Source organism: Balearica regulorum, chromosome Z (genome assembly GCF_011004875.1).
Source record: "Balearica regulorum gibbericeps isolate bBalReg1 chromosome Z, bBalReg1.pri, whole genome shotgun sequence".
Lineage (NCBI taxonomy): Eukaryota > Metazoa > Chordata > Aves > Gruiformes > Gruidae > Balearica > Balearica regulorum.
The window spans coordinates 62397516-62469604 of NC_046220.1; the positions used below are offsets into that span (position 1 = coordinate 62397516).

Below are 72089 nucleotides of genomic sequence, written 5' to 3' on the forward strand. Positions count from 1 at the left end.
CCTGGTTGAGGGAAAGCAAGGCTCCTGTGCTGACTTTAGTGGGTGCTAACATCAGGCAGGACAAAAGAAAGCTGCCATGGGCTTTTAGACCAGGAATAAGGTCAATGAGCTTCTTAAGAAAGCCAAAGCCAAGGAAAAAGCTCAAAGAAGATCTGTGTTGTGCTCTTGAACAAATGATCCAATTTCAAATAAAAAATGCTAATTTGGATTTTAGTCTAGGTTTCTCGTGTCTGGGTGAGGATTGGCAGAAATTCAGCCTGCTCATGGATCCAGAATGGCAATAGTGTGTAATTAACAGGAGTAATTTTTATTACAACTCTGAAACATGCAAAACCTACAAGAAACATACGTAGCTCAAAGAGGTGCCCATCATCAAACCACAACATTCTTATTTGCCCTGAATAGCGGGTGTAAGGGCAAGCAGGAATTCAAATAACAGAAAATCATAGGAAATAGAAAAGTGCAGCTTTGACCAGAAAATGACAATACTCCATGGCTTTCTATTCATGTAGCTGTATTCCGGTGGTATAAAAGTATTTTGTGGTGTTGTTGTCACATATTTCTTCAGTCACTGATTTTCCTTTTCAGGCTAAGCAGGTATTCTGTTCAAATTCCCTCTTATTTTTCAAATAATTTAAAGACCTATCTACTCACAGCAGGTTATTCTTGTAAAAATGATACATGACTAATAAATTCATATTTATCTTATTTACTGAGTATCTCAACATCCATTTTTGAGTGCATTCACCCTTTTTATTTTAGAGGAGGTCTGTAAGACTTTTGATGCCTGTTTCTCATGTCATGATGACTGTTTCTCATGTCATAATTCATTCTTTCAGAAAGAGTTAAAATCTGTAAAATGAACTAATAGGTGAGTATTCACACCGAATAGAAATACAGGAAAAAAGAAAGCATGTTGAAAAGCTTCAACTAATATTTTATTTTAATCAGGCCTTTTATTTTTCCCTCAAAGGGTAATAAAAAATACGCACAGTCAGCACGGTTTCATTTCCTCGGGAGCTGCACAGACCGTGTTGTATCAGGTGCTATAGGGGCTTCTGTGGGAAGTGTGGTTTCTTTGTTTGTCCTTTATAGCTCATCAGGCAGTGAGTGAAATCTGAGTAACTTCTTGAGACACGACCTGTGAGTTTTCCCCCCCTGGTTTTAAACTGAGGCTGAGTGGAGAGGTAGATGCTGGTGGCTGTAGGGAGAAAGCCAGCAGAAGAGGAGAGGGTGGGGAAGGAGGCTGCAAAATCAGCCGCTGGAGCAGGTCAGACTGGGACCCCAAAGCTTGCAGCAACAGGGCCAGTCTCCATGAAAAGGCTCTGATTTCAGCCATCTCCATTTTGATGAGAAATGGGCAGAAACAGGAACAATTTTGATTTAGCAACACCTCTTTGGCCAGTTGCTTAACTCAAGTGGTTTGGATCAGGCAGCCGTTTTATTAAAACCAACCATGTTTGCTTGGGTGCATGTTTCAGATAGCTGGCTCTGGTTTGTACTCATTTTCATGTGCAGCCACAGGCTCACACTCCCTCATTGGCTCCTTTTTGCAGCTCTCTCTGCCCTAGGCTGTGGCTGCTAAAAAAGTGTTTCATTGTTAGAAAACCAGGGAATTGGGTTTATTTACTAGGAGTGACCGAGTTAGAGCAGAAGCACTGGGGGGAGAAAACATATCTAATGTAGTTTATAATTTTGAATAAGCACTGAAACAACTGCTAGCCATCCCCTGCATACTTCACTCCTTGGATCAACAGAGGAGCCCTGCCAGACGTCAGATTATATATTCCACAGCTGAAGTGTTTGCATAACTTTTCAGTGGCTACCATTTAAAGAAAGAAAACCACTGATGGGCCTTTTCTTCATATATTCCCCCAAGTTTGACATGTTCACAGTGTACTGCCAGCAATCAGTTTGTACTTGGAAGGCAAAGTTACTCATATCTCTGCCATGGCCCTCGTGCCAGCTAGCAAGATGGGACTGGCCTTCCCCGTTTTCACAATCTCGGCATTTGACTGCGGGCAGTGCTGGGGGGTGCCCAGCCCTCTGCACCCATGGGGGGTCCTGCCTCCCAGCCATGAGAGTGTGGACTTGTTGGAGTGCCCGTTGTGTGTTATCGATAATGATATCTAGAAAACATTCATTTGGCCGTTTTGGTTGGTTGCCCAGAGACTCAAAAGAAATTGTCTGGTATTTCTCTTTGGAGGAAAGGAAAACGTGACTACATCCAATTTCAACATTGGCTTTTGCAGCAGTCCTATCACTGCCCAGATTTTGTCTTTACTAAGGAATTATCCAAGAAGCAGATTTCCTTTTCTGAGCAGAAGGTGCTCAGATAAGCCTTCCCACTCTGTGGCTATTGAGCATATGCTTCAATATAGCTTTGCTCCCTTTGAACCCTGACAGTTTTTGAACTCTTGTGGGCCTTTTTTGCTAGCCATCACACTCCTTGGGTTGCTCAAATTATGGTTTGGCCTAATCCGTGCAGCCCACATACCTTCCCCTTGCAGCTGGCCAGTGCTTGGGCAGCCTGGGCCACTCTCCCACTGGCAAGAGTGAGGTGAGCTTTTCACATCAGGGAAGGGCAATTTCTATTTTTGCTGCAAGCCAAAGCTACCGAGTATCGTCTCTGAAATGACAGGCTGTGTGCCAAATGAGAATTCACAAACCAACCCTGTAATTAGATAATGCATTACAATCAGTGGAAAAAAATGGGTTCGGGAAGATAATTAACACTCTGTTTAACTGTTTTTGATTGCCCTGTTAAAGGGCAGAGTGAGACCTTTGATGTTCTTCCATGGCTGAGACATACTAAGACCATGTGTACTGGCTTACATTTGAAGACTTTGTAGAGATTTTTTTTTCCCCACTCCATTTCTCTTCTGTTCCATAAAAGAAAACAGGGTCTGGAGTTACAGCAAACAGGCAGTTTTTCCTATAGATTTTCTTAGAAAACTACCCTTTTTCAGATTGCTAACCACCTCCTGTTTTCAGGGAAAAAGATAACCTCACGATGCAATTTAGATATAATGAACAATGAGATGGCACACACTGGAGGGAGATGAATGGTTTATGAAGAAGAGAAATGACGTGCTTTTTTAGCACCTGTTAAACTTGTGGGAAGTTTCTCTACACACTGTTTATGAGTTATGGCATTTCACCCCAACAGTGCCAGGGATTTCCCCACCAGGAATTTCTGGTAGTGGATGTAGTCATTTATGCACATGCATTGTAGAATTCTTGACTCTTCAGAAGTGAAATGCTGTCATATAAATGGAGGATGTTATTTATGTCTGGTGACACTAACTTTGAACCTCCTGCATGGAGCAGGATGTTAGACAAAATGACCTCCAGATTTCTCTTATAACTGAAATTTTTCTACAATTTTCATTAGCTGAAAAACTCATTCTGTACCTGCTGTTAGTGTCAGTCAGTATCTTCAGACACGCTATTGCATTTTGCTATATTTTTCTTGTCCTGGCTATTCAGACATAAACACATTTTTCTCATTTTGTTTGTATCTTAATACAGACACTACGGATGTAGACTACAAGAGCACACTCTACAGAAACATGCTTTAATGCCCAAGAGATCCGTCATTCCAAGTGCGGGATGCTTCTCTGAAGATAGCAATCTTTTGTCTACCTTCAGGTTCACACATTCCTGACCCCTACAATATTGATTGTCTTCCATCTCCAGCACATTAAATTCTGTGTTAGGAGAGTGCTACAAAAGGGTTAGCTGTTATGTGGCAGCACTGGGGGTCGTTGTGCAAGGAACCAGGTGTCTATGGCCCAGAAGGTTGGTACCCCACTGAATGGTCATGTAACAGCAGCAATCCAGCTCCACCTCCTTCTTGCTGATTGATTTACCAGCATGTCCTGTGGCACATGAGCCTTGCTGTGTGCCAAGCTTCGTTTCCATGCCAGTTTCCCCAACTAGCTGGTTTTCCACCAGCTTTCCATCATCTGAGCAGACTTGAGGAGCAGTGCACCACTACCATAGGTTGAAGCTTGAAAGCTGCCATTGTGCCCAAATTCAGCAACTGCTAGACAAGGCAGCAGAGTCCCCAGACAGCCCTCTGCTCTGTAAATGACAAAGGGAATACCAACATGGGGTTTCTAGAATCTTTACAGGTTCCACGTAGGGTAGAATAAGTCACAGGAACAGATCCAGCTATTTTATGCCTGTGGAAAGGCATGAACAAAGCCTAACTTTGGGTGAGAAGTCAGTTGAATCCCATGTAGATTGACTATAGGTACCATGCAAAAAGTCAAAGCCCTGCAGCATACATTGGGTTGTGACTGAGAATCCTTCTCTTCCAAGGGAAATTGTGCTTCAAAGCATTTTTTTCAGGTTAAAACCATCTAACTTTGGCTGTGCTCCATTTTTTTGGCTGTACAGTATTTCACTGGATTCCTTTTCACATGTGGTTTAACAACACCCCCACACCAGCTCTTAAGTGCCCAAGAAATCAGAGAGTGGAACAGCACAAACAAGGGTGGATGTTGTGAGGGAGGGAGAACTTGCAGGAGGGCTTAAGTGGAGGCAAATGCCAGGTACCTGTTAACTTCTTTCAAGAAAAAATAAAAATAAATACTCTAAAAACAGAGCATTATATAGCCTAGCTGAACCTACCAGCTTCATCAGTTCTCATTATCAGTGGCCTCCATCACTTTGTTAACAGCTATGCAGCAGTGCTTTTAAAAAAGTTATTTTCTCATGGGCCATGTGACATCCGCCTTCTCTAAACAGACACCCTTTACACACAGGCACATACATGCCATTTAGGTGGGACATTTTTGCAAGTATTTCCTCTGTCAGGTTTACACAGAACCAGAGTATTACTGTTAAGATCGTCATTATTCTAATAAAGCAGTACTTCATACTGCTAGGTCATTTGCTAAGAAGCGTGGCTTAGTATTCCTGAGAATACACATTTTTCTCAGGGTTAAATTCTCTCACTCTCTTCCTAAGAAAAAGTTCACAAAGGAAGGAAGGAGGGAGGGACTAAGTGCACAAACTCAGATGGTGGAAAGAGACGTGCTGATGCAAGCAGAGCTGTGGTCACTGCTGTGTCACTGTGGTCTGTGGCTCTCCAGACTCCATGCAGACTTTTGCAGAATGGCTGGCCCACCCATCTGAAACAGCCAGGGGCCAGCGAATACATACAATTTGCCAAAGGGCCATAGGCTGTTTTCAGGAGACCTGCTTTAAGTGCCAATTGATATATAGGAAGTCCAGCACCAGCTCATCACTCTGTGGCGGTGCTCCACCACTGATCCGAGGAAAGACAAGATGCAGGCTTAGGAATAACAAGAATTGTAAAAACTGATGAGACTCTTTATTCTAGCAAAACTTTTGGTTCTGGCCTGGATGCAAACAACAACAGGAATGTACCCATGCTTGGAAGCAGTAGCTGATTCTCTCTGCTGGGCAGAGAAGGAGCCATGCTTCAGCAGCACTGGATAATAGGCAGACGGTGTCAGCATCATGCATTGTCCTCTCAAGCTAAAATACTGCTGTGGTGACTGAGTCAAGCAGCTACTCCAGATGGGCTCTTAACTGACTAGAGGCAGGAATCAGAAAGACAAAAGTCAGTTCAAAGGTACTTGTGACCACTGATGGATGCCTAAAGACACACAGAAAACAATTGACTTTCCAGGGCAATAGGCTTTGATTTCTGTAGAGTTAACAGGAGAAAAGACATTTAAAATTTAAATTAAAAAAAAAAAAAAGAGGAGAAAAGCTTGAAGAATCTAAATCTATATGCAGTTTTAAACCTATAAACATAGATTATATATATACGTTCTGAATAGACTCTTACAGGAGTTAACCAATGAGCTTACTGAACCACTTGCAGCAGCACTGGAAAAACCTGGGTTCACAGGTCTTCCCCATTTTGTCACACTCAGAGACCTTTAGGTCAGCTGTCACCACCATAATTAGCATCAAGTCATCTGTCACTTCAGCTATGGTCTTATTAGAAATGAGTAAAAACATAGTGAAATCAGGCAGGTTTTTTTGCTAAGGAGTTCACCTAGTGACTACTGATAAAGGCAAAATTGCTTTTGCATCTAAATATGTTTGAAGATATTTATCTAGTATTAGGTTTTTGACTTTGGTTTTCTCAAAATTGGCTACCAGTTGGTATATATACAGCTTGCAAACTCGGTTTCACTCTGAGAGTTGGCACGTGTTGCATTTTTGTGATATTTCTCGTGGTAGTGCTCACTGCCTTATTCCTCTGCGGGAAGGAAAGGAAGACTGGCACCTGCAAGTCTGCCTCTGAATCTGCAAGGTATTAAAAACAATTAACAAATAAACGTTCTACTTTCCAAGCAGAACAATGAAATTGCTGCCATCTAGATAAGAAATTGTTTTTCAAGTCTGGCCTCTTGATGGCTAACCTAGCAAAAGACAGGCGGAGGGAGCCCTTGATTATCTGATGGGTAGATGTTGAGGTTGACCTGTCAGAGGAGGCTGGAAGTTATAAAAAGACAAAATCTGCTGAGACGTGGCATGACGGCAGGACCAAACAGGAAGGAGAAAGTGAGTGAATGTAGCAGCTTCATCACCTTCCCACACAGCTATTACCTCCCGGGGTGAAAAGCAAACTGGGGAGGGGGTGCGTGGGGTTGTGTTGGGTTTCTGGTGCCTCTCAGGTGCCATCTGCATACAAAATGCAAACAGCTCAGGTGGCTTCTTTGCAGGGTCTGTGCATTCCTGCATTGGCCATCCCATGCTGCCTGGGGGTGCAGGCAGGAGGGCAGGTTTGGGACAGTGTGCCTGTGCGGCCAGTGCCTTTCGGAGACTCCCAAAGGGCACCAGGCCAGCAGGCTGCTGTGACCAGGGCCAGAGCTAGTGACCCAGGCAAAAGTCTGCTCACATCTAGAGGCTGTTAAAGCAGATTGGCCTCAAGATACCGGTCTGAGCACAGTCACGTGGAATAGCTAGTCTGGCTGAGACAAAGAGTCATTAATCTCTGAGAGCACCCCTGGCTAGTAATGAGGCTGGGCTGGGCATGGCTGTTTGCAACCCACGACTTTGTGTTGCAGCTGCACCCAGGCTTTCTCTCCGGTGGGGACACAGCCATGCCAGGCAGGACCAGCAGCAGCAGGCAGTTGCTCTGCAGAGTCACGAGAGGCCCATAGCCCTTGTGCTGCCCTGTGGCCAGGTGGGCAGACACCTCTTGGCACTCTCTTACTTTGCATCTCTCTCTGCCATGATGCAAAGAAAACCTGCAGTGACAGCAAGTGAAGTGCTGCTTCTGTTTTCCACTTCTTAGCATGCACACAGACGCACCATGTGCATCTGTGCATGCCCTGGAGCTCCCCCCAGGAGTCCCTGCTGCCTCTTCCACAAAGGAACAGTGTGCCCACAGCATGGCTCCTGGTTCTGTGTGGCCAAGAAGGCACCAGGGTACTTTCATTAGCAGAGACCACAGCTGAAGGAGGCTGCTCCGGACATATGCCCTGATCCCTGTCTTTTCTCATGTCCACTCTTTATGTTTGCATTAATTTCTTGCTTTATTTCCACTGAAACTCTCACATAAGAGGGCATTGAACATCTCCATTGACAGCCTGTTCCTTCACCAGTTGCCCTACCAGCACATATGGACAGCAGGACAAGGCAATCGCTCTTTGTTGTCTTGTCCTGTACAAGCCAATGTGAAGCACACCCCTTCACTTGAGCTGTCTGTATCTTGAAGTGGATAAATATGTAGTGTATAAGCATTTTCTGAATAAGCTGAACTCTCTCAGTTCCTACTTTTCCTTCATTTGAAGCTCTCTCCACTGCCACGTTTTTCATTGCTGTCTTGAATTCCTGTATTCTAGAGACCATCACATCCTGCTCCACTCACCACCTGGTGTGGTGTGAAGTGGTGACTTCTGTCCCAGTACCACCAGTGACAGCAGACTGCTGATGCTGACAGCATTTCTCCCTCCTCCCAACCCAAGGTGCAACCAGGTCTGCACAGGAGGGCACCATGAGGCTCCAACCCAATGGTCATTGCAGCATGATGGGGATAGGAAGACCCATTTTGATGGGAAATACCACTACATCTGCCACAGGTGTGACAGGCAAAACAAGGCACTGAATTTGCAGTTACATAGAAAAATGTCCCCCACAGAAAGCCACAGAGAGAGCCTGGACCATGGATGGGCAGGCCTTTGCTTGTCCTGGATGGCTAAGGCTGGCATAGCACCAGTGCTCAGCATGGCACACTTGACCTTCCTGCCATGCATGTGGCTGTGCCTGGCACTTCCCCAGGGATGTCCGTAATCCCATCACACGGGATGAGACCACCCAGGCATGACTGTTTTCAGCAATGCAAGTGACTGGGAGACTCCAGATCTGCTGGTGTCTGAGCTCTCCCATTGCTTTGCCTGATCAAAGAGACCCGGGTATGTCTGACCGGATTTATTCTCCAAGTGACACCTCCAAGCTCTCGTGCTCTGCCAGAAGCAATCTCCTTCAGACATCACTGATTAGTATCATTGCTTTTATGCTGGGTTTCACCATCACACCTCTACCTGGTGTGTCAAGCAGGATCCCGCAGTGAGAGAGGAAGGACCGTGGTGGCTTTAAGCTGCCCCTCAGCTTTTCTGCAGCTGCCGACACTCTACGCAGTCTGGTTTTCCAATGATGTCTCAGTGATGCGAACATTTCTTGAAGGTGAGGTATAACTTTGGGAAGTAACATTTACTTCCTAATATGTTTTCCAGTTATGTGCCATTGCCCAGCAGCCACATGCTATGGACTGCTAACCCTTTCTCCACAGCTGTGTTGGCCATCCTCAATTAATATGATGGAAGTATCATAGCACAATTTCCAGATTGACCACTTCTTCCCAAGCTTCCACTGAATTAATCTCATATGTCGTCCTTTGAAAAAATAATCTTTTTCAGAAGAATGGAGCCCTTATCCAGCTGTCATATAGCTGCCATGAAGTGTGGCAAAAGCTCTGTGTGTGCTGCTGTTTGGCTATTTGATATCATTTGCCCAAATGTAGTCAACACTGGTAGCTTATTCCTCCCTTCCCTTCCCTTCCCTTCCCTTCCCTTCCCTTCCCTTCCCTTCCCTTCCCTTCCCTTCCCTTCCCTTCCCTTCCCTTCCCTTCCCTTCCCTTCCCTTCCCTTCCCTTCCCTTCCCTTCCCTTCCCTTCCCTTCCCTTCCCTTCCCTTCCCTTCCCTTCCCTTCCCTTCCCTTCCCTTCCCTTCCCTTCCCTTCCCTTCCCTTCCCTTCCCTTCCCTTCCCTTCCCTTCCCTTCTGTTTAATTTGATGCACTAGGTTTCTTTGCTCACAATACGTGTCACGCTCAGCAGTGAGGTCATTTCCCAGATTTTCTTTGCTATCCTTTTCAAAGCAAACATGATCATAGAACTGGAGTAATACCTGAAAAGCACTGCAAAAATGAGCTTTAGTAAAGCTAAATTAGTGTCATCTGCATTCAGGTAGTTGTTGCATTTTCTTCCTAGAAACATTCCAGTAAATACTGGCAGCATTTTTTCAAAAAGAGAAATGAATTTGAATTAATCCTGACAGAACTTTTACTAAAGTTAATTATAAGATCATAATTGTACCTGTATGCAGCCAAAATCTTATTTTAGGAATTATACATATACAGCAAGACAGCAGAAACATTTCTATGCATTACTTTGTGTTGAATTAAGTGTTGCTAATATACTTCAAATGTGAAATGCTTGGAACAAGCAGTTCACAATCACCACATTGATAATTTTTGTAGGATCTGATTTCTTCTGTAACCAATTTTGAATAGCAAATGCTATTCAGTAAAACTGCAGACGTGAAGAGCAGCTAAAAATGGAATAAATTGCAGGTTATATCCCATTTGTTAAACTCTGCATAATTTCATTTTTTGCGATGCGTGTCAAAAGCACAAACGGTGCCTGTAAAACAGAAGCGCCTGGCCTACAGGTGAGAGATTTACTGCTCTGCAGACATTCTCCTGTGACGAAATAATCATTCCCAGGGTGCTGAGATTAACGCTACTGCCATACACCTGCTTCCATGTTTCCTTTCCTAAGGGTGCAGGAACTGAAGCAGGAGTGCAGCATGTCCTACCTCCAGCCCCAAACACAGGGATGCAATGCTGCCTCACAGCTGTCCTCAGGGACACACCAGCTCTCACCGTAAGAAAGCAGACGCAGGCCCATTAAAAAAAAAAGAAAGACCACAGCAGGCTGATGCCCCGAGGATCCCCAGCATGCAGCAGACGTGCAGCAGGAGCCCGCAGGCCCGTTGCTCTTGTTCGGTGCAGGACGAACATCAGGGCACTAGGATGGCAGAAGCACTTCCTGGTGCTGGCACAAGTGGATGTGCCCCTCGGTGACATGGATCCAGCAGGATTAGGTACCGCTGGGAGTTAAGCACATGCTTACACACACAGCTGGGTCAGCGCCTGCACCCTGCACGGCTGAGCCCCGGTTACTGCCTCCTGCGGTGGTACTCAAGAAAAGGCGAGTGCGTCCAAACCTCTGGGCACCCACTGAAATGCTTGCAACAGCCCAGTACCCCGAGATAATTGTATATATATTTTTGAGTGATATATATTGGGTGAGGAGGGGGATAAAAAAAATGACATGTGTAGGATGGCACATTTAGGTCCTAGACATAAAAAAGAGCAGCAAAGTTAATGTTTGTGCTCAGTTGCCTCAGTAGATACAAACACCCTTAGCTCTTCCTAGCCTTTACCTTACATGTATGCACACACACACAAACATATATATACATATGTATATATATTTATATATGCATGTATATGCCCTTCACATTATTAGCTTGTAGGTTAGCCCTGAATATTTGTGTGGGAGTAGGCCAAAGGAGTCAGAGCTGGAGTTTCTGCTCCAGCAGCCTCTCCAAGGGAATCCGCCCGGTGAGCGCAATGGGCAGGAGAGACGAAGCAGCCAGGTGCTGCCTTTCCTGTGGCCAGCCATGTCTAGTCCCCGCAGCACAGCACTGCATCGCTCCGATGCAGGGCTGCCCAACAGGCGGCCTGAATGTCCTTCTGTTGCATTTTTAACATTATATGCGCTGGTTGCAGCTTAAAACTGACAGAGCAATCTTTATTCTAAATGCAGGAAGTGGCTTTCATTTGCATAGCTCTGATGGGATTAAAAGAGGCATAAGAGTAATTAAGGTCAGATGGGTTTGCCATTTACTAAATCCCTAAATCCACCTCCACTCCAACATAATTCAGTAATATCACGGGGCAAAAGGTCACTGCAACAATTTGTGCCCATCTAGCCTTCCATCACAAAGAGATAAACCCTTTTTTGGACAAAGGGGTTTTTTGGACATGACACATATATATTATTTTCCACACAGACATCACAAGAAACTTTGCCTCAGCTACCATCTGAATCCATTAACTGCCCTGTGCTTCAAGATTGTATTTTTCTGGTTTTGGATAGGAAAATTAATGATACCTTTTATGCACTTGAATTTATATGGTTTCAATTTTTTTTAAAAAAAACAACCCAGCTGATACAGATCTTAAATATGTATTCCAATAAATTTCTTCCTGAGTTTAAAACATTAAGGGATCCCTCCGTTGAAAGGAGAATAATAAATGCATAAGGAACATTTGGAAGATAATGTATTATTGAATATTGTATGTTACTGAGTAAGCTTGCAGCAGTTATTACTTTTAATTAAATGTACATGCATTTGACACTGCTGAAGGTCTTAGCTCCCAAGGCTTCATTGTTATCTGTAATCCAAAGCGGCTCAATTCAATTGAAAGAGCCCTGAAAAAGAGTAAGACTGAGCAAAGCTGCTCTGGGGACCAACACGCATGCATTTATTGGCTTTTGCAAGTTCAGTTAGCTCCAAGCCAAGCAGATTGTGCTGAGTGTCCTTCTCCACTCACAGCCTTTGGGGCCAACTCATTGTAAGCTATGTCCCCCCAAACCAGTCCTGGAGGGACTCTGCAGCTCCAGCCCTGGTAAGTGTTATCAGAAAGTTGTCAAGTTTTCTTGAGACAGCTTTGGTGACACACTTGTCCCTATCAGTGACCCCCATGTTGCTCCAGTCCTGCATCTGATAGAGTGGGTAGTGGTCCCAGGAGTGGGACAGCATATACAAGTGGAAATCAAACCCCAAGCAACACATTTCATGCCAGAGATAATCAAGAATTAGAAGGAATTATTTTGCTTCTAAGCTAGGAGGGGCAGCGAACATGCAGCAGAAGGCCCCAGTCCACAGCCAGGTGCTGCAGCACAGCGACATGCAAGGAAACAAATTGGGGGGTTCTCTGGCAAGGGAGTTAGTGTGTGCACAGCTTTGCCCCTGGGATGGACTGTCAAGGGAGTGCAGGAGATCAGGGGAGGACTCTTCTTGGCCCCTGTCTTGTCAACTTGCATTTACATAAAGTAGCAATTTTGTTAAAATTACTCGTTTTGTTATTTCCCCAAACAAGATGCTTTTCTTCAGCTCCCCCCATGCAGGGGTGCCTCCTCACTCCTTGCAGATGCGTGCCTGGCTCTTGTGCAGGAGATTGCGCGCGCGCGTGTGTGTGTGTGTACACACATATGTCCCCACACTCCCTCTTGCCAGAGGCTGGTGCAACACTGATTTCAGAAGAAGCCCCACAGACAGAAACTGACCCTGCCTTGCTGGTCTAGGGAGCATCGGCCAAAAAGTCAAGAATAAATCAAGTCCTCCTCGTCAAAAAGAGGCCAATGTGGTGAGAAGACAACTGGGCCAATGTGGCAGATAATGCCATCCTGCTGGCGCTCAGGCTGTGCCGGTGTTTCATGCCCAGGCACAAGGCAAAGGTGTGCCCTGCCCCTGGCGAAGGAGCCCTGCGCGGCCATGCTGCGCATGCTCACCCAGCCTTGCTCTCACCCTCTTGCTCCCGGAGCTCCTGGCGCCTCTGTGCTGAAAAGTCCTGGGACTAGCGACGTGAATTAATTTCCAGAAGCAAACAATGGATGTATCTGCAGATAGCTGGGTAGGTGTTGCCCAGGACGTCCCTCCACACAGCAGCTTCCCCATACCCCTGTCCCTGCCCTCGGCAGTGACATTTAAAGGCAAGGGCGGCTCTGCCAAGCGTGCTCTGGGTGTGGGCTCGCTGTGCTATACAGACCTGGTGAGATTGCACTATCCCTACCACATTATTGCAAAATTTTCTCCACCCAAGAAGCCAAAGAGACGGGTATTTCGGGATTATTTTCTTAAATAAATCTTCCAAGTGAATAAAGAAGAAGGAATCTGCTTGATGTCCACAAGGATGCAACTTCACGAAGACAACATAAACAAAGAGAAAAGCATGCTGTGAAGCAGAGGATGCTTGAACACTTCTCTTAATCAGAGGGACCAACGTGGCTTCTTGACCACTGACTGTTCCCAGCATCACTAAAACAGTAGATGAAACGTCTTTGCTAAGTAAACAGCATCTGCCATCTCCACCGGCTGTTTGAAAGTGCTGACTAGCTGGTGAAAAGATTAGCACCGTCTGACTCCTCTACTAATAACTGATTCGTTACCCAGGCTTGGCAGTGCCTTCCTAATTGTCAGTTAGAACTGCTGACATTCCTGAATATTGCTCTTCAGATGTAAATAATATTTATTTGAGGGTACTGTGGTCTCTGTTTTGATCCTGCAAGTTCAAGTGAGTTCACTCACCTGAAAGGACCAAAACAAGTTTTACCTCGGATGGTACATCCATTTCATAACTAATATGTCATTATAATTGTGTCCCTTACACGGGCATATTTTAAATCACATGCTTAAAATTTTGGTAAGTGTCTAGAGTTGGGCTGGGATGGGTAAAGCTGTTTCACAGGGGGTTTAGTCCTTGGGAAACCATTAAGCATTTTTTCTGAGTGCTGACGACTGATGTTTGACTAGTTGTGTCTAGGCAGGACTGTGACTAGGAATAATTTTTTTTTAGGGGCAAAAATGTAGACAATTCCACATTCTTATCAGAAAAAAATCAAATTTGAAAGGACAAGGCTACATTTTGTCTATGATTTGCTTATATAGATTATATACCGACTAAAGAAAGTACCTTTTCTGAAATTGTCATTAGGGTTATTCATGCCACTGTCTTTTAAAACAGGCCGGGAAAAAGATTCTTATGAAGATCATAAGCATGTAGTTGTTTTAAGTTCAAAATATGAAGTAACTAAGAGTTATGTTTTTATTGTGCTTTCCCCTATTTTAATTTCTTTATGCTTTTTTACTACAGCTCTGCTGAACAGATGGCCGCTAGCTCCTGACAACGATACTTCACTAGTCTTGGCAGGATGATGATGGTTCAATCACCCATTAATCCCATGGCAGATAATGGCTGAAAGCACCAGATCAGGTCACTCTTGTTGACCAGATTGTGCAAATCTATACGTGGGGGTTTTTTTCCACTGATTCCTTTGAAAGCTTTTTAATTTGAATGTGCAACATTCGTGTGCCAGTCAGTTTGAGTCTCATCACAAATCCTCACCCTGTCCTCCTGTGATCCTCCCATCTGGTGAAAAAGCCTCCACATTTTTCACCTGCAAAATCAAAATCGTTCCCAGAAATGACGGGTTTTCAATGAAAATCACTCCTGTGAGCCAGTCATGCCAGTGGCTGTGATACCTGATCTCAATTCGCACCTGGAGGCTAAGATGCAGCCCAGCACAGAGACTGACCTTCGCCGGCAGGTGCTGTGCATCCCCGAGTGCCGGGCAGGTGCTGGCACAGCCGATCCTCCTTCGGGGTCTGCCAGCGGGAAGTGGGCAATCGGTCCTGCAGACAGCATGCAGAGGGAATGGGAGTCACACCACAGCTTGCTCCCGTTTCGCCTGGTGTGCAGCTTTGAAATGTCCCCATTTTCTACACACCATAATTCCAAGCAGTTTCTCCATTTTAAAAAAGTAATTAGTGATAAATGAAAACAGTAGACCACTGATCAACACTGCCATTTTGATTGTTCTCTAAATGAGAAGAATACAGAATAATTTTACTTGCCTTAATTTCTTTCCTGCCTGCTTGCATTTTACCTTTTTCCTATTATTGTGTGGACATTGAGAAATCTGTCTCTCTAATGAATATAGACTGTAGCAGTAGGTGGGGATGCTTATTTGCATCCTTTGTACCTCTATGTGAAATTCATTACCGGATTGTGTTACGCTGAAAGGCTCTTGGAAGATCGTCAAAACACTTGCAAACCCGCTCTGTCACAGCCTGATGAATATCACATGCAGGTCTGAACTGTTGAGCTGTTATTCAACCCTTACCCGGGCAAAACTCCCTATGCAGCCAACAGCCAGGAAGAGGTTGAGGTTTGCAAGCAGAGATGTTTAGCCAGGAGCCATTGCCTCCTACAGCAACAACTGTGGCTCCACAGCCGGTTGACAAATGCCCAAATTTAGGAATTGCCCCAAAGAGTCAAGTAAAGATGTACTCCAACTGATGCACAGGTGAAGAGACTGTGGAAAGGGATTTCTGAGTGTGTTAGGAGACCCCTGTCAGCACTTCCAGGGAAGCCGAAGGCTGATGTTAGTGGCAGGTAGAGGAGACTGTGGCAGTCGGTGGCAGCCAGAGCTCTCACCGGCTCAACAGTTCTCTTGAGTCACCTCCCTGATATGGCCTGGCTGCTGTCAACACTTGGGGAAACAGCAGCAGGAAAAACACAATGAAGAGGCAAAACAAAAAAAGCGGACAGGTTTAGCTGTGCATAAAAAGTATTCACACCCTCAGGGCTTGCTGGACAGTGGAGGTAGACGAGACAAGCCTTCCCCGAGAAGGCACTAGCCACAGACAGCCTTCCTCACACAGCCCAAAAGTGGCCCAAAGCCTGATGTCCCTCTGCTCTGGGACAGAGTAAAAAAAAAAGTACATTCCCATTGTGCCCCTGGGAGTCAGAAGAGAATGAAATACTATGACTTTTATCAGCTGTGTCCTAGCTGTGTTTAGTCTGGATGTTTTTCATCAGGCCTGGCATGTCCTCATCCTCTGGTCATCTTGCAGTTTCTGATGACCAGTTATCAGATGAGTGGTCAGTCTGTTCCTAACCCATCTATGCTCCTCCATCCTCTGGATGCTCCTGGAGAAGGAGTCAGCAAAGTCCCAACCCCGCAAGCACAGCTTTGCTGGAATAGCAAATCTCAGATGACTGGGACTTTTTCAAAGTTCAAAGCTGTTGGACACCAGGTCTGGACTAAGCCTCTTCTCTTTCTTTTTTTAAGATATCCCAAAAACATATATGTCCAGTCTGAAATATCCACTCCCATCAAATGCCTACTTAAATTGAGTCAAGATCAGATATTCTCCAAATATTTTTCATGAGCACAGCAAACAGGCATCCCCCACAATGCCTGTGATCCAGCCAGCAAAGCCCTCCACTGGTGTCCTGTAGCCTTACCACAAGGAAAGCCGGAAGTGCGAGCCCTTGGCATCACCCTGACAGGAGCGGCATCACCACCAGGCCCACCACGAGTCAGCCACCCCAAAGGGGACCCACTGGCCAACTCAGCTCACCCCCAGCCCGGCCAGCAGTCTGGCATGGGATGTTCCAATGGATGTTTATGGAACAAAAGGCACCCCTCCTCTGCCCCAGGGCTGAGGATCCCTCTTGTTTGATGTGTTTGTAAATAAACCTCTCTTTTTCTATGGAGGTTGTTTCCTGTTAGACCCTAATAAAAACTCCTCCTGGTGCCCTGGCTTCCTGTCTTTGAAAGACCTGAACACTGTTTGTCATTTCACCGTATCTAAATACCCTAACAGAAGCAAAGGCTCATTTACAGCTACATGAAATAGATGTAAACAATGACAAATACGGTCACAGTAACAAGCATGTGCAGAGATGACCAGAGGGTTTCGGTCAGAGGAACAGACCAGACAGGACCGGTGCCGTTGCGGGGGCCAGGACACGTCCACAGAACCAGTGTTTCAGCACTGAGAAAGGATTGAAAAGAACGGCATGGAAATATTTTCCTTCTACAGCTTCAAAATGTTTGGATAGCTATCCTAGACCCCTTTATAGAGAAAAATATGTATCAAAAACCCACATTTTAGTAAAAATTAGTAAAAACCATAGGGGTATTACCTAAGGTACAATCTCCATTTTATGTGACTGTAATCTTCTCCTTCCTATTCCCAGCTAGCTTTAATACCCTTTATATCATAGCCACTTTCTGCATGTGAGGATACGTATTTCAGCATAAATAAACAGGTGGAGCAGCAAGTCAGTTTTTCTTTCTAAACATTTCCTTGCCATTTTTTACAAAGGCTTTTCCATAAGAATTTTCTAGGAGATCTCTAAAACCACCTTAGTGAATTGTTGACTTGCCTACAACTTTTCTATGTCATCACCATCCACCCATCAGGTTTAGGTTCTGTTTGTCAAAAGTTCATATTGTACAGAAGAAGGTACAGGTATCATGTGGCAGGTGGCATAATTAAGTTTGGTATCAAGTTGGACAAATCCAAATCCTTCACTTGGGTCAAAGAATGTCCTGTGATATGCTCACCCATGTGATCCATGAGTATTTATAAATCATTTGTAGCCCCAAAACAATTTCTTGTTGGAATTCATGTCTGGTTTAGAATGGGAGTGAAATTCAAAGACTTCACAATGTTTTTACAAGCAATCTGCAAACAGTAAAGAGGGCCAAAATAATGTATGTGTATCCATTGCAGTTACCTCACAATTAATGTCTGTACACTGGAGTTGCATAGATAGTTTTAAATTTAGTTTTCAAAAAAATCACCACCTTCAAGGCTGGAACTATTTCTCACAGGTTTTCCACTGAATAGTTATGTTGACAAGGACCAAATAGATCGAAAATATTTAAATGTCATTGTCTCATATAATCAATGAATAAAATAATCATTGCATAAAATATGCTTGCATGGAAAAATCTGTCTGCTTTGCTCTGATTCAATTATTTCCATCATACATAAATGTCCAGGTCATTGTGAGCTTTGCCACGGACTTCAACGGGGCTCAGGATTTTCTCCTAAGAATTGATTAGTGGGAAGGTCAGATTTTGTACAGAAGATTAAATACAGACATCACAGGTTGGCATTATGAACTCCTTCATACTGTTGAATGATTAAGATTTTGCACCATATTTCTTTTCAATGTTATGTGACCATGCTTAGTTTGTTCAGACCTTTAAAACAAATAGTAAGGTGGGAGTTAAGTTAAGTTGAATATTGAAGCATTTCATCACAAGTCCAGGAGCATTTATTACTAGGCCAAGGAATTAATAGCTGTAATAATGTGCCTGGAGTGTCATGAAGGAGGTGGTTATAAATGTGGGGGTTTTGGGGGGTTTGGTTTTGTTTTGTTTTGAGATGGAATGTGTGGAAACTTGGATCTGCACAAGTTATCAAATTCCTTTTTCCATGCAATGCAGATCATTTTATTTTCCACCTTGTGCAGCTGCTTCTCGGGAGGGACGAGGGTCCACATTACACTAACAGAAGCAGTTTGTCTTATACAATCATTTAAACTATCAGTTAAACTATCCTGTGTGTCAAGTGTTAGAAATATCACCAGAAGCCCCCAATTCCTTTCCTTGTTTTCTGTTCTTTCTGTTCAAACATGTTGACTTACATGAGGTGGTCTTCACTACTAAACTTAGAAGCAGCACCTTTCTAAGTTTCATCTCACTGTAAAGTAAGGAAAACAACTTCAACAGATATCTTGATGTAAAAACTTATTGAGAATAAATACTGTTCCAGGAAACATGTTTCTTACTGAGTGCTTGCAAAGGGTCTGTAACACCAACATGATAAAGAGCAGGGAAAGGACAGGGAAGTGAAAGAGCTAAAGAACAGGGAAACTTCCATTTTCACACTTTGGTTTCCCAGAAGTAAGTTTGCAGCTAGTCTTTTCTGTTGAAAGCTGAGGAGGATTCGGCTCCAGAAACGTCCTGGCTCAAGAACAGTTCTTATAGGGATTGCTCCTCCACTTCTATGTTATTTAATGTACTGTAAGTGACGTTACACTCAAGTAACCAATGAATGATAAAAGAGAGGGATATCGTGCCAGAAGGTCTTCGAAACAGAAATAACAGTTGGAGCTATTTGTTGCTCTGTAAAAAAAAAAAATATTCGTGATCATTTTTCTCCTAGTAGAATCCTTTTTTGAGAATCGCAATCATTATTTTAACTTGTGATGGTGCTACTATTTTGAGGACGGGTTGCCAGGTCTAGAAAAGAAGGACTTAAGACTTACCAAACAGGAAAACAGGCAGTGAGTGGAGACCTCTTATCAACAGCAAGTACGTTGAATCTCACCCAGAATATTAGTCCGGTTGAAGATCAGTTCTGGGATGCTCACATCTGCTGAGATTATTGTGCAGGCAAAGGCCACAGCTTTCTCCAAACTGCGCTCACACACAGGCTGCTGCAGGCAGCTCATGAAGACGACACTGTTTCTTGACCTGTAGATACTTCTCTTATTGCACAGCTGTGCTGAGTGCTCCCAGGGAATCCAGGATGAGATCCAAAAGCAAGCAAATTTTCTAGCAGCCTGTTATGATTCACAATGCAACAAAACCTTCCAATCAGCAACTGTAACAGCAAGAAGGAAGTCAACCAATTGGAAAAAAAAGCATAAATACAAGGATCCCCAGTTTCATTACATGTAAATGTCATTGTAAACAATATAACAATAAGTGAATATGAAAAAATACAAAGTATTTGAAGGCAAGTACAGGATTGAACTCTGCAGGATTTAATTTTTTGACAGGAAATCCTGTGGGAGTTGCTACTGGCCTTACTACAAGGGCTGGTGTTGATAGAATCTTTTTTTATACCTGCTTCTAAAGGTGATGATCCAGCTTCTCTGCAATGTCCCTTACAGATACGAACCCATAATCAAACACGAATGCAGACGTCTCTTTCTCAAGTCTGTGCCTAATTCATTTCCATGTAAGCAGGAGCTCTGCATGCACAGAGGCCAGGCTCCCTCCGGGCTCCCAGCCCCAGGCTCCTCTATCACCCTGAGCACCATGGTGCAATTAACGTGTCTGAACCTGCCACTGCTTGCAAAGGTGTAATCTTGCCATGAACTCGCTGCATCAGGAGATCTCTTAGCTCTGCCAAAACAGCTGCAAGGTGCAGGAGAAATTTGAGCAGATAAGATTGTTATCAAGAAGATATTTCTAGTTTAGCAGCCTCACCGCAGACTTACTGCTTTCTCTCCTGAGCAGGAAAATGAAGCCATTTTTCTCATGTTCTTGCTATTATTGATGTGGTATGTTTCTGAGAGTTTATTTCAATTTGAGCGTTGCCCTGAATCATTCTGTCTGCATCGGCAAATGCAGACAGCCTTCCTTCTGTCCTTTTTTCCAGCAAATACTTCTGTTCAAGTGCCTATCGGTAGAAAAATTGGATTTAATATAGTGTATTCATTGCACGCACATACTTCTCCCCAGCCTGCATGCAAGTTCAAGCACTCTTATGTTTCAATTCTTATTTCCCGCAGATTTTCAGATAACCTCATTTTTCATCTGTATTTCATTTGAAGGGCCTTCTGACTTAGACTTCATCCCCCCTGGGATCCTCTCCAGATCTCTACAGCATTCTTGCTTTTCCAACTTATTTTTTACAGCTTAACTCCAGCAAAGTTATCACTACTCACCTTCTCTGCTGCTAGCAGCTTCCAGCCGCGGGGCACTGCACTGCTTCCCAGGTTACAGATCCAGCCTAGGACTGTAGGCTCAGTTGCTCTGAGCCCTGCTGAACAACGTGAATGTCATCATTCCCACCTCCTTCTAGAATAATAACACAGTGGACAGCCCATTCGAGGTCAAGACAATAGCAGTTCAGAAATTCTCAGTTAATTTTCCATTAAAGTACAAATTTTCCCACATCAAACTGGGGGGAAAAAGGTTTACTTTAACGTAACAAAACCCACGATGGAGCAGTCTCTTTTTTACCTGCCTTTAATTGTGATCTGACAAAGTTGGCACTTAAAAAGCAGAAATTGTCTTCTGGACCAACAGCTGTTTCTCAGTCACTTAAAATAAGAGCAACTTCTAACATTAGACTTAAAATAGAGGAAAGCCAGTTTTGGCTGGAAAGTACCTCCCCCCACCCCACCAAAGCCCGTGCTCTAGATGCTGACTTTCTGTGCTCCTTTTGCTGTATTAACGGTCCTCTGTCCTCTTAATCTAACCATCAGGAGCAAGGCAAGGAGTGCCCTTCTGCACTGCAGCCCCTGCAGCGAACCTAGCTGTGTGTAACCTGCACAGAGCACCTCACGAGAAGAGCTTTTCTGTGTGCTGGGGCCAGGTCTGAGGAATAATTTTGCTTTTGCAAAGTAGAGTCCTTAATTCAGAATTTATAGCAAAGAAGAAATACATCGCAGGCCAGGTTAAAAAAAAAAAAAAAAAAAAAAAAAAAGCTTTCACTGATGTTCGGTTTGCAATAAAAGACATGGAAGATGTTGTGCCAAGGCATAAGATGGATTTCTAAGTGCCCAGTGCTTCTCAGTCAAAAGCTTCAGGGCTGATGGCTCCAAGGTAAAGATGGCCAGGCTCCCTGCTTCCCTCTTAGGCTCCTGGGAGCCCAGGGGCCCTGGGGTCAGCAAGGCGCCCAGACTCCCTGCTGGAGGAGCACATCCTGAGAGTGCCGTGAGGGCCACATCTAGCTGGTGCCTGGCACTGTCTTTATGAGAGAATAGACCTGCCAGCTCACTGCCGCCCTGAGATACCCCAGCTTTAGTCAAGGCTGAGGCAGGAGAAAAATGCCAAAACATTTGTTAATTCTAGCTGGAAAGATGTTTTATAACTTCCCTGTGCCTGTGAAAAAATAAAATAAAAATGAAGTCATACATAAAAAAACTACAAAAGCAGGACAGAATGCAATTCAGCAGCATCCTTGTTAGCACACTCAGCACTGTAGCCTGAGAACATTTCTCTGGGGAGGGAAGCAGCTTTCATCCTCTGAGCTACTGGCCTATAAAATACTCATTACCATCGTTGTATGGAAATTTGTATCCAAGGCTAAAGTTCAGCCAGTGATGTCTAGCAAAATTGCAGCACTTTTTAAATGTCAAGAATGCCAACTCCAACACTTTTTACTTAGAGGTTTTCATGTTGTAACATAGCAATCATTCCTACCAGAGAACTCCAAGCATAGAGTTTGTACACGTGCACATATATATATGTATACGTGTGTTTAGTTATGCATGCTTCTCCTAGGCATGTGGGCTGGGAACCCGCCACATAATGGCTTCTTGGCAGTAGGCAGCACAAGTGGGTTCCGGGCGAGCAGGGCTGCTCAGACATGACCTGCAGACTGTGAAGGCCTGTCCTCTAATGCATTTTTTACAGCTTCTGAAATCTTTACCACAATCTCTTTCTTGTGTTACTCTACGCTCATAGAAGCTTTAATTAGCAGGGGATATTGCTGGGTGAAGGGATGCACCAGTGCTCTCCTCCTTGACATGTCATCCAGGATGCGCCTTTCCCCAGCTTGCCTCCAGTAAACCTGCACCTGGGGAAAGCGTCCCTCTCCAGCAAAAGGGGCCTCTCTTGGCCCTCAGCAGACCTGCCTTTACCACAGCTGGGTGTGCTGGTACTTCTCACCTGGATTCCTCCTTCAGAAGAGAGGCTATGGTGAAAACATCAGAAGCAGCTGGACTAACAGACATGCAGCTCTTCTATTTCTTCCCCAGAAATAGCCTTTTTGCTTTTCCTGGACCTAACTAGATTCTGCAGCATTTTCCACTTCATTTCAAAGACCTTTGTGGTGCCCAGGCCTGTCTGACCCTGCAATCTTCTGCCGTGGAAGCGCATAATCTACCTCCCACAGTCTAAGTCATGAAAGGAGGGAAAGGCAATGATCATTTTCCCTAAAACCTGGTCACACATTTTCACCCTACCCTGCATGCCTGTGGGATAGCAGACTTTATTCATTAAGTTTTTACCTGCATGTGGTCAAATTTAATCTTACTAACACCACTCAACTGAAGGCAATGTCGCTGAACCCCTGGCTCAGGGCTGGAAGCTGGCATTTATACCATAAGCCAATGGAACATTTCATGGTATTAAATGGCTTGTGTAACCTGGTGATGCAACAAATGACATTTTAATCTCCAGACAAGCAGAGCCCCAAATACCTCCTCATTCAAGCCAGATTTATATTGTTGTGCTACTACATCTTCAGGAGAGCCAGTCCTGGGTTATGTCCATGGAAATGAGATATGACAAAACAGCACTGCTCCCATGGGTGGGTTTGGGGTTACACACTCTTTCTCTTGCAGCCTTGCCTTGAGCTGTCCCTATGGTTCAATATACAGAAAATGCTTTTTCAGTCTGGTATCTACTTTTCTTAATGTAAATCCATAGAATGGCCCTGAGTCAGATGTTAGACAGTGCAAAGTATCTCAATGCATTTGAATGTGGGGAAACAAGCCCAAGGTGTTCAGTAACTAGCAGAAGGCTGTATTCATCGGTGTGAACATACCTTTGCTCTTTGGGCCTTCAGGTTTGTAGGCTGATCAATGCACTCAGTGAAGTGATAGTTTTTACTATATATTTGCTGGTGGGAGACAGGGAGGACTTTGGCACAAACAAAATCCATCCAGTCTAACATCACCATTTCATTTTGGGTATATCTTAACCCCACCTTTCTGAGTTTTGCACAGCTTTGAAACACTTGTATGTATCACAATGGTTTCTGCCAGCCTATTTATTAATTATGCCTAGTGCTCAGATCAAAAAGCACTCTCTCCCCTTGGTCTTTCTGTGGTACTACTAGTGGCAAACCCAAACTAGGAACATCCCATTATCTTGTTAGCTGTGCAGCAGGAGGTGAAGTGGGGAGGAGGTGGGAGCAGCCCCGGCGGTGCATTTGTCTTTCTGCTGGTAGCTCGGGAAATCACATTCCAGCTGATTGACCAGGCTCCTGAGGGCTGGTCACACGTGCACACACCACAGCAGGTAATACAAGATTAACACAAGATTAATAAAAGAAAGAAATCAAATAGCCCTTTTGGAAAAGGCCCCTCCAAGTGCTAGAAACATGCATCAGTTGTTTTATCCCAGAGTAAATTAAAAATTATCTATCTTTTAAAACTTGGTGTCTGAAGGCCAAGTGAGAGGCCCACTCTCTCAGGATCCAGTGCTAACATGGAGACTCTCTCTTCAGAGGAACGTGTCTTACTGGAGACACCCAGATACCTGCACATTTTGCAGGTGCTGCTGGGGCAGGAAGACAGATTTCGTGCATGAATTCACCTGGTGACATCCTTTGCTTAATAAAACTTGTAGAGCACAAAGCAGCTGAGGAGGGACAGCGGATAAAGCATTGGAAGCAGCAGAACAAGTAGTAGATGAAAACCCAAGCTGCTGGAAAGGATGCTCCAGCAGACCTCAAGCAGGAGCCTGCTGCCACAGCCCTCGGCAGCCAGCCCTCAGCTCCAGCCAGCAGGCCAGGCTGCTCTCATACACTCTGCCAAAGACCTGGGAGGATACGCACTCCCCAGGAAACACTGGAAAAAAGTGAAGGGAATTGGCAAAACTCTCAGGTTATAAAGACTGCTAGGATATAATACAAAAACAGTGGAATAAACAGGGATGGAATTGGCATTCCTGCTTCACAAAATGTGCCAGCATTTCTAAGACTTGGCTGCCTGAACTTTAGCCCTGGTTGCAAACTTCCATATAACTATGGTAATGAGTATTTTTCAGGCCAATAACAATAGCTCATGGGATAAAGAGGCGTATTTCCCCACGCAGACTATCTTGATCTCCAGTGCAGTGCTGGGTATGTTTTTGTAGGAATGCAGCAATGTCTTAGCTTTCTAACCTCAAACTCTACATATACATGACTGCAAAAGGTTTGTTTGCACATGCTTTTTTATAGCTTGCATGCTTAATTACTTAATGATTTATATCTGTCATTAAACATGGCTGCTCTGCATTTGAGAGGCTCCAGGAGCAAATGGAACTGACTTGGAATGGCTCCATCTCTTTGCCTGGTGAGGAACAGAGATATTCAGAGGCATAGGTGCTCCTCAATGTCCTTATCGTCTGCCCATGGGTGTCTACGGAGCCCATGCTCTGTCAGAGTGGGACGAGTGAGCAAGGACACACTGGACCGAGCTAGCTCCTGCTTCATCACATCTGACTTAAACTCAGCCTTTTGCCCCTTTTTCCTGTGCCCCTCACAGGACTCCTGCACATTCCCACATTGTTCTCCACAGGCTTGGGAAAGGGGCAGTCTCGCGAGCTCTCACAGAGGCTAGAGAAGCATTTCATATAGGGGAAGAGTTAAAGTTGTTGTGAAAGTGGTATTGCAGAAGGCAAGTTTCAAATTTCCCAGTATTAAGATGTTTACGTCAGTTATACTTCAAGTCTTTAAGCACAGATTTCACATTCTGGAAAGTATCAGGAACCACTAACCTCCTTACCTTACAGCAATGCATTTTTCAGATGCTTCAAAGATGTGGCAGCAGTGCTGCTTTTCCCTCACAGTCTGATGGCTCCCATCAAACCAGCCATCACATCCCAGTGGCAGGGAACTACATGAACTGTGGCAGGGAGGGGTCTGGGGAAATGGCATTATGGGCACGCGAGGCAGCTGCCCGCAACCTGCATGCACGTACACCCACCCCTCGCTCACACCTCTCCTTGATGCTGCTCATGCCAACTTCTGCACGAGAGAGGATCCATGTGTCCACAGAGGGCAACAGTCAGTCCTGCAAGCTGCTCTGGGCAGGCTTGCTTTGGGGAAGGAGGGAGGGAGGCAAACCAAGGGCAGCCTCCGGGGTGATCTTACTCCAGGACAGGCAGTGTATGGCTCTGCCAGTGCCACACCAAGCCTGCATACACTGCAGGCACCCATGGGCCCCGTGGGAGTTCACTGCTGGGTCAGTGTCCCTCAGCGAGGGGTCTCTGAGGAAATGCTAGATGCCAAGTGTCTTCAAACAGAGGCAGTGAAGCAATTGGGCTGCGATAACATGACATACTTGAAGACTGGTGCAAGGTCAGAGAACCTATTTGTGGAGGGTTAGGTGGTTGCATTTTTTCCCTGCTGTGGACTGCAAAAGTTGTGAGAGTAGCTCTCTTTCTGTGGCCCACGCCTCAGGAACCCTTTGACAGAAGGACTCATCATTTCTGCCAAACACACTGCTGCGGCAAATCAGTATTTGGGCTTATTGGGGTTGGGCAGGTTGGAGGTTTTAGAGCAATCTGGATATGAAAAGTAGCTGCATATGTGCATGGGGCAGGCAGCATCTAACAGAACATGCTGTGTCAAGTGACCCCAGCCTAAATTTATTTCCTGGATCTGCTAAGGCATAGCAACTTTCAGCACAGATCGAGCATGCGTGCGGGTTTCAGAGCCCATTGAAATATTGACTCTGAGAACAACAGCTTTGCTGTCAGGACTGAAGCACAACAAGAAGCCCTTGCATCTTGCAGGTGGAAAGTTACCAATGCTACAATTCATATCCCCAGAACTGCCAGCAACACCCAGCTGTCCATAAACTATGTCCTGCTGTGCATTTCAACCCTAATTTCCTTCACCTTGTCACCTTAATCCAGAGAGATCCTATCTGTAAACCCATTATTTTTTCTAGTATTACCTCCCTAAGGGTCTTTGGGTGTCAGCCACCATACCATACCAAACACCATACTCCAAGTAGATGACCTGATAACAGCTTGGAGAGGATCAGAGCCACAATGCAATATCCAGATGTGTGCAACACGTAAATGAAGTACTGTAACAGCAGTAACATTTGGATGGCATATGACTTTTTTAAGAAGAGGTTGCATCTCAGGAGTTTCTTACTCAAATTATCTCAAATTTGGCCTCTAATCCACACTTGGAGAGCAACTTTCAAGGGAATTCTGCTATTCAGATTAATTATTTGGGTATGTCCGCATTGCGCAATGCAATGTGCTGCAGAGCTCCTCAGTCTACTAAGACTGGGACGAGCTGGCTCCCAAATCAGAAACAGCACAGCTGCCCCAAACAAAAGAAATGCTGCCAATATTCAAACTTATCTTCATACAGACTGTCTCATTGACATGAAGGTTCAGTCAGAGCTTGCTCAGGACCCAGCAAGGCACCATACCACCCTGTACAGACATGCCTTCAGAATACAGACAATACTGTGAAATAGTATGCTAACTTTGTTTTCAGCCTGACTTCCTAAGGAAACTAGACTTCTGTAACAACAGTGTTTATGTCTGTCAATCCCACACACACCTCAAAAGTTTTTGAACCTTTTGGCTTCCTTGCCAGTTAAATTGGATAGAGATGGAGGCAACATGTGTAATGGCATTAAATGGCTACATAAAAGGAAGGAAACCCAAATTAATATTCCCAGTGAGGGAAGAGCTGCTGTGTGATCTCACCTCCAGTTCTGGAGAGCAGGGAGGGTGCATGGAAAAGAGATCCAGTAAACCAGGCTGGTGGTGCAGCAGGACAGCTCAGGACAGAGAGTGTGAACAGCAGCCCTGGAGAACAGAAGTGAGGGGCTTTGACCAAGCCCTTCTCCCACACAGTTTAACATGTTTCGGCATGCAATAGCACCACTTAAGATAACAGCATTAAAAGGCAGGGGCATTTCACTACTTATCTTGAAAAGCAGTTGTATTTTTCACATTGCTTTCTGATGGTGCAGTGAAATTGGGAGAGTTCGGTTCCCCAACTGCCCTCACAGCCTGCTTGGTGTCTCTGGTTCTCCTGCTGCAGCAGCCAAGCCCCAGCTCTGTGGGGACCTGCACTTGTGCAGAAACCTTAAACAAAACAAACAAAATTCAGAGGTTGAGGAAGGAGGAATGCCAATTTCCTAAAATCATGTATGCCTTCATATAGAAGACAGTGATTAGTCTGGATGATTTATGAATGACCAGGCCACTCCTGCCAGGCTGGGACAGTATTTCTGCACAGGAGCAGGAAAGGCAGGGTTGTCTCTGGCAGCTGGTTCAGAAAAAGTCCAGAGAAATTCCTACTGGCCATTTGTAACAATCTCCTAGCAAGGGAGAGGGGCATGGGGAAGCAGGGCCGGCCAGGCACAAGCCGGCACGGGTCTGGTGAGACCCATTATCCTGGCTTCAGCACCTCTCCAATGGTGCAACTGCAGCTCAGTTCAGAAGCACGCCTCTGCAGCTGTGAACAGGCGCCCTCAGGCTCCAGAAAGATGAAGAGAGAAAAACAGGAGTGTAATTTATGCCACATCTTCTTATCTTCTCTTATCACCACCAGGATGCAAATTAGTCATAGCTTTAGTGAGTGATTGCATAAGCATCATATTAATTTTGTTCATATTTCCCCAAAGAAATCAGCAAATTGTTAGCACAACTTGGACTTGCAGATTTATTCTCCAGGCATCATGAACTATTGGCAATTGGGGTGAAGTTATTTATCATTTCACAACAAAGATAATGTCGTTAACAAACCAAATTTCTTCCAAAAGAAAGAAGCAACAGTAAGCAAATACACAGTGACAATCAAAAGCCATGGGAGGGTTTGGAGGAGAAAGAGAATTTGGTTCAGCCCATTGGTTTTTGCAGTACATTCTCTAGAGCTGCCTGAAGATTCATTTGCTCCCATCCAGAATATTCTGTTATACAAAGCATTATTCAAAAACAGAGGGAGACTGCACATTCACAGATGAAAAAGCTCTTGAGGGAGTTCAGTATACAAATGCCCAAACGCCTTAATCCTGTGAGCTTTCAATAGTCCCAGAAGACCCATCAGGGTGCACACCTCCCACTGAGTGTCACCTCGTGTGACTCTTGCTAGATGATATGCACACGACTTTCACTGGAAGGAAAAATAGGTTCGATGAGAAAATTTGCCACTGCATCTGTTTTCTGAGTGCAACAATAGTACAGAGGGAAGGAGCTCTTGCAGGGCGTGTGAAATCCCCTTAGCACAGTTTAGAATGACTTGGAGTGTGCCAGTGAAGTAGATCCATAGGGCCTTTGGCCAGCCCTGGCTCCACTCCTCCTCATTACTAAGTGCCTGCCTGGGAAGAAGTAGCTCCTTGAATTCTTGTCTGAGCTGAGGCAGGACCTGCCTGATGCTTCTTCAAGCACTGGGCTTCTCCTGGCTGCAAACCTGGGGCCCAGAGTTGGTAGAAGGCCAACATTTGTAATGCCTGTCTTAAACCTGGGAGCAGGAACAGGGCTCATTCTGTAAATAAAGTGAAATACTTTTGTCTTCACAAGGAATATTCTCAACCATGAGCACTCTGACTGGGGACAGGCTGATAAATACCAGGAATCTTAAACTGACGGTTTTATTATTTGTTTTTTTGCAGCAGACAGCCTAACACACAGAGTGGATAAAAGACAACGCCTGAGCATAGGGCTGCCAAAGGTGTCCAGCACACAGCCCCTCACCTGTAAGCACTAAGCAAATACAGACCCACACAGGCTCCTCCATCTTCTCTGCAAAAATTCACCCTTGCGCTGAATGACACCAGGTTACAGATCCCCTGCGGAGACAACCAGCTGCAACGCACCTGATGAGATCCCTGCACAGGACACAGTGGAGCGCATGATAGCCCTGCTGCTGAAATATCCTTTACCACAGGGCCCACGGCAAGGAGGGCAGCAGGCACCCAGCAGACATCAGCTTCCCCTGCACGCCCTCAGAGAGATGTTGGTCCAGTGGGTTTCCCCTGGGGTGCCCAGCCCCTCCCAGCAGCTTCCCCCTGTCTGCTCTTTGGGTTCCCAGCAATGCCTCTGCAACCATCTCACACGCCGCAGGCACTGGGAGACAGCAGGACAGAACAGACTATGCTAAAAAATATGAGGAATGTATCTTTCTGCAAGTTTTATGCCTGGGGATGACCAGGGAGAGTCAGGCATCTAAAAAACAGAGCTAAGCAACTAGCAACGTTATGCTTTGCATCATACTAGTCCCAGCAAGCTTTTTTGATTGCTGGTCACCCTCTCCCTCCACACAGAGCTGTCCTCAGGCTTTGTCTTGAGGTGACACAAACATTACAAAATAAAAGCAAAAAGAGGGCATAAAAAAAGCCCTTTCAGACCAAACAACTGAAGGAAAATGTGCTTTTCTGCTATTCAGCGGCCAAACAGTCAGGGCACTTGCTTAGAACCAGAGAAACTGTGGCCAGGTCCCTCCTCAGCTTGATGAGGTTCACCCCAAAAGCTCCCTGCAAAGTGTCCTCCCTCACCGGTGTGTTCAGGAGAGCCTTGGCTTCCTCCCACCACAGCTCTTGTGCTTTGGGTCAACGTGTATTTGTTGAATTAGAGAGAGAGAGAGGACATCATTCATGCCCATGCCACCTCCCCCTCCTTCAATGCTATCCCAAAAGAGCATCAAAAGGAGAAGATGACACAGACAAACACTAACACCTACACACACCTGCTAACACCGTATCACACAGCACCATGCTGCGTGCACGCCAGGTCCCTGTCCTCCCAGGTGTAGTTTCCAACAGGAATGCCCCAAGCCCTCCCTTCTCTTGGGGTGCCACCATGCTTTCCCCCATGCTTGCTGGGGGGCATCATCCCGTGGGTGCCTGCTGCACCAAGCCCCATGAGAAGGGGTGTGGTGAAGTAGGTGCCACACCATCTGGGCTGGGGCAGAGCCACCCATGGCAGAAGATAACCCAGTACCAAGGAAAGGGAAATCCGGAAACCACACATACCCCTGGGCTTCAGGCTGCCCCTTAGCTCAGAGGTGGGTTTGTGCATTGAAATGTCAGACCTGGGAGCTGCCTGTGGCAGCCAGGAACTTCATCCTTCTTCAGATGAGGCAGCCGTTCCCTGCAGACTTATTGGAGACTGTGACTTTTCTTACAAGCTGTCTCATGGCCATCAGCTGGAGGCAGCGCCATCACTGCTAGCCTGAGCTGCATGTGATCCACATACAGTATTTCAGGTACTAAACAGCTATAGATTAATACAGTAAGGAATATTTCTACAATGGTGAGATAGCTGCTCTTCTCTTTAACTTTTAATTATTCTATACTTGAGAAGTTACTGCAACAGCCAAAACTGTATTCTGTGGAGCTAGAGTGATTTCTACACTAAATTAAGAGCCCCAGTAGACCTCTTAGAACATGCTTGGCCATGTTCTGTGTTGAACGATTTCAGTCCCTCCTCTCCACTCATCTGAGGAGTTTAAATCCAGAGACATTTAAGGCCTAATCCAGCAAAGCACTTTGGCATGTGCTTACCCCTAACAGCACAAGTTCTGCTGGAACCAGTAATAAGAGAAGCCAATCTGAGTTTTATTTTATTTAGGAGATACTTAGCTGATATAGTTGGAGAAGCAACAATTAAAAGAACTATAAACTTTCACTCTATATATCTAGATAATATTACAGCAGCATTCATATCTATATAGTTCAGCTGCATCAGCCATTTTGCTGCTCATGCCTGCAATTTGGAGTTTAGCTACATCTAGGATGCTTTGGGGGCAAAAGGGGGTTGTTTAAAAATGCCTGAAGCAATTTCATTAACATAAGATAGTATTTTCCACTTTATCATATGAACTGTGGTCGCTGTACAGTGAAGCAGCTTGAGAGCAGCTGCTTTTCATTGATAGGTGAATTGTTTCTCTTAAATTATGGAGAGACAATGCACTATATATAGGCACCCTTTAGATTATATTTTTAAAGAGCAGAAACACAACATATTTTTAAATAACTCCCAACCTCCAGCCAACTGGATTTCTTTGCAATTTTGTACAAACGATGATTCGTTTCCAAGTTGAGACTTGATATACTGAATTCCAGCCCTGAGCACAATTCTGAAGCCAAGCTTGAACTTCCTGAAAATAAAAAGTCATTATGAAACATAAACAAGTCTTTAGCTATGACATGGAGAATAGGAACAAGAGGTGAAATCATTCTGCTGTGATAAGAATAATTTTTCTCTGCAGTTGAATCATTGTTCTAGACTGAGCATGTAAAGAGAATTAGGTTAGCCTTACCTTCCCTGTCTTAGGTTTGGACAAGTAATTAAAAGTTAACAGAAGGTAGACTAAAATTAGCTCAAAATGCCACCACCATATGATAACCCAGAAATAAAAACCATCGGCCTGTCCATTGTGATTTAAATCTAAACCAGAACAGAACTAGACATAAAATGGTTCCCATTGCGTTAACTGTGGGTCTGTCTGCTCTGCTTGCCCACCTGCTCCCTGCTTCTCCATCCTCCGGAGGAAGCCCTTCCCTGATCTCAGCTCCTCCAGGATCACAGTTCCCAGATTTTACCCACAGGCTTTCACAGTCCTGCAAAGACTCAGCCACTGTCTGGCACAGGCACTGACCCCATCGCTGCCATGCAGGTGCCAGGCCAGACATACTCTCCTTCCCAACAACTCCAACTGGCACTGCAGCTCCCAGTTCAGCATGCTGCATCCTGGCTTTGCCCAAGGGACACACCTGGGCCATTTGTTCAGTGGCAAGAGAGTGACTAGCCTTGTTGGGGCATGCCGAGATGTTGGTTGCAGGAGCCTGCCTCTCACCACTGGACACAGCAGGGTGCCACCAGCACCTTTCCACAGCCAGGTCACCTCCAGAGACAGGGAGTGCTGCCTACAACAGCTTTGACTTCAGGGACATGACAATATCTTCAACTGCAGGGCCAAGACAACTTCCTGTCTTTGACACAAGCAAAGGGACTCCATGAATGCTGAGTTCCAGCTTTGCAATGATGAGCAGGTGTCAACAGCTTTGTCCTCAAGATACAGACAGGAAGACTGAAAATGACCGTATTGGCATGGGGGAGTAAGACTCTCTTTGGTGCATATGTGCCTGTGGATGCTTATGTAGACCCTGACAGCAAGTTGGGACAAATCACAAGCACTGGGTGGTCTGGAGAGGTGGCCTGCCGCTGCCATCAGCAGTGGGGATGGCACCATGACAGAGTGTCCTGGGCTAGTGCAGCCCCCAGCAGCAAAGGGGCTACACCTCCAGGCACCACTGCAGCCCAGCGTGGCCCATCATCTGGTCCACTGGTAGCAGGACACGAGCAAGGGTTGAGCACCAGGAACATATAATGCCTGCTTGCAGCCTGCTATGCCATTTACCAGTTAGCGGCCAAGCAGACCCCTTCCCACCTACCTTGACAGGTGGCAAAAAACAGGGTCTAACATGGGTTTTGTTGCTAGCAGGGAAGTGAGCAGCAGTCAGGCAGGAAGGCATGCATGCAGAGCAGACTAGAGCATGCTGGCTGCCTGCACTCACTTGTACCCACTCATCCTCCCACAGATGAGCAAGAATAGTACCTGATCACATTGCACATGTGGCTTGCCTTCCCCTGATAAAAGCACTGCACCTTTCAGCACAAACAGTGCTTCAAAACTCTTTTTCCAATCCCTCAAATGGCAGGGTCCTGCATTTATGAACAGTCAGTTCATTGTTCAAAAGCAGCCAACAGGACCAGTGCATACACAGCAGGGTTCATCTTCAGGGCTGTGAACATGTAACTCAGCTGCCTTTTTGATAGGTAGGCTAGAGTTAGGGGTGCCTGTGGGATATTAAAGTAACAGGCAATAGGACACCCCCAATTCTGCATCTCCCTTGCACCCTCAGTGCATGGGATCCTCAGTCCATGCTGCCTTTCCCTGTGGGGTCCTTTCCCTTCAGGGTCATGACCATACTTTGAAGGAGACACTTCTGGGTACTTTCTATGTGCAGCTGTGGTGATGTCAGTTCAGACATGTCTGGGACTCTAACTCTTAAGCTACAGAAAGAAACCCCACAGCAATCCCATGTTGTATTTCTAACCTGCAAGATACAGTACCTTCAGCTTCTCAGAAACCACAATTCAGGTGTGCAGCTAATGCACTGCTTCCAGCACTGGTAAAAAACAGGGCCAAGGAGAAGATGTGCCGGCCTTGGGAGACTTTACAGGACCCCAGGAAGGTAGGAAGAGAGCTCGGCCAGACATGGCCTCTGGAGCTGGAAGAGTCATTAAGATGTGTTCAGGAGGTGAAGGACCTACATAGCACTCCACAGTCATGATCCAGGAGCTCATGGAACATGTCACCATTTATCTGGATGGAAGAGGGATGGACACTTGCTTGAAAGTATTGCAAAAATAGCCAACCTTGCCCAATAGTCTCCAGTTCATGCTCTCTTTACCTTCCATCTCTTCCCTCATACGTGCTCCTCTTGCATGTCCTTAAGAGCCAATATTATCCGTGCACTGCAGAGCTGCAGTCCCAACACATCCTCCAGCCCTGTGAAAAAGCTTATCCTCAGGCATGGCTAGCAGTTCTCACCAGACCTCTGCAGCTGCACAAACCTGGTTGCGCTTGTGTCTTCCTCCTCATCTTACCTTTCAGGCAGCCAAACAATTTCACCCCCTCGGAGGCACATGGAGGTGTGAAGACAGTATGATCCAGACACAGAGCTTGTGGTTGTTTCAGAGCAGCCAGAGCGCTGGTTCCTCTGCAATGCTCTGGATGCTGAGGATTTGATATGCCATTGCTGTAGAGGATTTTGACCTTCCTTTTGTACCATTTTGTTCAATTTATTTGCTCTTTTGCCCCATGGTTAAACACTTCCCTTTCATGACTCGCTGCACATTTTTAGTTCAAAACCTGAAAAATTGTATGCTTTCCCCACTGAGGGAGAGCACAAAGCACTGGGATAATCTTGCCACTTACTGCCCCAGTATATCTGGGGAGTGTCAGCTACTTAACCACATCTGCAGTTTGCTGATTGTCTGAAAACCATGCAGCTTGGCCAAATATCCATTTTACAGTTACATATGCCTCCTGGGCAACAGCTCATACTGCTGATTTGCTAACTCTGAGCTGGTGGGTGGGAAAGCACAGGCACTATGAGGAGCTGCATGCTCTAGTCCATGTCTTCTCCATGGTCAGTGCCGAAATGGAGTTAGATCAGCACATTTGTTCAAGGATTTTCTGGTCCTCCTTTGATGCATGATCATATCCTCTGTCTTTCTCATGGACCCAGAATGGTGCTAACAGCGCAGAGGAACCAGGATCGCCAGCATGTCATCATCCTTGCTCTGTGGCAGAGCTGGGTCTTGCTCTGCCTGGCTTCTATGCAGGCCAGGCAAGCTAAATTGGTGGGCACCATCATTGCACCCATGCTGCAGTGCAGGAAGCTGATGTTCAAAACGTGTCCATGAGTCTCACGGCAGCAGGAGGTACGTTCAAACACAGCACCTCTTACAGTCTTGTGTAGTATATGTGTTTGCATGGTGGTAAACATTCATGCTAGTGGGCTGGTCACTCAGTGACTTTTTGGAACCCCATTGTTGGTTAGCACTGGAAAGAGGAGGTCCAGATTTCCAGCTCAGCTTTATTCCCACCGAGGCTTTGGAGTAGAATGACTGCATGAATTCCTGGCATGATTTTGCCTGGAAGAAGACAATGCTACCAATTTCTGTGTTAGCACTTCATTCATTTAACTTTTACAACGTGTCTTTGTGGAGGATCATGTTTGCTGATTGTCTGTTTATACCCACAGAGATTTGGGGCTTTGTTTTTATTTACACAAAAGCCACTTCTGATAAACTAGGAAATGCCTGTATTATTTTGTGGGAGATGGAGCATGTTGAAGCATGTTTGATTCTGATGCTTATGTGCTGTGGATCAAAAAGTGTTAACAGAACCAAGCAGGAAAGGTAGTACATGAGCCTGGATAAGGAGCATCCACAGTAGACACCAAGAAGCAGGATTGTAGCCTTGAAGAGAAAACTCTTTCACCCCAAGCTCCCATGACATGGCTGGTTCACCAACAGTGAGGAGAGAGGGATCAAAAAAAGTGAAAAATATCATAGACCTGCTCGTGTGGAAAGGCAGAGGGACTGACCACACCAGCAGAGGATGTCCAGACGGTGCTGGCCAAAACGATCAGGTTGGTGAAGGAGAAGACAGCTTACAGGGGCATGTGCTGGAGGCTGCTGAGGCTGCTCCTCCTGACTGGTGGTGTGGCTGTCCAGGAGTTACAAATACCCGAGGTGCTCAGCACCGGAGGCCAGCTCTGGAGTAGAGGCTACATTTGGGCCACCAGATGAGGTGTCACGGGGCCATCACATAAGCATCTGACCCCCAAACCCAGGAACGCCTCCCACATCCCAAGTCAGATAACTACTTGTACCTCAGCTGAGTAGTTTAAAGAGGCTTCTCTGTGACATTTACATAGGTGCTTCTAGTAAGTCCTCTTTAGGCTACCCGTGAAAAGGGACTGGTGTCCTGCATGCACTGGCAGCAGATCAGAGCTGCTCAGTGCCCTCTGCACTAAGCTGCTCTTTGTACCAGCCAGCACGAGGGGACAACTGTCCCCTAGGCACTATCAGCAGTGTAAGCAATAGTTCAGGGTGTTTAAAAGGGCATTTTTCAGATTCCTTAGTATGACTGAGCCCTTGGATATATAAGAGTTGGGGTAAGCTTGGCCGCTCTCTGCTATGTCCCTGTGCAGATGAACAGACACATGCAAACACCTGCTGGGGCAAAGGCAGAAACCATCACCCAGAGCAGCATGTCGTCTGGATGTGCCTCAGTCCCCAAAGCTCATGCCCTGTTTTCCAGTGTGTGGAAACCATGTGGTAGGTTGGGAAGAGAAAGAGAAGGAAGTCTGCATGTGATGGGATACCTGGGGCACACATCTGGACCCCAGATCTGGACATGCTCTCACATGCTGGTGTGAAGACCTAGAAATATGTAATGCCCAGTAAATTTATTAGGTAGCAATTTCCCACTTGGCAAGAGCTAAGTAATGTAGAAATGATGGTTAATGTATTCCCCTGTCAGATCCTCTACAAGTCAGGGGGAAGGGGTCTGTAGGGGAGCTTGGACTGTAAGAAGGAAGGGTTTGGATGTCTCTGCTCTGCTGGGTCCTCAGATACAAGGAAAATTAGCCATGCTTACCACCAAACTGTCATGTCTGACGCAGAGCCCGGTCCAACCTGGCAGTGCCTAGTGAGTGCTGCAGCCCCCGGCAGGGTCCTGCTGCCCAAAGCCAGAGCTCAGTCAGTACGCTCAGCTGGTGCCAGCACAGCATGGATGCCATGGCTACTTTGGGTGTTTGAAAGAGTGTGAGAAAAAGCCATCATCTGCAAATGGCCCTGTCACTTCTGCCGTCTGGCGGGGGGGACAATACTGAACAACAGCGTGGGCGCTTGCATAGGATATATAGCTCATGACACGTTGTCGCCGACGGGCTTTGGCCCTGGGTAGGAGAAGTACAGCTAAGTAACCCCCACTGACTGCAGCAGGAGAGGTGAGAGGGGCCAGCGCTGCCTAAAAGGGAGGGGGACACCGGATAATGTGTGGCTAAATGGCTCCCATCTCTCACCGCACTCCTCATCACTTAGGGCTTCACCTTCAGCAGGAACTGAGTTAAAAAGTCAGCCCACGCTGCCTCTACCTCTAACATCCACATGGATATCCCTTTCTGAAATGTAAATCACACAGCTGTTAAAGCAGTTCTTTGATTTTCTTAAGTGCATTTAGTGCATGACTCTCAAAGCGTAGACTTCTGCACTTGCAAATAACTTTCAACACAATTACTGGGTGCAAATGATGATATAGTCTGCAAATGATCAATTACCTGATTGCAGCAAATCATGCTGGTAGATGTCTGTGCAGTCTCACTTGAATCCACAAGGAGTAGCAGGTCCAATTATTGGACATATTAAAACTATAACATGCAACACAGGAAGCAAAGTAAAGGATGGTTAAAAAATTGGAAACAGCATCTTGGGGGCAGTAAACCAAGTCTGCTATCCTCTTCACTCCTACATGTAGCAGCTATTACTATAGCTCATTAAGATGCTGGCTAATACCTAGATTTCTCTGTCTTTGCACTTTTTTCTCTGTAAATGTGCAAACTAAAAATGTTGCATTGTTAAATAAAATTACCTGTACTTTTGTTTGTTTTAATGCCACCGTGGTTGTGTACAAAGAGAGTGATATTTATTGGATGTGACTATCTCTCAGCTTTAGCTGAGCTCTTCCTTTCTACATGCTTCTTCAGGACATCACATCCTCAAGTACTTACACAACCCACAAGTTAAGGATGAAGCACTGCATGTCTCAACTTGTAGATACATATTTACCTTATGCACACTAGCACTGAATCAAAGAGGCCTTAAAAATTTTCTCAAGAAATGCCACTTTTTATTCATTGCTAGATCAATAAAGTCTCAAGTGCAATCATTTCCCTCCCCCCAAATTATGTTTCTTTGATAAATACCTTTTCCTTAATAGATTAGTCTAATAGTAAATATGCAAGACACAAAGCACCATTTCCCTTGTCCTGAACCAAAGCATAAGTGAGACTTCACAGTTACAGGCCTTACAGAATGATCTTTTTTTAAAGAACTCAGTTGCCTTGGTGCCATGCCTCACCAATTGTTTGTGCTGGAGTGTCTTGGCCATATGAAGAGTTCTCTGTTTCTTTTAAAAACCACAGTAGCACACAGGAGAATCAAATACTCTGAGTGAGGACTGGCTTATGAAAAGATAGTAATTACTTCTTTCCAAAACATTTTTTTGGGGAAAAAAAGCCAAAGGTCAGAAGTTTACCTCCAAGTACAGCTTTTTGGCCAGGGACAGAGCGGATTCCACCCACAGGGATTATCACATTATGCAGCGTGCCGGTGCCAAGCCCAGGAACAATGCCACACCAGTCTGCCTCCTACCCACGGTGCTGCAGGCAGAGCTGAGCCCTCCGCGCGGAGGAAGAAACCGGCATGGTCAAGAACACGCTGTTCAGCATCGCTCCTGCAGCAGGAGTTCACAGAGGCCTCAGAGGCTCTTAGCCATAACTATTAGGAGGTATTTACAGAAATGAGATGTAAGCATGTCACTGAAACTCCTGTTCAGATAACAGCTCTCTGTAAACAGCTGCCTAGGAGAGACCTTGTCATGCTGCAGCCGTAATAACTAGCACACAGAAAGCCCCAAGTCCAGCCATGGAAATCTTTGTTTACTGATTGCAAAGAACAGGAGGGACACGCAGCTACTCTGAACACCCTTTGAACAACCACGCCAACTACAGTGTAAGGCGGTGTTGAGCAAATAACATTTCATTTCTTTCCCATCAGTTAAACTAACCAAGGACGCTAAGCAATGTAGCAGCACATTCTGCCTCAGTTCCAGTGAGCATGAGCAGCCTCCCTGATTGCTTCCCCAACTATGCTGCCCTCTGAAATGATTTTCTGAAAGAAATTCTTCTCCAGAAAACTTACCTTTAAAAGAAGAGACAGCATGTGTGTGTAACCTCCTGCTAGAGGCTTGTGCTGTCGGACTCTGGACATTAAGCAATCCTAGCTCTAGAGACTGAGTAGAAAGATCGCAATAATGCACCTCTGCCAATGTTTAATGTTTTTGTAATTGGGGGAAGATGTGAGGTGGCAAAACGAATTTGTTTCACACTTGCCTTGGACTTCCATATGTGCCTAAGGATTTTCCTGGCTCTGGGTAATGCAGCCATTCCAAATGAATGGAGCTTCTGTTCTACACAGAGGTCAGTCTCTCTCTCTCTCCCTCTCCCTCTCCCTCCATGTACGTGTATTTGTTAAATAGAGAGTCACATTATCATATCATCCCTTTCAGTCCTCTGCTGTGACACCCCAGCTGGTGCTGTGACACTCCAGCTGGTACTATGACCTCAGAAGACAGAAGCAACTTCCTGAGGTGGCCTCATCAGCTCTGGGCACTGTCATCCTTCATCCCAGGCTCTTGCACTTTTTCTAAACAGGCAAATGATCAACAGCTTGGCAGGACAGTATTTTGATGAAATTATCTTCAGCCCTCTGAATCCTGATGCTTAATTACAATTCACTGTCAACCTCTGCCTTCAGTACAAAAGACACTACATTTTATATCAGGATAGCTAACTCAAAATGTGATCCATTAGCCATTTTCCTATTATAGCCAGTCCAACAAAAAATAAGAGCATGCATGAATTTGCCACAAACTTTTACAATAAGAGCATGGTACAGTGCTGGAAATGATTGCCCAGAGACACTCTTGGACCTCCATCCTTGTAGATTTTCGAGGCTCAGCTAGACAAAGCCGTGGCTGACTTAGTCCAGCGTTGGATAATACTCCCATTTTGAGCAGCAGTTTTAACTGGGAGGGATCCTGTCCAAGCAATATTTCTAAGCTCCTATGATTTTATGTGTACAGAAAAGTAAAAACTACATGTACATCATATTTAGAAGTCTCTATTAGTTATCTTGACATAAAACCCAAAACGTTTATTTTCAGTGGAGATAAACTTGGGCAAGAATGGTCAGCAGCAGAATGATTAACACAGCAAGATGGTGAATGAATAATTGCACCATCTTAGTAATCCTGTTTTATCTATGGAGATATTTGATTGTTTTCTAAGGACTTTTTAATCAGCTTACGTGAAATAAATTATAAGCAGGAAACCTCAAGAGGAACCACAGCAATAAAACAGGAAGAGATGAATGTCTGCATCTCGGTTTTGCAAAGGAATTTAGCTTGATTTCTTGGATGTGATTTCCAATATGTCATGCCTTGCACAAGCATGTGCAAAGTGGGGGCAAAGACAGTGTAAAATCTGGCCATTCCCATTTGGTGTCACCTGGGGCCGAACACAGCATCCATCCACATCAGCCATGGGAAGGCACAGCCTTCCCCAAAAGCAGCATGTTTTCCCACTCCTGCCCTGTGTCAGGCTGACGTGCAGGGCTGCTCCGCCTGGAGGAAAGGGCTGCCATACAAAGACAGTAGCCAAGGACACTTTTTCTAATTTCTTTAAAAAAGCACAGATAGATCATCTCAGATTGCTCTGGCATTAACTTATCCTTGACCACAGTTGAAACTATTATTGGAGATTAGACGCTGACAAAAATCCCAAAAGGAGGAGGTTTGAAAAGTATAAGGGTTTGGAGAATAATTAAAAAAAAAAAAAAAAAAAAAAAATCCTCCTGGCTTTATAAAACCCAGAAAAACCAAAAAAACTTCTTATTGCTCCAATTCCACATATCGTTAAGGGCCCATCTTACTTTCTGTCTGCCTGAAGGATGCAGTGTAACTGGAAAAAAGTTCTTTGCCACTCACGAAAAGTAAAATTTTTTTTCCTAACTCCACCTCTAAGAATAACATTTACAGTAAAGCACATACAAAGAAACTGTCTATAAATATAACACTAAAGACAATATTTAGTCAGTGATTGAGAAATGAACAAAGAATTTTCCACTCATGTTATTGTAGCTGGTAAAGGTTTACATTCTGGTTCTTATAAAAGGATTTATATAGTGCTGTAAATTTACAGAGTACTTCCCAAACATAGATAAGACATATTCCCTGTCAAAAATGTCATGGAAGACAAATGCAAGAAGAGATGCAGGAAGAATCCTTAGAAAGAATTAGGGACTACAGAGTCTTCAAAGCATGTGTTAAATGGGTATCAGTGCTCTGGAAAACAGGCAGCCTGACTCTTCAGCTTCTTGCATCAGCTCATACAGGTACGAATCAATGTCTTGAGGGACCTGATTTCTGCCAGACAGTAATAAAAGCAGAAAGATCCTACTTCTTTCATTCTGGCACCAAAAAATTATTTAGAAATTAGCAGCAGGTAGAAATCTGACAGCCAGATTTGAATAAGAGATTCAAACTGGATATGTTCGAAACCAAACCAAAATCTTAAATATCCTGAACCAAAAACCAAAATCTAATTTTGTGACAAAGACCATTTCTAAAATGGGCTTTTCCAGAATTAAAAAATCATAACATCATGAAGAGATTCATGAAGAGTCCAGTTTTGGATCCAGACAGACTTCTGACCTAGACCAACTATGCTAGAGATTTAAGGATGCCTTCCACACTGTCCCATCGTTGATGAGACTTGGGAGCTCAGGGCTGCTTGAAGTCACTGAGCTAGCACAAAACAGTTGCAGCATTCTGCACAATTAACACTAGAAATGTTAGTTAGAACAATTCTGCTCAAGCTATTTAATTTCTCTCTTTTTTACTGGATTTTGCTGCTGAAGCAGTTCTTCTTTGAAACGCTCTGTTTAATTTTAGATGCGTCAATGAACCAGTAAAACTCCATTCCATGAAAACTTGTTTAAAAGTCTCAGCTTTAGAATCTCTAAAATACTGCTGTTAAGCTCCACGATTTATTCCCAGGGCCTGGGCTTGGGCTTTTGGCTGGAAAACCTTTTGTCCAACTCTGTTGCTTATAATATGAAACTCTGCTTGTGCAATCACAGTATCCTCCAACAACAGGGAAGGAAAAGAAAGTGCTTCAAACAAACAAGCAAATAAACAAAGACTGAAAGAGAGATTAAGAGGGAAGGAATGCCCTGAATGTGTCTTTTCTGCATCCAAATCATGATCTGAAAACGACACTTCAGTTTAAAGCAACCTTTGCACAACTCTCACTTATTTCCAAATTGGCATCAGCAATTTATGGCAAGGACCACATCCATTTTCTGATGCATCAGTATTTCCTGAGACTCTGAAGGTCAAAATGCAAGTCTGTATGGTGGATAAAAAAATTATAATAAACATTGTCAGAGCCCTTTGGATACCTCACTTCCTTTATTAACCTTTATGTCAGCAGGAGCCTTGGCCAGATTTCTGTAAAGGAAAAGATTCAGAATCTCTCATGGGAAAAATGTTGTTTTTTCTGACAATATTAAGAAAGAATATTAATATAATAATAATTCAAATCTGCACATTGGGGCCAAGCTCTTTTACAGCTCTGCAGTGATCTCTGAGCTCCTCTGACCCCACATTTTCAGTTGCATGAAGCAAACACCTGTGAGGTTTTGGCACTCTGAAGTGTGGAAAGTTGAAAGACTTCCAGGGTGCAAAGCCACGGTCTCATCCTTTCCTTATCACATGCCTCCTTCACACACAATATTTTCTAGTTCTCCTAATGTTACTGCTACTTCCTTGATCATCTTTTGAGTCCCCCAATCAAGGAGGGTGACAGTGATGCCACCTGCCTCCCCATCCACTGTGCCTCCTAGGTGTTACATCTCACCTCCTCAACAGTGCAGAGAAGTGGATTCAGCATTCATGTCTGGCTTTTAGGGAATTATCTAGTTCAGGTAGTCCAGGCCAGATGATGGCATGGCTTATTTTAGTCCAGTCAGTGTTATTTTAGCCCGTGCTTTTCTTCTGAGCCTCATCAGAAAAACGAGAGGAAAATGTTAGAGGGACAAGACATGAAGAACAAGTAGAGGATATCTACCTGGGGCTGAAATTTAGACATTTAAAGATGGAGAGGATCCTGGCTTGCACAGAAAAGCAAGGAGAAATAATCAGAGAGATAACACTCCCACAGAGCTGAAGTGGTGGGTATCAGGCTGTAAAACTGAAGTATCTGGTGAAACTAGTAGGTCGATTTGTGGTAAATAACTTTGTTGGCTCTTCTAGTCTCCTATATCCCCTGGAATCCTTCTGTAGTATAGTGATTTAACTGAAAATAGTCTCTAGTCTAGTAGTATTAAATAACAAGTACAATTAGTATACATTCATTAGAATCATAGAATCATAAAATCATAAAATATAGAATTTTAGAATCAGAGAATCATAGATTAGTTTGGGGACCTTAAAGGCCATCTAGTCCAACCCCCCTGCAGTAAGCAGGAACATCTTCAACTAGATCAGGTAGCTCAGAGCCCCATCCAACCTGACCCTGAATGTTTCTAGGGATGGAACATCTACCACTTCTCTGGGCCACCCCTTCTAGTGCTTCACTACCCTCATCATCAAAAATTTCTTCCTTATATCCTTTAGTTTAAACCCATTACCCCTTGTCCTATCACTACAGGCCCTGATAAACAGTCCCTCTCCATCTTTCCTGTAGGCTCCTTTAGGAGCTGCAATAAGGTGTCCCCAGAGCTTTCTGTTCTCCAGGCTGAACAACACCAACTCTCTCAGCCTGTCTCCATAGGAAAGGTGCTTCAGTCCTCTAATAATTTTTGGGGCCCTCCTCTGGACTCACTCCAACAGTTCAATGTCTCTCCTGTACTGGGACCCCCAGAGCTGGACGCAGTACTCCAGGGGGGTCTCACGAGAGTGGAGTAGAGGAGCCGGATCACCTCCCTCGACCTGCTTGTCACAAATTATCATCGATGCATTTGTAGCCAAGACACCTCCTAATGTTAAAGGTCAGATTGGAGGAGAATTCAAAGACCAAGTTGAGGTTGCAAGGTTGACTCATGGTCTATACAAGTGAGGGCAGTAATTAGCCAAAGTTTAGCTTCTCCTGTTCAAACATTTGGAGCTGCAAATGACACTTTTCATAGTACTCTATAGCAAAACAGAAGCAACAAGAATAGTCTCAAAACCAAAAATTGCCAAATTTTTTTATAAAATTCACTTAACATTCAAAATGCCTACAGTGTTCCTAAGTGATCTGCCAGCCTTCACAATCAGGAGCTGCTGTGCAGAATCTAAGCCAGGTTTTCAAGGCATTTTGGTGTCTGAAGACACAAAGAGTATCTAGCAGGGCTTACAAATGTGGCAGTCACTAATTTGGACTGCTATTTAGGATTAATGGCACCCATCTGCTAGGATGCTTTTAAAATTCAGTGAGGATGTTTTCTGTATTTTAAGACAACAAGGTTAACTTGAAAACCTGGACCTTTTACTGTGTGGTGAGATGCTCAGTTTAGCAGAGTCTGAGGCCACTGCCCATATATCCCTGGGGATCTGAGGTTCCAGACCCAAACTCAGGCTGCACAAAATGCTCAAGAAACTTCCAAGGTGACTTAAAATTACCTTTGGTTCTGGCTTCCAGCTAGTATTCATTTTCTCTTGCTAATGAGTCTTGTAAACAAGTCCTGACTATGCAAGTAAGACACATGAACAACATGTTTGTTCTCCTGTATCTAGAGTTAGGTCTTGATTTGATAGTTACATGTTAATCACACTGAGAAGAAAAGAAAGCAATTTTTTTCCATAAATCCAACAATATAAAATTAAGTTTGTGTTTCAAAAACAAGTAATTTTAGAAATATTGAGAACCAAAAAGCATGTATGGAAAAATCTTCCCAAATGAATTGTCCTGTGGTTTTTCCTACGAACTATTTCTTTCACTGGGTTTTCCCAAGGCCTTTGTAAAGAAACCAACTGTCGCTTGGCCAAAAGGTTTGGTATTCCCAGCAAGCTGGTTCTGTTTGGGATTAGCTGACAAGGCTGCTGGAGACCATTTAACGATCACCAGAGAGATTCAGGTTATTCTATGGTGCCATTGAAGCTGAGTATGTTCCTTTAGGTTGATTTTGACCCTAGGCCAATTCTGAGAATCCTTCAAGTTTGACAAAAAGACACATGTGCCTCTCTGGAAACACTTTTTACAAAGCCCAAAGGAGCCTCCAACTGCAGTCAGTTTGCATTATTTATCCAGATCATTGTATGCAACCACATTTTCTATTCATCCCTTTAGCCACAAACTGTTGATTTGTGCTACAAAGACATGGTGCTACAGGAGAGAGATATTTCTTACTCATTTGCTACAGCTTAGCCTGCAGAAGCACCATGCAGCAGTGCCTTTACATAGGTATTGCTGTTGAAGACAGGCCAAGATTGATCACCATTTAAACACCAACATTGTTCAAGCGGGGGGGTTGGGGGTGTGCAGAACAAACCCAAAAACCCCACAACACTAAAAACAAAAACCCAGAACCTTTCCACGTTCATCGTTTGTTAAGGGTATACTAGTGCACCCATTTATAGTCATACTGACTTATCTTTTAAAAGTATCTGTGCTGTCCCAGTGGTAGAGCACATGTCACATCAAAAGAAGGCATAAATTTGCAGCCATCCTCATTGCAAACTTTGGTATCTATGGTGACTATGCTCAGCACTGTTTCAGTAATAAGTTATAGCAAGTTACATACGTATCATATCTTTCCTCTGCATTTGCCCCTTTGGAGAGGAGCCACCAACTAGGAGAGCAAGTTTTCAACTGTGGGCAGTAAATGTCAACTGCCTTGCGGAGAGCTAGCTGATTACATCAGTCTGGCTTTCCTCCCTGTCCTCAGATGCTAAAATCACATTACAAAATATTTCTTCAATATTATTTTGCTCTTTAAAATACTTACACTATTCTTAGAAGACTATAGCTGAGGATGGAAGAAGCAAAACCAGTTTTCATGGAAAGATACTCCTTTGGAGCTCTTGAACCTGTGTGGAGACTTGGCTCTTATGAAGTTAGTTTCAGGATTTCAGTTCAGAGTATCTCAGATTTCTTTTCTCAGTTCTTTTCATTTCAAGACACTTAGCACTGGTCTAGTACATGCTAGGTACCTTATAGCTGTGCATGGGATCATGTAGTCAGGATAACTCACCTGTGAGGTCAGTGACCCATCAGCATCTTGCTACTCCATCCAATAATTTGATCTGAAATGTATAAACAATTTTAGGAGCAGAATCAGGACACCAGTGTCTTCCCTCCCATCTGATAGCCATACCCTCCTCCCTTTGCATACCTCCCTCCACCACCTGCCTATTGTTTTCTTGAATAAGTAGTTGCTGTAACTCTCTTTTATGAGAAGATTAATCCTTTTGATGCAAGTTAGGCGTGCCCTGGGAACATCCTCTGGACTGACCTCTCCTGTTTGCAAAGACACCTAGTTCTTTGTTCCAGTAGGGCTGGGTATCGGTTCAGTTTTAAATTTAGGACACATTGGGAATGAAATGAAGCAAAACATGAGGCATCTTGAAAAGCTTCCATTAAAAAGCCAATTGAGTTGAGGTGAGCAGGGCATTTCAAAATGTTTTGAGATTATATATCTAAATTATGCTTAAGTCCAAGATGAAGTGTATATGTGTATGCCTGGATGTAGCTGTTAGGAATATGGGAACATTTATGGGTTTCAGCCTTGATGCATGTGGATACTGGGGACAGCTGGATTAGACAACAACCTGATGACTGAAGAGAATACTTTAAGAAGACATTTCAGTGTCCAAAGAGACAGTTAGATATGAGCTGACGAGTGAGGCTTTTTGTAGATCTAAATACTTCCCTGTCCGCAGTTTAAAACTCTAATGGCTTATCACAACTCACATTAGAAACATTCTGCAGCATTCAACATTCTCTGTTTTTCAAGACAGTACCACCACAGTTGCATTGTGGTCCATCGCTTCAAAGTAGTAGTAGTATTAATTTACTTACATGTGTGGAGATATAAACATACACACATGCATGCACACATACACATACATGAGTGCTGCCAGACTAAAAGACTTCAAAAATACTACCACATCATATTTTTCAGCCTCATTCTCACCAACAACTAGAAAAAACAAGTTCTGGAATCACAACAGAATCAAGTCAAATTAATGAGTCAAATTCTTAAGTAATGTGAGATGTTAGAGCTACTAGATGAAGGTTGGGTCAATATATTTAAAATTAGGGAAAATTTCAGGGAAAATTTTGAGTATCATATTATTCTTTCTAGTTCATAATAATTTTCCAAGTAGTCAATTTCAGACATATTCCTCATCATGGGTGATTAACAGATTGTAAACAGCATCTCATTTCCTTTCTTTTACTTTTCTGATCTTTGCTATATTTGCATTATCTCTGCTCCTTCACCACTCCACCTGGCAGTTGTGGTCTACTGATAATTCCTGTTCTGGCTATCTGTATTTACAATTGGGCAGTATTTAAAATCTCAAAGGTAAACTCATACCTGTTTGAGTACGCCCTTCAGCATATCAATATGCCGGATATGGCTATGTCTACATCAGGAATACAGCCTGCCCTCTGATTCCCAAAAGCATGATAAATTGCCCTGTGTCCTTATGCAAAATTTGCCAGTTCTCTGAAAACTTGAGAAAGACTCTTGTGTGCTCTGGGGATATGTGCTCAAGACCAGTGTCCCCGTACTCCTAAATTCCTTTCCTTTTTTGCCTTGCTTTACAGAGAAAAGGGTAAAGTTATTTTCCTGTCCTTTTCTATTGACATTGTAGATCTGACTGCCACCTTTAACCACCTAAAACATTTTGCTGCAACCTTAAAAGAGTGCAGAAAGCACCTGCATCTACTTTACTATTATTTATCAAATTGCATAGCTGCACTGTCGAAACATTTGAGATGTTGTGGACCTCTGTATGTAATTCCATCAGTAACACTGCTTCAATTGAATAATTGTATAAACAAAGACAAAAACTATTTTGTATGACCCCTAGTTTACTTGGGCCACAAATAAAGTCTTACACAAGTTATGATCACTAGAAAATGGAAAAACCTAAGCATTAGAACCAGTCACAAAGCACACAGTGTTCCAAAGAATAAGCCAAAGTCCCAATTACAACATGAAAGGAACACATAATTTGCCTATAGAGAAAGGAACAGTTGTCCCCAAAATTTGGGTAGTACCATAAATACATGGAGCATTGCATGGACCAGATACAAAGTATATACTTCAGGCAATCAGGGAAAACCCAAGATGACAAAAAATCAAGCACGGTTGCTGGCCACAGGAATTGTGAATTTTTCTAATTCCTTCCTTTACCTTTTCAGAAAAAGTTCTGGTTCCACATGCAGACTGTATTAACCCTTCTCTCTGGGTTTTACACAAGCTTGACTGCCATGGTATCTTCTGAACAGCAACTAGAAATAGCTTCTTTGATACCTGATTATTTTAAGGTTTTCATTAGATTAGAGAGTTCAGGAAAGGAAAAGAAGTATTGATTCAGCTTTGGTAAGTCAGGGATTATGGTCTCTGATCAATGGTTGTTTATTATGGAGAGCAGGAATAATTCACAAGTCCAACAGCCATTCAGAAAGAAATTCCTTGGAGTGCAACCATCCCAGTTTATCAACATCTGACCAATAGGTGATCGGAGATCCATCACCTGCTCTGAGAAGCAGAATATTGATTTCTCCGTAGACACCTAAGAAAAAGACACTTGAACAAGAATGTGCAGAAAGGTGAGAGAATTCACGGCTGCACAGGAGATTCTTCATTTTTAGTGTCATGATCAATGGTCACCTGGTCAGATGAGAACCCTGATCTTTCTTGCCCTCCTCTTTTTATCTTTCCAGCCATTTAGCTTCCCACTACCCCTTCTCCATTTCTGCTAAGTCATATCAGGAGGATTTCCTGCTTACTCAAGAAACATTGGAAAGAACCCAGAAAAAACGTGTGCTTTAGCCTGCAAATAGATCTGGTTGAGAGAGTGCCTTTCAGCATCTCCAACACCTTTTCATGATGCAGTCCTCGCGCCCTCTATGCCCCCTTCTTTGCACACTTAATATTATTTTTTTCTGGTTATCGTGGTTTAACCCCAGCAGGCAGCTAAGCATGACACGGCCACTTGCTTGCTCCCCCTCAGTGGGATGGGGGAGAGAATTGGAAGAGTTAAAGTGAGAAAACTCGTGGTTTGAGATAAAGACAGTTTAATAGATAAAGCAAAAGCCACACACACACGCAAAGCAAGACAAGGGATTCGTTCACCACTTCCCATGGGCAGGCAGGTGTTCAGCCATCTCCAGGAAAGCAGGGCTCCATCACGCATAACAGTGACTTGGGAAGACAGACATCATTCTGAATGTGCCCCCGCTTCCTTCCTCTTCCCCCAGCTTTATATGCTGAGCATGACATCATATGGTATGGAATATCCCTTTGGTCAGTTGGGGTCAGCTGTCCTGGCTGTGTCCCCTCCCAACTCCTTGTGCACCCCCAGCCCACTCGCTGGTGGGGTGGGGTGAGGAGCAGAAAAGGCCTTGGCTCTGCGTAAGCACTGCTCAGCAGTAATGAAAACATCCCTGTGTTAACAACACTGTTTCCAGCACAAATCTGAAACATAGCCTCATACTAGCTGCTATGAAGGAAATTAACTCTATCCCAGCCAAAACCAGCACATTAGTTCATAATAATGCCCAGTTTGTTGATCACGCCCCCATCTCTCTTCTCCTTCCTGTATACTATCTCACTCCTATGTCTCCTCTTCCTTATGAAATTAGTCCAGCATTACTAGACACATAGGAAGTGGTGATGACTATTACTTGCAGTTACAACTGATCTAACTGATCTTCCTCCTCTGTAGCTGCAGCTTATTATGAACATATAAAGCAATTTCCAGCTGCTCTCCCCAGACAAGAAATAGAAAGCATGAAAAGAAAGGAGGCAGAGACGTGTCCTGCCAGCTCCCCGCAGACCACAAGTAAATGCTTTATGAACCAGAGTGGAACGAGGAGCCCAGCCTGAGCCTTAGCAGGACTACATTACTTCTAATTACATAGTGGGGTTGCCCCCCAGATGATTCCTTTTCCTGCTGAGGGGGCAGGATGACTAGAAGACAGTCGTCATCACACCTTCTCCTTAATCACACCTGGAAAATTTCCCCATAAGCCTGTTCCTCCAGTGCTTAAATATTTTTGTGGTTCTTTTGCTAGTACAAGAGCAAATATAACCAAAGTAAACAGAGTAAAGTTGAGCTGATGTCCTGGTTTCAGCTGGGATAGAGTTAATGTTCTTCCTGGTAGTGGGTATAGTGCTGTGTTCTAGATTTAAGATGAGAATAACGTGGATAACACACTGATGTTTTGGTTGTTGCTAGGCAAGTTTACACTAAGTCAAAGATGTTTCAGTTTCTCATATTGCCCCACCAGGGAGGAGGCTGGGGGTGCATAAGAAGCTGGGAGGGGACATACCCAGGACAGCTGACCCAAATTGGACAAAAGGACATTGCATACCATACGACATCAGCTCAGTATATAACTTGGGGGAAACTGGCCAGGGGTTTAGACCACGGCTCAGTGGTCTGCGGGTGGTGAAGCAAGTGCGCTGTGCATCACTTGTTTTGTATAGTCTAATTATTATTGTTGTTGTTATTGTTATTATTTATTACTATCTTCCTTTTCTGTCATATTAAACTGTCTTTATCTGAACCCATGATTTTTACTTTTTTTTTTTTTTTCTGATTCTCTCCCCCATCCCACTGAGGAGAGGTTGAGCAAACGGCTGTGTGGGTTTTTTAGCTGCCTCCCAGGTTAAACCATGACAGCTGACTTCAAGAAGTCCAGATGTTTGGAAGGTATACAAATCTCTAGATCAAAATCACTTTTTGGTCTAGAAGTCAATCTGGAAAAGCATGCCAAGAATATTAAAAAAGCTAATTTTGGTAGTTTTTCTGATTTTATCTCTCTTGGAAATGCTAGAAAAGCAGCCCTTGACATTTCCATTTGGAGTCCCACAAAAATCAAGGAAGTGGAAAGTCAAAGGAAACAATAAAAGTCAATGGTTGGTTTGTTTGAGAGAGAAGAGACTTATGGCAATTTATATCTCTGTCCATTTGCTCATCCCTAATTTAGGACTCCTAAAAAGCTCAAGTTTCTTTTAAAACACAGCTCTTAGTCAGCTCTTAGCCTCTCTGTGATACCTGCTGTGATAAGCAGTGGTCAACTGAAGCTCAATCCGGGCACTTGAGCTCTTATTTGCCCGTCTTGGGTTTTGGCTGCATTACAGTTAATTCTTACAAGAAGCTGGGAGGGGAAACAGCCATGACAGGTGATGCAAACCAGCCAACACCATATGACATCATGCTTAGTATATAGGGCGGTTCTGACCAGAGAGGAAGGGTCACTGCCCAGGATGGGCTGGGCATCAGGCTCTGGGGGTGAGCAAATTGCATTGTGCATCACTGGCTTCATATATTCTTTTGTAAGTACTGTTGTTGTTATTTCCCTCTCCCTTTGCTGTCCCAGTAAACTGGCCTTATCCCAACCCATGAGTTTTACCTTTTCTTCTGATTCTCCTCCCCATCCCACTGGGGAAAATGGAGAGCGGTGAGCGAGCAGCTGCGTGGTGCTGAGCTGCCAGCTGGGAATAAAACATGACAGTCCCCTCACATCCTCTCTCTCCCGGTTGCTTCTATGGTCACCATGAAGAGCAGCTCCAGTTCTGCTTGACGCCTCATGTCACCAAAAGCAACACCTTCAACTGGGAGACACTGCTCAGCCCACATGTCCAGAGCACTTCAAAATCTTCCAACTGGCTGCACCCAGCCTGCCTAAGACACTGTCTTCCAGGCACCTCCAGCAGGACCGAAATATGCCATTTGCCAGCCCCTCTCTTGAGGACAGCAATGTCTTTTTCTCCAGCATTGACAAATGAAGCCACGTCCTGCTTTCAGTGCTCATAACACTGCTGTGAAGGTCATTCCCCAGTTGCTTATTTATGTTAAGCCACCTCCATGTGCTAGTCCTTGCCTGCCAAATCCAGGATAAGTACCTCACCTCAGCTTTAAAGCCCCTTGTTCTCTACTCCAACATGCACTCACCTCTTGCTTGCTGACTCCTGCCTCCAGAAGTGCATTTTCCAACCAAAACTTTTGCTCTTCTTTCCATATTTTCCTTTCTGCCAGACAACTTCTCTAAGTAAATACCTATGGCATTATCTCGTCGTCTTTCTTTGAATCCTGCCTCAAAGCTCGACTTTGCTCTGAAACCCACAAAAATCTTGGCCCTGGCCAGAGTGCCTGTTTTCAGATACCACAGCCATTCTTGCTGCCCAAAGTACAGCAGAAGGGACTCTCACTCCTTTCGTAAGAGGCAGGGCTGGTGGGTGAGACCCTGGCACAGGCAAAACACAGGCTGCCTCTCCCTGCTTTCTCTCTTTGCTCAGGCCAGGCACCCCAGCAGCAGCAGCAGCAGCAGCAGCATCTTTTGCAGAGCCCATGAGGCACAGGGATGGTAGGAGACAGCAGCAGGACAGCCTGCAAATCTGGTAAGTGCCCTGCACAGCAGAGCCACAGCTCAGGACTCACCCCACACTTGCGGCCAAAGCTCAGTCATCCCAATCCCTTTGATGAGAACATCACATTTTCCACAAGCTCCTTTTTCTTTATCCCTGCCTGATTTTTCTACCCAGCTCTTCCTTAAGAACAGAGAGAGGTTAAAAATGCATGTCAGAGGGGTTTTTGATAATCTGATCTGAAGCCCACTGGAATTTCTTTACTGATCTCAGATAGGACTTTTGCAGGGGACCACAAATAATTTGCTGCCTTTTGGGATCCCATAAGGAGTTTTGCTCAGAGCATGAACATAAATCGCCATGAACATGGCTTCCACTGAGCTAGCACATATATCATTCCTAGTGAGCAGTGCCTGCATCAATCATCCACTAAAAAAAACTCTTTAATTTGGGAAAATTTACATGCCAGGTGCAAGGCAATCACATTTACTATAAATGAGGAGTATACATTTTATTTTTATATACTTAGAGTTATAAATGTATATGTCAGTATAAATTTAAAAAATAAGCATTTAGAAATCTGTATACTTTAAACATATAAACAAAAAAAGAGGTTCATAGGCTTACCCTTTGGGCAACCCAGGCCACAGGATGCCAAACCACACTCCCTACAACCTGGTTTTTGTTTGAGACTCTCATGTTTAAAAGCCATGCAGTGGCTTTAAACTGAGAGGCGACTGTATTAACAAAGACATGGGGCAACTCAAGCAGAAGTTGTAGGCTTTTCTGGGATACTTCTTTAGCTGCTGTTGACTGGACAGTGTGGTGGCAGTTTGTGATACTGTTTGCAATCCTTAGAATCACGTTTCTGGTACAAACATTCATAACTGTGCATTGGGAATAACTTGTTTCTCATTCATCACAATCTGTGCTTCACAGACACCAGAATTTCACCCTCAACTCCCTTTTCTGAACTGCCGCCTGGAATTTATTTTCTTTAGTCCAGAGGCAGATGGTTGCTCTTAGACTCCTGAAGCCCTTATGTGAACACCCCACTGATTTCCATAGGGGATCTCCCTGGGTGGAAAGCTCAGGCTTTGATCTGCCGCAAGCAATGGGAAAGGGCAGAATCAATTACAAATTGTTCCCCTCTGCTTTACTAACCTCTAAACTTTGAGGTTGGAGGTGAGGGGCATGGGCGGGGGGGGGGGGGGGGGGGGGGGGGGGCGGGCACCAGCAGCCATCTGCAGCAGCCATCATTTCCCCTCCGAAGCAAGGCAGAAATGCAGGGTGAGCGTCTCCTGGACTGCAGGCTCACAATTGCACTGTGAGTGGTGCTGGCGATGCCCTAGCTGTGCAAAGCATATCACCTATACAAACTGCATCCCCAAGGGTTCCACAGAGGTCAGAACTGCACCTACGAACTTGGTAAAAAACCAAACTGCTTCAGTGGCGTTACAGTCCCAGGCTGAGCAGGGAGCTGAAGGCAATTCTTGCTCCTGCCAACTGCCTGGGACATGGGACTAGTTGCCCACCCTGTCTCTGCCATACTTTTCCATCAGTGAAACAAATTTCCATTTTCTTCCCATTAAAAGGCAGGAGAGGAGGAGGAACTTTTGATAGAAGGGTATAAATACAAAATCATAATCTATGCAACAGTCAGAAAACTATACATTGAATTAATTTAACAGTTTTGGCTCAGACAACTCTTTCTTGAGCAGTAAATGGTTAATTTCACATCCTGTAAATGAACTCCTTTGACTTCATAAAAATGCTTTGTTTAGGTGTTTATCTAAAGTTTATGTTTTGAAATGGTTAAAGGAAAAGAAATGGGAAATATTTTCTGCAGAGGCAAAGAAAATGGTTTGCTTCACTTGGCATGACTTTATTGTCACCTTTTTGTTTCTATTCATATGAGAAACCCATCTGCAGACCAGCTCCCGGTGAATATTCCTCTTCCCTCCAGTTTTACAGTTAGGGCAACAAGCGGCAGAAACAGCAGCACAGTGCTTCAGGAGCTGTCAGCCAGGTGAACACAGTCCTTGCACAACAGGACCACGAGCAAAGCACAGCTCTCCAGGCTTCACTGGAAAACTACAAAAAAAACCCAACAAACCCAACCACAAATAAAATCAACAGCAGCAGTAATGTATACTTCATAGGAACAGTGAGGCATAGAAAGGCATCACTGTAAGGGAATAAGGTTTTCACACTAATATTTGGCATTAGGAACTAGAAGAAATTCACAGCTTTACCAAGCTAGCAGCTAACAATAAAAAGACTAAACTAAAAACCAAGACCATAAGATAGTGGTTCCTATGTCACTAATATTAAGCAAAATGGTAAAAAAAGAGTGTAGACAGTCATTGTTTTTCATTTTAATGCTTTTAGTCTAAATTTAAAACATTGGATTACTACACAAATAGACAATTGGGTATTTTATTTCTCAGTGATCTCAGGGAATACATAACTTACGCAACTGTAGGAAAGGTAAGGATGGCTTAGAGCTCAAGAGCTGAGGAGAGGGTAAAATGAAAGGTAAGGAGAAAGGACAAGGGGCAGCTTGCAGAGAGGGCATGAGAGAGTGAAGGAAAACATAAATTTTCTGTGTATTGCTTTTCCCACCTATATTTTTAAACACCTAATAATGTTTCCTCAAAAGTTAGGGAAATCATAGTTTCTAGCTGCTTATCTAGAAATCGTAAATAATGTAACATTTTCAGGCAAAATTTATTAGATAATTTTGCATCTGTGAAAAGATGTTTTCAATTCTGAACTCTATTTTTGAAAGATATGAAAACTAATAACCCCTGATATTGGAATTCTACAAGTTCTATATTTCTGGCATTCCCTCCCCCCCCTTTTTTTCCCCCTGCAGGGCTGCGCCTGTTTCAAAACCTCCAATCCTTTTCCTACCTATCTTTAAGCACAGCAGATATGTGTATGTGCGTTTATTTTGGCCTATGGCTACTTAGAAAGGAAATTAAAAGTTTTATTGAAAAATCTCTTTTGTAATAATGCCATTTTGGGGGATTTACTTTTCTCTTTCATAGGATAATCTGATCGATTTGATGGTGAAGACCCTGTGCTGGAAATGCCTGAAAAAGTGCTTGGGATGGCGTCTGTATTGATTAGCTAAAGGTAATGAAAAACACCAAGTTTCCCTGCAAGCCACAGGCAGGGCTCTCAGGCGCTCTACTTTGAATAGCGGCTTTTAAAAGAGATTAGTGTGCACTGTTGCACAGTTTGTACTAAGCTAATCCTGTGGGAATACATTTGGTTTTGATTGCAAAATACTGAATACATAATTCAAGTCTCCACTGCCCTCCCAAGCAAACAAGCTCGCCCTTCTAGCTGGCACTGGATCCTGCACCCCATACCCTGGGGTGCCTGATGGGGTGCTCAGCTCGGGCGCAGCATGCATGCACGTCCCTGCCCAGGGCTGGCGGGGAAGGCGGGTGTTTGCAGTGGCTCCTTGCCACTTGCTTTCCACACGGGCATGATTGCCATGGCTGGTGCTGCGGTGGGATCCACAGGATGGGAAGAGGATGTGGGACAGCATGGGGAGGATGGGGGGGATTCAGTTGCAAAGAGGGCACCTGTTGCAAACACATGCACATGGCAATACCACTAAGCAGGCTGCCCAGGGCATTTTGTGTTTAATTTCACGTTTTGAAGAACAAGAGGCATTATCTGAATGGGTTTAAGTAACAACACAGCTGTGAACTCAGTATGCTCCAGAGGCTTAAGTAATATAAACTTACAACATGACATTCACAGTGACCCTCTAAATAATTTTCAGTTCATAGCAATTAATTCACAGGTGTTAGGCATTTGCTAATGTAAATGGGTTTCAAGTAATTGAAGACCACAGTTCAATAATTGAGCTCAGTAGAGCAATTACAGTCACAATAGCACACACAAAATCCTGACTGAAAAAAAAAAAGAAAAGTCTTTGCAATGTTTTATTCTGCATAAGGCAAATCCAGGGCTGTGGCATGCACAGGCAAAAGATAATCAGAGAAAACACCTGAGTACCCTGCCCCACCAGCTGGTATATCTCAGCTCTGCCCCACCATGGAGCCAGCATTTGGCAGGATCCAGGGGTTCTGTTGCACTGATCAGCAGCACCCTGTTTCCCATGCCTGTTGCTTCCCTGTTGCATGCTTGCCATGCTGGGGGAAGGGGCTGCCTCTTTAGCCTGGGCCTGCACAGATGCAGGGGTCCCCTTGTAGGGATGAACCCCAAGGGCAGCCTGGGTGTGGGGGCAGCTGTGGGGTTGGTGAAAGAGCTGTAGCATGGCCCCTGCTCTGCCGGCTCAGCCCAGTGCTTCCCCGGTGCTTGGGGACACCGTGCTCACGCTGTCTTGCTCCTGCAAAAATGGGTGGCTCTGACCCAGTGTTCCCACCTCCGCATTGTGCCAGAGCTACCAAGCCTGTGGCTATGCCAGCAGTCAGAGCAGGGAGCTGAACTGGCAGAAAAGTAACTAGGAGTAAACCCAAAGCTTCATTTTCAACCAAACCAGGTCTCAAATCCAGTCTGACAGGGAGTGGTATGAACACAGTGCAGAACAAAAGAGGCAATGACAACTGGGGGAAAGGAAGGACTCTTTCTTGATGCCATAGCACTGTAACATCAGCATAAAGTGACTTTTAGGTTACTCATAGAGATGGGAATAAATGCTCCTCTAATCTCACTCTGCAATCTATGGATGGGGTGTGCAATGTAAAAACAACCAGGCCGTAACATTAAGGATGTTGTGATGGGTTCCCTAATGATCTGGGTTCAGTAACTGGCTCATCTCCACCTCACTGCAGTATGTCACCAACCCCCACACACATCTCCTTTCCATATTTAACACCTCCTCTCTGTATTTAACCCCAGACCAAGTTGCCCAGGGCCTTTAAGCATCTCCAAGGCTGGGAATACCAGGCCTCCCCAGGCAACCAATGCTTGACAGAGATTCTGACAGAGACACTTCAACTATCATATAAACTATCCAAAGGTCAAAGGGGCCAAGAATATAGAGAGCTCTGGGACACAATTTGGAGTTTATACGCTTAAGCCAGGGCTGGCAATGAGGGTCACAATCCAGCCTGGTGCCAGCCAGTATGCAGGAAGGCAGCTTGGGCTGTCAAAATCTGAGAAGCCTGATTTTCCAACCAGCTATGGTTTGTGTTAGCTCATGGCAGACTAGGAGACCTGGAGCTCCCTCTCCCTCTTTCTCAGCCCCATCCCTTGTGCCTGAAGTCAGCTTTTAGCTTGAGCAGATGCCAGGCTCAGCTGCTTGGCCCTTTCCCTCCCACCCCAAAATAACACCTGTGAGAAGAGGACCATGCTGCAGCCACTGGCACAGATATGGGGTAGAAAGCTGCTGGCTTTTGCCTTTTCCACCTGAAGCCTTTGCTGAAGAGCAGCTGGTAGCACACATCGGTGGCTCCCCACCCCCTGGAGAGACACCTCCTCACTCAGCAAGGAAAGCCACAGGGGGTTTCCTTCATTTTTTTTAAGAAGGTTCTTTTAGAGCCTGTTTCAAAAGGTACACCAAGGTGCTGGGCTTGTCACAGGCATGGTGCAAGGAGAAGCCAGAAAAGACCTCTAAAAATGCAGGAGAAGGAACTGAGAATTAAGAAACAAGAGTAAATTCTGAGATGTGCAGGCGCATTTCCATCTGAACAAATGGAGACAGTGTCGTTGGCTTCAGTGAATCCAGACTTTCACCTCAGCACTGGTGGTGCCAGGGGAAGGGACAGCAGGAAGATTTAATTATCCAAATAAACAGGGTGATCCAGTTTCTTAACTTACTTCAAACTGGAGGCTAATGTTCAAATAATTAAAAGGCTGTTACACATCGGTCATCATGATCTGTGGCTCATGCTTTTCACAGTTCAATCAAGTTGCTTTTAAATCGGTCAACAGTCTTCTCACTGACTGCTGGAGCATGTCAGGGCTTCCTACCTGTTTCAAGAGAACATTTTACAGGCATGCCCTGCTCCCGTCCTCAAGGTCTCTTAATTCAGCTTTCTCTGCAAACCTACCCCAACTGCACTGAGCTTGTCTTCAGAAAGGAAAACAACATTTATGGTAGCAACGAGATATTAAAAGAGGAATTAAAAACAAAGAAGCTACTGCCTCTGTAACTCCTTATAGCTCCCTTGTCTGCAGTGGTGGGAAGGTTTCTGAGGGGTTCATTTCAAATTCAGCAAGAGCTGTCTTACAGAGGCTGAACACAGTAACCAAAAGGAAAACAGTTTTCCTGTTGCTAACAAAAGGGAGATTTCATAATTGTTGCTTCTGCAAGTAACAATCCTCTGACCTTCAAAAAAGCACACCTAAAATTGCTGCAGTTCCCTTTCCCAGGTACGCATCTAAGTGGGCGCATTTTCAAAGCAGGGACCATTTCTGTGGACTGTAGTGGAGTGCAATGTGAACTGCTGCAAATTATCACCAAAGACGCATTTAGCACTGTACATACACATCTGGTTTCTGAGAAAATTGTTTGCTATTAAATGTAATTAATACCTACCTCATCATTAATGCATAACAACGTTCATCATACAACAGGAATCCTAGGTTTCTCAGCATTAATTAGCCTACAGAAGGCATGACCAGAAAATATCACTGATGTCAACAATTTAATATGATTCAAATATACATGAATAATGAGAATAGTCACAATAATATTGTAAAATAAGCTATTTCATATGAATCAGGGGAAAAAGAAAAAAAAAAAGACCATGTTGTAGCATCAACCATGTATTTGGTAATGGGTTAATCAGAAGCTTCCCAGCTGGCTGGCTGTTTTCTGACCGCCCATTACAGATTTATTTCTCCCTCTTCCTTCCAAGGTGCTGGCCTCTCCACTCCGGACTGCTGTGCTGGACAGATCAGTTAAGATATCTGGCAATTTCCAAGTGACTATTAAATTACCCATGCATATTTTTGACCTAGTTATAAAATATAGTTGCTGGGCAATATCCAGGAGAACACAGAAGACTGATAATAAATTGCAGATTCTGTGTCACTAGTTCAAAAATCCAACCCTGGCAGTAAGCTAGGCTAATTTTCTGACAGTTGTTTTCACAGCCTTTTTAACCCAAAGGAGCAGGGAGCGGCAGAGCACACGTCCCCGTGCTGGAGCTGGGCAAGAAGGTTGTCTTGTTGGCACTGGGACCGCCTGCTCCACAGCACCATCAAAGGAAATGGAAAATTCTTCTTCGAATAACCACTCTCGAAATGTGATAATTCAGCATCCACTGGGAATGGGGATGGAGTTTACAAAAAAAGCATTGCTATTTTTTTTTGGGGGGGGGGGAGGATAGTTTTAGAAATATTGTTATTCTATTTGGCATTATCCAAATAATGTCAGTTTTTCAACAGCTTTGGGTTTTGGTTTGTTTTTTTTTTTTTTTTACTCACTTCTTTATCTTTCCAGAAGCAAAGTGGAAAGAAAGGAGAGGTGAAGAAGTGAAAACCAAAGTTTTATTGATTTTTTTGAAAGAAAAACCCAACATTCCCAGCAAAATTTTTTGTTTCCCTCAAAAATTGTTGAATGAGCCTTGTTGGCAGCTCTTCTTACAACTATTGGATTCCCCACTGAGAAGAAAGCAAGAGCTTATTGCTGTACCAAAAGCAGCAGGGCACTAGAGAGTCTCTCACCCAGCAAATGCACTACACAGGTCACTGGGGCCTCACGATGCCCTCATTGGTAAAGCTTAACTTTCTCCTGGGCATGGTGATGCCAAGACCCATGTTTTACCATCCTGTTGTGAAATGTAACTCCTGCAAATCAAGTCCCTGCTATCAAAAAGCAGTGCAACCTCCCATTCAAACACTGCTATTACTTTTGCCAAGCATGAACATGAAAATTTGCTTTGAGGCCTCTCCCATCTGCCCTGTTCTTCTTTTTCCACTGTGAATGAAACTCACATTTCATTTTCTGTGTGTCTTATATTACGCCCTGTATTTCTGTTTCCAGGGAGGATGGCTCAGCATAAGCAACAGCCCACTTGTGCAAACAGCAGGCACCATGGCACACCTCCTTCCCAGTGGGAAGTGCCCCTCTCCCATCAAGGAAACGATCTGGCTGCAGCCGGCTGAGCTTTCATCAGCAAGAGCAGCCAGCATGCTCTGGGCTTACTGCGTTGCAATCGTACCATGGTGTAGACAACACTGCTGAGCAGCAAGAAGGGTGAGTGCCACTACGGCTGAAAGCCCCATCTCAACAGGGCATTGTCCTCTGCTCAGTGCTGGAAGAGGCCAAATGCCCAAGTCCCCACAGCCACTTCTGCTGATGCTCAGGGATAAAGATGTCATCATGCATCCTCTTGACAAGGGGGAGAACTGCCCTCTGACAAGTCTTCATTGCTGTTAAAAGCACTAAGATTTTGACTATGTATAGATTTCTCTGAAATTTGAGACCCCAGTCATGTTAATTCTGCCACAGGCATGGGGCAGCAGAGAGAAGACAAACATGGGAGCAGGGAGAGGCTTGGTAAAAAGGAGAAGAGATTTCAAAGACAAACATTAATAAAGATTTCATGTGATATTCTGTATAAACACTCTTGCTCCTGTTTAAGAGTGCCTTTGTCCACTTTAGCTTAAACCTGTTCCAAATCAGCTAATGCAAAGCTGAGATAAACCTGGATTAAATCAAGACTGGAATGTACAGAGAAGGACTACTTGGAAATTGTGTCCCAAGGCACCCGCTCACTTCAGCTGGCTGAAGCACTGATTTATATGATGGTGTTTCAGGATGGAAAGTACATATTAATAGAAAAGGCATATTAACATTTGACTGAATCTACAGGACATTTTGGAAGACCTTTCTTTGGTTGCTTTTTTATAAAGCATTTCATGAGATTGTGATCCTTGAGAAATACTAGAAACAAGAAAAATACTAAATGATACTAAAATGATGGCAATAATTATTGTATCTATATGAGAACAAAGAGCCGCATGCAATCTGAAAGGCAGAGGATAAAAGAGGACCTGTTTTTTTAATAATTTTCATGCCAAAAAAAAGCCCCAGATATTTTTCTATTTTTCCCCTTAATAACTAGCATTTACAATACAATAGAACATGCCTGGGAAAGAATATACCCTGGAGCACTATGGGTGGCTTTACAAGACCTGAAAGATCAGACAAATAACTCATAGCCCAGCAGCTGGGGAAACAAGACAGACTTTCTGGACCCCCTGGCATGGACCCATGACCACTCACACCAATGCCCAGAGAGACCAGATCGCTCAGGGTCATGGATGCAGGGTGCCCCCCTTCCCGGTCTGAGATAGGTGGCTTGAACCCAGCTCCAATTTGCAGCAGTCACTACCTATGTACGATGAACTTAATGGACTGATTTAATTTGCAAATGGAGTTGTGCTGTTTGGGTTGCAAAACATACTTCCATTTATGTTGGAAGGTTTACCAGAGAGATTAGTTGAATAGCCAAAGACTGGCTTTATCATCTTTTCACAGAGTGTACCCTTCCCTGCTGGGATCACAGTGACAAAGAAACAGAAGTAGTTTGCACTGTCTGTTCTAATATTGTAAAAAAAAACTCTGGGGGAAGGACAGAAGCAAACAACTCCCCTTGGTCTCCTTCAGATGAGGAGACAGAAAGGTCAATCGAGATTATATTGACCTTCATTTCAGGGCTGCAAGACATGCTGTTCATATCATTAATCCTGCATAGCTATTCCTATGCCCCAGACCTGCTTGGCATTCATTCCACTTGTAACGAATAACGATAATTTTAGCTATCTTCAGTCCAAGATGCACAAATCACAACTATTAGTTATTTTATTTCAAGTTAACGTTGTCCCAGAGTTAATACAAAAACTAATTTTTAGATGGATATTTATAAATTTGCCTGTAATAATGCTAGCAATAGACTTCAGCATTTTAACTTCCAGTTCTCTGAGTACCACTAAGAGAGATTCATGTGAGAAAATGGGCTGTAATTGCGTTAGCCAGACAATATTGTGGAGAAGTCTATAACAGCATGATCAAGTTTGTGTCTGTGACCTCATGCCCCCATGCTAGGGTAGCGGTGACAAGATTTGAAGAATTTAGACTTTTCCCATGTTGAGCAATGTCCTGCTCCATTTATACAACAAACTGCCTTCCACTGAGTCCACTTTTTGAAATGAACAAATGTATGTAAGAGCAAAATCGGGCTGGTTAAATGTTCGTGGAAAACGATTATAAGGGACTTGCTGGCAACTTCAGTCTTAGTTCCCTTCCAACTCCATATGTGTACTTCTAGGAGAGGGTATGTAGTTGTTCTATTTCCAGCTCTGGCAGCTATGTCACAATTTTTGATGTGCAAAATTAAATTAATGAAGTATGCTGGCATTAGGAGGAGTCCTTGAGAGAAAAATCCAGCAATAAAATAATTGCTGGTAATTGCCACCAAACAAGGAACTGATGGATAGCACACCACGCTCGTTGCAGGTAGGTAGGCAAAGTGACTCATGAAGTAGGCTATATAAAGGGATGAGTAATCAATGAAAACAGAGTGAAAGAACAAATTGTCTCGTATGACAAAGGCAGCTGCAGCTGGAGATCACTCATCTAGGGGACAGAAGCACTAATGAAAAAATTGTTAGAGTAGAATAAAGAAAGGTAATGAAGAAAGCAACAGAGCAGCAGTTCCCAGTCCCAGTTTGTTCAAGAACTAACCACTCACAGAAGCCCCAGCAATTCCTGGCCATGGGTAGAGGAGGAGGCACTTAGTTCTTTAAGCAATGTGCTCTGACCCATCTTTCAGATCCACAGCAGCATGCGGAGAGGTTGGAGACAGAGTCTATTGCCACCTCTAGATGGTAGCTAGAGGTGCATCTGTTCTGGGCCCACGGATAAAGCCAATCAGACAGTGCAGACTTGGAAGTGAAGGGGAACACAGAGTATTTTGAGGCAGAAACACCGCCATGGTGTTTGGACGTTAGACTATGAATGTCCATGTGGCCAGCTGTCACTGCAGAGGACATCAGAGCTCAGAGTTACTAAGGAGGCTTCTTCCCAGACTCCGGTAAAGCAGCCGTGTGCTCCAGGGCCATTTCCCCACCCCTGCTGCAAGAAGCCCCGCTGCTGTGCACTGCCCTGGCTGCACGCTCAGGAGCCTGCCGCTCCTCCTGGGCACACCCGCAGTCAGGGAAAGATGAAGCTGGTCTCCCTGATAAGGGGACCCCCATACGGAGCCGGGACAGGTCAGCACATGCACACGGATCCAGGAGCACAGCAGCAGTTGCGTCCCACTGTGAGATACAACGTGCTGAGACTTTTCCCTTATTTGGATAGGTATGGTCCATTTACATGTTAAATGAAAGCCAGACCATCTCTCCTCTAACTGTGGTTATTGAATCACAGTCAATAATAGAGACAGGGAATACTCTGACACTTCAGCCTTCTGATATGTTGTTTACCCAATTCTCTCAGACTCTGCTACATCTCAAGCTATTCCCCCCAGTAATTTTGTATATTTGAACTGTATATCCAAGAAAGGATTTGGAGTTAATCACGACGTTGGTCATTGGGAGTGAACAGGAATGGGATGGATTTGTTCTTGTTCTCAGATGGGATAATCCTACCCATTAGGAGAAAGTTTCCCAGTTCATGCTCTCAGATTTGAAAAATGAAACTCCGTATCTATGCTATCCTTGCTTAGACTCTGATACCATAAACACTCTCACTAAACATTTGCAAAGAAGAGGAAACACAGCCAAATCCTACTAAGTTATAGTGAGGAACAATCCTATTGCAGGACATTTATGTTTTCTGCATGTTCCACTGGGAGAAATGTCCCTTTAAAGCTTTCAATATGATTTAAGCACAAATGTTTTTTATATAGGTCAGGAAAGAGAAATGTAATTTCCCCTAGTTTTGTTTGGTTGAAGTTTTCTGTTCTAGCACTTAATTAATGACTCTGGCGAAATGTTTTGAAAGCAGCAATGTTTCTAACCCCAATTGCATTGCCAAATAGAGTACTTCCTCCTCATTGTCTATTTTGGAGAGGAGGCTGAACTCACATCCATGCACTGCTAATAAAACTAAGGAAACCATTTTTATGGCTATGGAAAAAAAGGTATTTCTTCCTCAGTACCCATCTCTGTCAGTTATTGCTGCAGGAAAGAAAGAGGTGATGTAAGAAATGTGGAAAGCAAGGGAGAGGAGGGGAGGGAGGGGAAGCCACATAGGACAAAGTAACGTGACCCCAGTTGGAGCAGTCAGTTTCACCGGTTGGCTTTGACACGTAACTTCTTATATATTCACCCTTGAAACCGAAGCACTCTGAGGAAAGTCCACATAAGGACTGGTAACAAACCCCAAGCACTCAGAGTGGAAATTAGGCAGAAGTGCATCCAGAATACAATCCTCAAATCTTTACCTAATCCAATGAGTGCTTGGGGTTTGTTACCAGTAAATTTCCCCAGGTTTTTAAGTTTTCGTGTCTCTTACAGCCCATCACCTGCCTCAGGTCTGAGACACTGCAGCCCAGAGGGCTTGCATCAGTACATGTGGTCAGAGGTCCTGTAAGGTGTGTCCCCAGGTGTCACTGCAAACCAACAGCATTGCTATCAAAGACCTTCCCAGAAGAGGAGGTGACACACTTCCATTACGACATGGCCTGATGATGGCTTCTCCAGGCAGCAAGACATGAACATGACTCTCTGCAGTGTGAAGGGTTTGAGCTTGCTACCCTAATGGCCAAAGTTCAGTTTCATTTCACCCAAGGGGTTTTGCACCAAAATGAGATAGGAACAGAGAGAAATAGGGACTTGCAGCAGATTCTGCAGCCCAGTTGAATTGCCCTCCTTGTTGAGCATGGAGGGAGCCTAGGAAAACACCTCCTGCTGCTCTGCAGCGGCAGCAGGATGTACAGACAGCATGGGGATGGGCCTGAGCTCAGGTCTGGCAGCCACTCCTCGGACAGCAGACATTGCAAAGCCTCCTCTCCTACAGGCGCCTCACCCCCTCCACTTCCAGTTGCTCTGCTGAAGGAGCAGCACCCAAGACCTGGGCTCCTGTCAGCACACAGGAGCCCACTGACCAGCTGGGTAGAAAACAAGACCAGTTGGATCTGTTGCTTTTTCCTCCACAGGAAGATGATCATAGAGGTCTCTCTCTTCTGCCTAGATGTACTTTTTCATAAAACCTGCAGCAACTTACACAGCTTCTGTTTTGCAGTCATATTTGGTTAGCATTTCAATGGCAGAAGAAGCTTTTGCAGAGAGAATGGGGGACAGTCAGAGCTGTTAGATGAATCTCATTCCCTCAGACAGCTGTACAGCATTGGAGCATCACGAGTCAAAGACGGTGATTTCTGCTTGGTAAGCTACAAACATGGGCATCCTCTCAGATGGCCATCCCGCTTGTCCAAGAACCATTGCACCCAGATGTGGGTGGAGTGAAGAACAGCAACGTCTACTTTGAGAGATTCAGGAAGAGGAAGAGTAAGCAAACACAAATTGCCACGTGTTGGCCAAAGTCTCTCCATCTTACAGCTCTCTAACCTTTCAAGGCAAAAGTGTATCACTAACTATCTATTTGTGAAAAAAATTAAAATTTAATATTAGCTGTTATGAAAAACATTAAGTCTGCAATGTGTTGCAGCTTGGAGACAGCTTAAACAATGCAGGAGACTTTAAAGCACTGAAAGTATCATTGGTCTTGCAGGCACTACTGCTCCAGACACTTTCCACTTGCCACAGCTCCTGATTGCCACAGTCCCAAGTCTTTGTGCTCTTAGACACACTGATGGGACTGTCTTGTCCCCGAGCAAGGCCAGACTTCGCATCCTGCCTCTTCAGCTCTTTCGTTACTGGACCTAGAGCTAACAGTGGAGAAAAGGTCACTGACAAAATCCCTTCATTTTCTGGAGGATATCCCTTGCATGCCCTTGCCACACCATGAGATCACGCAAGCAAACACACATTGCTGGATAAGGACCCAGAGGGAAGCACTGCTTGGCTGCCACCAAGGTCAGTGGATCCTAAGGAATACACCAAAGATGTTCAAAAATCCTAAGAGCTACAGGCACATCTTTACTAGGAAAAGAAACTGTAGAAGCTTGTCAAGGCTGTAACCATGAAAGACTGATTCTGCTCAGCAGGCAAAGCATAGAATAGCATCTGGCCTGAATTTCTCCTGGGTGACTGGAATAAGTCCCCATCCTGACACTGATCCTGATGTGGGGTGCGTTGGTGGGAGTGAGGGCAATGATCAGGTGAAGCCATGGCAAACAGAACTGAGAAGGTTTCACTGCTAAGTGAGGATGGCAATGCAATCTGTCTGATGCAATAAGACAGCCTTCCCTGAAATTATAGTTGGTGAAATAGCATATCTGTGCACGAGAGATAACTACGTGGATATTGAAATCTCAGACAAGGGTAATGACCTGGACATCAGTTAACGAGTAAACCATAAAGCTGCTATTGAAGTATTTGATGGGTGCATTGCTTGCTGTTAACAGGATCCCAGCACAAACACTGCTCGCTTAATGTTCCACACACTCACAGCATAAATGACTGCCCAGGACTTCTTATTTGGCATTTCTGCTTTCTTCTGGAACACAATTATATTGGCTAAACATGCGTTTTGTAAACATTTGCCTGCAGTGTACTTGCTTTGTATATTTACACAGCCCATGTAAATTTTGAGATTTACTTTTATCAGAGAAAACCTTCGGTGACTTTTTATGTTTAATGCATTCATTCTGAAGTTGTTGCTTCACCTACTGCCAATATGTTTTTTGGGGGGTTTATTTGTGGGTTTTTTTTTGCTAAAGATTGTTAGAACATACTAAGAAAATGTATTGGTACACATAATCCTCACACTGCCATTACTTGCACTACAAGTTTCAGTGGCCAACAAAGTTGTATATTCCCAGGTTTTGGAGAATTGAGGCTTCTCTGCATCATTAGAGTGACCTGGTGAGGCCAAGACAGCAGAGCTCAAAAGGCCAGAGGGATCCCATGCACGAGCCTGCCAGCCTGGGAGTAAAGAAGGCAAAGCAATGCAAAGTCACAAACGTTGAATTTGCAAAGCTAGAAGGTGCTAGGAGGAAGTGCGACACGTGGGAGCAGAGGAGAATGTCCCAGAGGCTCTCTCTTAAGAGCAACATGCAACACCTTGGAGAAAATTGACTAGACTACCACTCCGCAAGTTAATATCTTCATTTTAAGCTGGGTGAAAGTTTTGGGATTGATGACATTGTTGGAGAAAAAAAGGATGCCACAGAAGATAATAAATGAAATAGAGGACTCGCAATGTTCACTTGGTCCTCACTAAAGGAATACAAGAACTAAAGTTACTACAGATATTTACAAAAATAAGCAGTCAGGGGTTGTAGCAGTGGTATTAAAATACTCATTGTTTTAAAAACAGATCACACATGGACCTCATCGAGTTGACGTCTCTAGGAAGAACAGGTCATCCATGCAGTTAGGGAAGAGTATGAGGGCACTTGGGAGTCAAGAAGCTGATAATAAAAACAGGCTAGCACAGAAGGAACCAAACCATCCTACTTGTCATGACTCAATAATTATTTCTCTGTCTTAAAAGCAGAAACTGATGGAGTATCATGGGGCAAGTACAGCAACCAATAAGATGGTTAAAATAGAGAGAAGGGTTTTAGCGTGAGATCAGTTATGCCTTTTTTAAGGAAAGTCGTTATTAACTGAAACTGGTCATAAACCAAGGATTGCATGTTCCAAAACGGACCTCACAAATATCTTGCTGCCTGAAATAAAACAAAAACCCCACAGATCCTATCTGTAACTTCAAGCATCCAATCTGCAAAGCAGATATACAATTTTAGGAAAGTGTAACTGCTTTTCTGGACAGAACAGTCAGAGGAGCCAAATCCAGAAGTAGCATTTCAATCTGATTTAGAAAAGAAACCTGCATAATCCCAGGCAGATTTAGACTGGGATTGCCAGAGCTGGTGGAGGCCTCCCACAGAAAGAGAGCCAACACAAATAGCAGTTCTCCCAGCTTGTACTGGGAAGATAAAAAGAGAGATAGGACTTCCAGTATTAGCTTTTTTTTTTTTTTAGGATAGAGATTTTCAAGATTTACAGAATTTGAACTCCTCCTCTGCTCTCGGTCGTTTTGTCATTACTTAACTTTCTATCTGTAAAGCAGAACTACATTTCTGTTTCTTCCTGCAATGTTTTGGAGTAGGAATGAGGTTTTTTAATGACTGGCAAAGCTAAAACCACCACCACCACTACTACCACCACTAATAATAGTAATAATAATAATAATAATAATAATAATAATAATAATAATTAGATAGATAGATAGATAGATAGATAGATAGATAAAAAAGGCCAGAGATCCTTTATGCTGCCCCAAAAGGAAAAAGAGTTTAAGGAAACTGTTAAAAATTGTTTTGTGCATCAAAAATACAGGTTAAGTCAGGCAAAGAATCCCAGCTGTAACATGGAAAGAAGTAGACCTTGCAGTGGAGTAGACGTGTAAATTCATGTCCCAGACTAGACTCTCCTCTCCGAGATAATCTCAGCAAACACAAGTAGGTGGGCACTACAAATCTCACGCCGCTGGTTTGCACGGGTCATGGGGCAGCTGGCAGAGGATCAGGCCTGACCAAGCTCCCTAGCTAGCAAGCAGGAATTGGAGCTGCAGCATTTAAATGCAGCTATCTCGTTAATAGCCTTAATCCTTGGTCCAGGGGGATGGTGGAAAACAGGGTCAAAAACGGCAGAGCCTGACTGCAGAAAACAAAGACAAAAATCTTCACTAATACTAAACCTCATGAGAACAAAGCAACTGTGTGAAAAGGGAATATATAAAACACGTTCACAAGGAATGACTAGTGCCAAATATTTCTCTGTGCTTGAAGTGTCGGCTGGGTCTGACAGGTGCCTTTGGAAAAACAGCAAGTCAGAACAGTAACTAATGGCTCCCTAAATCCCCACTGTCAGGCACTGGCATGCTAGTCATTTCCACACTTCTCCTTTCTGACAGCTGAAGGAGAACCACATCTTCCCAAGACACCAAACCTTGCTCATCTCCTAAATAAACATTAAACTCCCACATCCTCTCATGGGCTGAGATGCTTGGATGAGGATGCAAGCACTGCTCCCCCATGCCAGACACCCTGCTCCTCCTGTATCCCACCATTACCCCGGGCTCTTCATCACCACAGCAATTGGACCAAGTTGCATTTTTGTTTGCTCCTGCATCCCCATCTTGGTGGAGTGAGGACCTGTGGGTCTGATGTTCAGCTGGGTCTTTTGGGTTTTAAGACTTAATTCCCTGATCTGCCGCATTTCCCAGATCCCGTGCAAATCACTTTCTCTCCCTTTGGAGCAGCAGAGCGCTATTGCTCACTATCACTCCCAGATCCTGGGAGGATGCAAAAAGTAAAAGCTGTGAGCTGCTCCACAGGGGAAAAAAGGGGCCATAGAAAGATGTGACCTAAATGTAACATAGATTCCTGTCTGTCACTTTGGTTTCTCAGGGTAATGGGTTTCAAGCATTTCTGCCACCTTAAAATACCACAATAAAATCAACATATGCTCAACAGCAGGATGGACTAAGTTTTCATCAAAATAATAGTGCTACCATGAAATATTAATTCTGAGGTAATCATTTGCCATTGGTAGAAAAAGAATTTGAATTGGTGGCTTCAAAGGCCTAAAAAGCATTCACTAATATTTGGTCAGCAGCTGGACTGGAGAAGATAAGCCCAAGCTTTTATTTTGATGCACTTGCTTTCTTGCATCAATGCTGATACGGTCTCTACAGAAATACAGATCAGGGGAGGTTGATCTTACTGTGCAGAAAGCAATTTTTGAAAACAAAAGTATGAAGTAAGCAACTCATTGGGGTCAGGAGAGGGAGGAAAGCAATGGAATAAATTACTGATGAATGAGAAAATTATTATAAGCGGCTTAGCTAGACTTCCAGAACACCAACTGGGGAAGGAAAGATGGCAAGAGAACAAAATCGGTGCATACTGAGTCAGGGATAAAAAAACACATGAAATAATCACTATATTTTTATAAATTATGCTGATCCCTTGTAGATAACTCTTGCAAAATTAAGGGTTGATTTTAGTGCCACAAAGTCCATAGACATTTTGACACAGAGGCTAGCAGGAACAGAATCTGGCCCATGGATAATATAAGAAAAACAGAACCAAGCCAAAGATTATTTTCTTTTCATTGGTTGAGATCTTAAAAGGGAACTAGAGATTTACTGTGTTCACCACAACAGAAAACATTTATAAAAGTTCTGGTTTTCGGACGGCAATTGTCCAGTACCCCCTAAAAAAATCAGAATTTCCTTTTAAATATCTCAAGTTACTACTGAGGAATATTTGTAACCAAAAAATCACCAGTCTTTTCTGTAGATTTCATGGAAAAAACAAATATATAAAAGTAAAGCCTAGTAGTTTCCCCTTACATGGTGGCAAGTTCCAATTAAAATTTATACTTCTTATGTGCTCAATGGCTGGCCTAAAATGTAATTATATAACCCATCTGATACTTTGAGCCTATGAATATAAAAAAGAAGATCTAAACTTTGCAGTTTTCACCACGCTTCTCTAAAGGCCAAAACCAAAAGCACACACTGGGCAACATCAGACTGTGGCAAAGTTCATTTCTTACACCTATGCGGACCCCAAAAACCTTAGTTCTTGCTCATCTTTAGTTCTGCTGGACTGTCATTGTTTTACAGAAAAGAAAGGGAGTTAGAGTCTTTTATAACAAAATCACTGCTTTTAAAGCCTGAATAAATACATGCAGAGAACACCTGAAGGAAATACAACATGTTATTTAAATGAAAGATATATGAAAATATGTAACATCTATTAACCATAATGTCTACTTGGATAGCTGTGAAGTTTATGGTGGTGTTTTACTATTTCAACAACACTGAGAAACTCACCTCCTGTACATTTTAATTAGTATCCTACTACCCATAAAACACAAGGTTCAGTTTACCTTGCTATCTCTTTTTACTAGGCTGTTTAAGAGTTAGGACCTGATATTCCCAGAACCTCGGTCACTTGTGAAGGATTCTCTTACTTAACTGTGTTTATCACTAGCTTTAAATAAACCTGTGAATGACATGAAACATGGCAACACACCTCCACCATCAACTCAGCCAAATGCAGTTTTCAAGTGGAACAGATCCCAGGACTTGATTTTAAAACATCTGGCTAGCTTTGGTGTGATGCTCGCCCACTGCAACTAGCGTGGATGAGGCCAATGGCGTGACCCTGCTGCGAGTGAGCCCTTTGGGAGCCCGTAGCTCCAGTTATCCCAGCCGGTCACTGTATTGCAGTTGTGATGCTGCTGAATTATAGCCTTCCACAGGAGGCTGCTTGGGGCTGCAGAACCTCTGCTCCCACTGTGGTGCTCTGCAGGTGCTACACGCTGTGATGGGACGGCAGTAGTGTGTCGTATGCAACAGTAAGACAGTAACGCTGGGTTATGCCCTTATAGCCCCTTTTACCC

At 44.1% G+C, this 72089-nt stretch overlaps 1 long non-coding RNA gene across 2 annotated transcripts; it reads right to left on the reverse strand.

Annotated features, from left to right (window-relative positions):
* Positions 1 to 27174: 27174 nt before the first annotated feature.
* Positions 27175 to 38672, reverse strand: LOC142599511 (uncharacterized). 2 transcript variants are annotated; one of them, XR_012833065.1, is made up of 4 exons: positions 38479 to 38672; positions 37502 to 37591; positions 31622 to 31737; positions 27175 to 27722 (listed from the first exon to the last, which is right to left on the reverse strand). It is a non-coding gene; the product is annotated as an uncharacterized LOC142599511 (long non-coding RNA). The 2 variants fall into 2 exon arrangements; XR_012833066.1 differs by lacking the exon at positions 31622 to 31737.
* Between the last annotated feature and the right edge of the window lie 33417 nt (positions 38673 to 72089).